The 72,089-nt window shown below is 41.7% G+C and overlaps 1 protein-coding gene across 2 annotated transcripts; it reads right to left on the reverse strand.

Moving 5' to 3' along the window:
• Positions 1-9,227: 9,227 nt before the first annotated feature.
• Positions 9,228-59,509, reverse strand: ETV4 (ETS variant transcription factor 4). Of its 2 annotated transcripts, none has more exons than XM_083147574.1 (13): positions 59,274-59,509; positions 58,401-58,493; positions 58,133-58,223; positions 57,381-57,428; positions 35,902-35,955; positions 26,502-26,628; positions 26,251-26,406; positions 25,563-25,816; positions 17,411-17,467; positions 16,882-16,950; positions 16,552-16,724; positions 12,656-12,757; positions 9,228-10,811 (listed from the first exon to the last, which is right to left on the reverse strand). In XM_083147574.1, exons 2-13 carry the CDS (start codon positions 58,455-58,457, stop codon positions 10,590-10,592), a joined length of 1,410 nt encoding a protein of 469 aa, XP_083003700.1. In that variant the 5' UTR covers positions 58,458-58,493; positions 59,274-59,509; the 3' UTR covers positions 9,228-10,589. The 2 variants fall into 2 exon arrangements, with proteins under 2 accessions (XP_083003700.1, XP_083003701.1); XM_083147575.1 differs by lacking the exon at positions 59,274-59,509 and adding an exon at positions 58,889-58,992.
• Positions 59,510-72,089: the final 12,580 nt, after the last annotated feature.

Raw genomic sequence — 72,089 nt, forward strand, 5'->3', positions numbered from 1 at the left:
GGGTAACAGACAGACTTGGGTGTTAGAGGGCCCTGCTGCAAGCTTACAAGCTATAAGGATAGGACCCTTTCACCCTGACCAATTTCCTGTTTTTTTGCACGATCATATGCAATAACCCTGGAATATTTGTCAGTGTGAAAGGGGTTTGAATGTCTGCATCTGTAGGAGGCTGATAGAAGCTGTGTCAGAGCTTGGCCCAGGGTCTTACTACCTGGGGAAACAGAAGGCAGGTCTGTTATAAGACAATAATGCAGATGTATTAAGCATGTTAAAGTAATAAAATGGTGATAAAGTGGAAGGTGATAATCCACTAGCCAATCAGCTATGTTTGAAAAATGACAGTTGGGAGGTGATTGAATGGTACATTATCACCTTCTACTTTATCATCGTTTTATCACTTTACTAGGCTCAATATAGGCTAACTATAGTACCAAAAGATTGGAGAATAGCAGAGGTAGTGCCAATATTCAAAAAAGGAAGATCCCGCTAATTACAGACCCGTTAGTTTAACATCAATTGTGGGTAAACTATTTGAAGGATTTTTAAGGGATGGTATCCAGAAATATTTCGATCATCACCATCTACTCAGTGCTAACCAACATGGGTTCGTGAAAAATCGTTCATGCCAAACTAATCTACTAGGGTTCTATGAAGAGGTTAGCAAAAACCTCGATAATGGAAATGCTGTAGATGTGATTTTCCTAGATTTCGCTAAAGCATTTGATACTGTCCCACACAAGAGATTGATTAATAAAATGGAGAACCTAGGATTGGGTGAAAATATCTGCAGATGGGTAGGGAATTGGCTATGTAATAGAGAACAAAGAGTGGTTGTGAATGGTGTTGTATCAGATATGATACCGGTACTAAGTGGAGTGCCCCAGGGTTCGGTTTTGGGGCCCATTTTGTTTAACATTTTTATTAACGATATTGGGATAGGGTTACTCAGCAATGTATCCATCTTTGCGGACGATACAAGACTTAGCAAAGTCATCAAATCATCAGAAGATGTCACCATGCTTCAAAATGATCTTGCAATTCTAGATGAGTGGGCAAAAAAATGGAAGATGAGGTTCAATATAGATAAATGTAAGGTTATGCACCTTGGGAGACACAACCAGTGTGCAAGTTACAACCTTAGCAGAGAGGAACTGGGTAATTCCATACTTGAAAAGGATCTAGGAGTCCAAATAGACAGCAAACTAGGATGTAGTGCCCATTGTAATGTAGCTACAAAAAAGGCCAACAAAATTCTGGCATGTATTAAGAGGGGAATGGAAACTAGGGACTCGAGGGTAATTATGCCACTATATAAAGCATTGGTGAGACCTCACCTAGAGTACGGAGTACAGTTCTGGGCCCCACACTATAAAAAGGACATCATAGAATTAGAAAAAGTCCAAAGGCGAGCAACACAGCTTATTAGGGGAATGGAGAATTTAAGCTACGGGGAGAGATTAAGCAATTTGGGACTATTTACATTAGAAAAGAGACGTTTAAGGGGGGACATGCTCAACATGTACAAGTATATCAAGGGCCAATATAAGGAACTGTCACGCACCCTCTTTTCTACTAGAAAGGAATCTAGGACGCGAGGGCATGAGTATAGATTAGAAGAAAAAAGATTTCATTCAGCTAGTAGAAAGAATTTCTTTACGGTCAGAACAGTCAAACTCTGGAACTCTCTTCCCAGAGAGGTGGTAACGGCTGGCTCATTAAATGCGTTCAAGGCAAAGTTGGACAAACATTTACTGGAGAAAAACATCCATGGGTACAAATAAGAAATATCATTTGTCTGTAAAATACCAGAACCTACCAAATCAGCAATGGATATCTATACCAGGTTGAACTAGATGGACGCAAGTCTTTTTTCAGCCTTACCTACTATGTAACAATACATCTGCCCCAATGTAATTTACTAAATTCTGTGCATATGCCTGTGTTTGTAGTAGAGGCATTAGGCCCTACCACCCTTAGATAGGGCTCTATGAATAGGTCAGTAATGGCTAACCCTGACAATCCAGCTATTGTTGAACTACATATCCCAGCATTCCCTGCATCAGTTTTACTATTTCGCCATGCTAAAACTGATGCAGGGCGTGCTGGGAGGTGTAGTTTAGCAACAGCTGGAGTGTCAAGGTAAGCCATCACTGACCTAGGTGGACATATAAAAGTAAGCTTCCTTCACCATGTCTTATCTTTTATGGCCAGTGTAGTCACACATAGGCTTCTGGAAGATGGAGATTAGGGACTTGGATTGAATTGAAGCACTTTGCGACATGATCTTCAGAGTTTGGAAACAAAAGGCCTAATTCAGACCTGATAGCACAGCTGCAAACTAGCAGGCATGGTGATTATCGATAGACTGCACATGCTTATAGCCCATACGCTAGGCCATCCTGCTCCCTTTTTTTTTTTTAAATTGCTAGCCAAGGTGATTGATATGAAGCTGGCATTTAGGGCTGGTAACCGGCCATATTCAGGGAGTGTCCGGGAAAACACAGGTGAGCCCAGGAGTTTGGAGGGTGTATGACGTCAACTCCAGCCATGATCAGCTTGATTCTATCACGGACGCTGAAGAAGTCCAGGGCTATGGAATGGATTTGCAGGCTACTTTTCACAAACCGTGCTAAGCCATTCACAGGCTTGCACAGGGAGGGATATCACTCTGGTGGGGTGGCATATACCGGATCAACGAGCTTCCCCCCCAAGCCAAGTGCACACAAACTGATTGCTAGTTTAGGCAGCAGTGGGCTCCTTAGTTGTCAGGGGTCTGATGCAATGCACCTGCTGCACCAATAGTAGTTCTGCTCTTGAATAGTGGACATAGTTCCATCAGCCATTTTGGGCCACTTTTTCAGATGGTTTTTGATTGGCCAGTTAATTCAACTGTTCTATTGAAGCACATCCTTATGCCATACACCACATGCCCAAATATGTGTGACAAAATGCTCTGATGGGTTATTCTAGAAGATAAACCACAATTGGAGCTCTCACTGGGCAGTATTCAATGCGGAGGGCGAGCTCTGACAGCAAGCAGTGCTGCCTGCTCTCTATCACAGCTTGCACGGTCCGTGTTCAACTGACTCCCTGCATACGCCGATTCCCACTCTCTAGCTTTTTGGAGCAAGGGGGAAAACGGCGTATGCGGCTGCTAAAACAGCGAGGCTCATGGCTAAATTCAGAGGAACGCTTTTTTTCAGCGATCCCACCGTTTAACCCCTACGCCGGCCGCATTGAATACACCCGAGAGTGTTGTTGCGGCTTGCATTCCATCTTTTCCACCTGGGATTTCATGAACTATATTGGTTTTTCATTTATTTCTATTTAGGTGTACTGATTTGCATTTCCTTTTTTTATTACAAATATTTTTAAGTATTGTTTCTTGGTGACAGGAGTGTTTCAAAAGGATTCAGTATTAAATCCCGGCGGATCGCCCCCCCCCCCCCCCCCCCACTTGCGGGCTCGCTGCCTCGCTCCGCTCGGCCCACTAATTTATTCTCCCTCCGAGAGCGTCGTGGACACCCTCACGGAGGGAGAAAGTGTCGGGATTTTGGCGGTCGGGATTCCGGCGCCGGGATTCACACTGCATCCCCTTCAAAAGAGGAAGAGGCCCGTGTGCCACATCCTTCGTTTGGGCCCCCTCCTTTCTCCCAGCGTACTAGAGGGCGGAGACTCTACTGTGCATGTACAGAACTCCAAAAAAAGTCATCATTGCCATTCTAACAGCACTGCTGCTTTCATCGTGTGACTCTAGAGGGGTAAGTATTAAAAAATGGGTGCAGTGTGGAACCTCGCAGGGGACTCAAGGGCCCGTGTGCACTGTGCACATGGCACACATTATAAATATGCCACTGCTTGGTGATAGTTCTTGAAATCATTGGTGCTGAAATTTATTGCAGGCATGCAACAACCATGATCTGTCAAGTTGCGCGATATTCGGTAAATTTGTCTCAATCATTTTTAAGTGTACATAATATGAAATATAATAGAACTAAACTATTCAGAGATATATACATGCATTCAAACTTTGTCAACATTTGGTTACTGAGCCAATAAAAATGTTTTTTTTTTTGTGTGTCTTTATCTTTATAAAAATTCAACTCAGAAAAGAAATCACTCTTGCTTGTCCAGTAACAGACAAAATTCTAATTGTGTTAAGACGATTAAAGTGTACGGTAAATAGGGATTAACTAACTGATTAGTCTTTAACGAGAAGATTACGGTCTAATCCGGTTTTCACAGCTTAAAATATAGTTTACTATTTTGGAATTAGTTTAGAAAAATATGTAGATATTAAAGGGAAGTTGTTGCCTACATACATTAAAGATCGGTATTTTGTCAGATGACTAACTATAAATCAGGTCTAGCGTCATTATCCACTTTAGGGGGTATTCAATTATGTCTGTTTGTTTGGCTAGCTGAAAAAAAAAACCCCATACCTTAGTATTTAATGGCGGACGTCTTCAGAGGGTTTTTGGTAATCTTTTACCAATGCAGTGTCACTCTCTTATAGTTTTAATTGCATCGGCCAAAACAGGACTAATAAAGTCAAAAACTGACATGTGGATTGGTAAGTAATTCCCAGATCCACATGTTTCTTGACTATGCCAGATTCTTTCAACAGTTGAAAAATCAGCACTTTAATTGAACAGGTTGATCGTAAATGCGACCTAAAAAAGGTTGAATAGTGAGGGTTTTCTCTACTGTCGAAAAATCCAGCATGGAATTGAATACCCCCATAGTCATTCAAATATTAGGTACTCTTTACCTAGAACGGCGCCCGCGATTAGAATCGCGGGCGTCGGGGGTAAAAAATCGCGGGCATCGCGGGTAAATCGCGGGTACATAAAAATCGTGTACCCGCGATGACCGCGATTTTCCCATAGGGAACAATGTTAAAAAGCCTGATTGACCGCGATTTTACTTTAAAATGCCTCAATGCCCGCGATTTTCACATAGGAATCAATGTTAAATGGGCTACAGAGCCCAAATAGGCAGAATTAACCCTTAAATGTCACCCCAATTTTTGTACGCCACCCCACGATCCACGCCAACCCGAAGCGTGGCGAGCGCAGCGAGCCCGCGAGGGGCGGCGGTACGCGTCCTCCGACCTTTTCATGCCCTACTATCCACGTCGGCGTGGAGTTGAGAATAGAATAGTGTGGCGAGCGCAGCGAGCCACCGAGCCCGAAGCGTGGCGAGCCCCGCGAGGGGACGCGGATACCTTCACAGTTATACGCGTCCCCTCGCGGGCTTCACAGGTATCCGTGGCGAAAAGCGGACACCTGTGAAGCCCGCGAGGGGACGCGTTTACCTGTGAAGGTATCCGCGTCCCCTCGCGGGGCTCGCTGCGCTCGCCACGCTTCGGGCTCGGTGGCTCGCTACGCTCAACACACTATTCTATTCTCAACTCCACGCCGACGTGGATAGTAGGGCATGAAAATGTCGGAGGACGCGTACCGCCGCCCCTCGCGGGCTCGCTGCGCTCGCCACGCTTCGGGTTGGCGTGGATCGTGGGGTGGCGTACAAAAATTGGGGGGACATTTAAGGGTTAATTGTGCCTATTTGGGCTCTGTAGCCCATTTAACATTGATTCCTATGGGAAAATCGCGGGCATTGAGGCATTGAATGCAAAATCGCGGTCAATCAGGCTTTTTAACATTGTTCCCTATGGGAAAATCGCGGTGATCGCGGGCATCGCGTCGCGGCCGTTTATGTACTGCCCGCGATGCCGCGATCACCGCGATGGGCGCCGTTCTAGGTAAAGAGTACCAAATATTATTCAGTCAGAATGTGTCCCAGTGTAGACAGTCAGGATGTCAATATGAACATAACATCGGCAGGAAATATGTTGACATGGTTAAAAATGTGAATATTTTCAGTGTTTACGTTCAATACTATAATGTTCACATATACCAACACCAAAAAATAAGTGAAGAAAAAAAAACGCATGTCAACCTTTTGCTGTGTCTACCTTTTTCTTATTGAAATAATGTCAATGTTGACCTATTGCAAGTTGACCTTTTGCCCATCAACAAATAGCGGTCGACCTAGACCAGGGGTGGCCAAACCTGTCCTCAAGATCTACCAACGGTTCATGTTTTCCAATCAACCTGTGGATCTATAGTAGGAATGAATGCAGCATGTTTTAAAATGTGACAGTCAGTAATGACTACAGCTGTGCTCTAGCTAGGTAACCTGGAAAACGTGGACCATTGGTAGATCTCAAAGGACCGGTTTGGCCACCCCTGACCTAGACCCTTTCAACTTAATAATCCACACCCTTTTCAACTATGTCATGCAATTTAAATCATTTTAAATACAAGATGTACAAAACCAATGAATATCAATGTAAAGCAGTACTTAATTTAATTCTAGGTATAGAATGGCTAGGAGGGGGGGGGGGGGGGGGGGGGGGGGGGGGGGGGGGGGGGGGGGGGGGGGGGGGAATACCAAACATAACAACCCCACCAGAAAATGATGGTATTTGCATTGTTAAAATTGACCAGGAATGTAACACAAATAAACCTATTACCATATAATATATTGATAGTTTATTGCTGAACATACAAAGCAAGATTTCAAAATAAGCGCTATTCAGATCTACCATTAAAAGAAAAAAAAAATCCTTATATGTACATCCAGAATGTGTCCTGGATAAGAGGAGTCGGCATTTGGCTTTAGCTTTCTTAGTATATTCTGAGTAGACATTGAAATGGCAATCTCAGGAGCGACAACTCCTGTAAAGAACAAGCATATTTGCTTTTATCATCTACAAATGAGGTAGCTGACCTTGTGCACTCACCCAGACGGAGTGTAGTCAAAAGTTCAACAAAGACAACGTCAGCATTCATAATGTCAACATCTCAATGTTGATAGTTATGCCCACATTATTAAAATGTTGACAGACAAGTTGACAAAGTCAAAATGTAGACATTAGGGTTAGGCTGTGGGAGGAGGTTTGAGGTTTGGGTAATATAATGAGGGGAGGGGTGTTTAGGCACTAGAGAAGGCATTCGGAACCTTTGTCCTCAAGGCGCATAAAAAGTAAATTTACTAAAGTGTGAGTTTTTAGAAGTGATAGACGTTGCCCTAAGCCACCAATCAGAATTTACTTTTTTATCTAGCACCTTCTACAGGATAAAAGCTAGAATCTGATGTGCCTAGGGGTGCCCCCACCATTAAATCTGCCCTTGCCTGCACTAGAGGTAGGGTTAGGGATAATACGGTTTGGAGAGAAATACTTATTGGAACACTGGTGGATCAAAGGTCTGATCCGAAACAGACAGTCACATGACCACTGGGATCCAGAAACTGCTGCAGCCATCGGGAACAGGGTAGGTCACCGCTGAGTTACCAGTGACAAGATGTTGACATGTCATCACTGCCTACATGATTATCACGGACTTAAGCACCATGTCAACATGATGAATGTCAACATTATGACTGTTGACATATCATACAACACCCACATGGACTGCTTTAAATTAACAAAATATGTAAGCATGGATTGTACTGAGCACCAAGGAGGTATAGGGAGGGGCATGTGATGCTGGATTCAAAATAAGACATCAATGGCCTTGTATTCTGGATATTCCTAACCCCTTATTGGCCAGGGAGATCTTTACGCAGCTACTACAGGGTGTTTAGTTCAACTCTTACATTTACCTCCTAAATTTGTCTGGTCCTACATATGGTCAAGAGTAAAAGTTCCAATTAATAATTTAAAAGCATCTTGGATAGGAAAAGCTCAGATCAGGCGAATATTATAGGAGATGGAATGGTTGTGGAGAATTGTGTGTGTGTAACAAATTATGCGTGATATTATGAGGAGAATGGGAGGTCTTTAGAAGGATGGCAGGGACATTTTTCATCTACTTTTGCACATTTTTTTCTGATTTATTGTAACCTCATTCCATAGCCGGGGCCATGTATGTGCAGGAGGGACACATCTACCCTGACAATCAGCAATGATATATGACTAGTAAGCCTGCTCGAAGCAAAAGCTTCGAAAGCTAGTCTGCTACCTTCTGAGTTTGTGCATGTGTGAGAAATATATGTAATTTCACTCTCTATCAGCAGATGGCGGTGTTTCGGAGATTCATGGACAATAGACATACAGATGTGTCCACATACATTTTGGTTTGAACTTGGTACACCTTGGACTCTGCAAAAGTCACGCTTTGCGATTTTTCTAAAAATTTGCTTGCCTAATCTATTACTTTATACAAATTCTAATGCTGCAAAAAATGTTTAGGCTCCATCTTCTTGCTACATTTGGAAAAACAGGTAAGCCATTTTACATGTTGTGACAAATTGAGAAAAAAAGTCCAGATGTATGTGGACACATCTGTATATATAGAGGATACATCTCTCTCACCGATACGAATTCCTCTTCTTATACAACCAAGAATATGACTGGCTTTGTTACATTGCCACCTGAAATAGTAAGTCCTAGATCACCTTCCTTCTCATCAGTTGCCACTTGTTATTCCTACTATAGGCAGCTTTTTTAATTCCATACTTTTAAAATGGCATAGTTGCCACTAAGCTACCTGGATCAAAAAAATCAGCCACTACCCTAGTTGCCTAGCCGGTTACATAAATTTGTATTATCTAAAAAAAGAAGTATACTTTGTGCAACTATGGCCCTAAAGCAGTGCATCCTAATGGGATGCATAACCTCCAGGATTCCATGGTGTTGCAATACGAAACCCACTGTTGCATTGGCAAACAGAACCCCCCAGCATGCAAAACATGGGGCATTTACCCCAGCGCAGCAACACTTGACAGGTCATAGATAAATGTAGTCACTATATTAATGTATTTTAAAGAACAGGTTTTAATTACGTTAGGTGTTTCTTATGTATTAGTTTAGAACAGTGGTAGCCAACCCTAGCCCTCGAGAGCTACCAACAGTTCACATTTTCCAGACAACCTAGCTGCTGCACAGCTGCACTCATTAATCACTGACACATTTGAAAAGATACACAGATGGAGCTAATTACTTCACTTGTGATTCTGTGAGGAGACCTGCAAAACATGCACTGTTGGTAGCTCTCGAGGACTAGGGTTGGCTACCGCAGGTTTAGAATATACCCTGTATAATATCTATTAGATGTCCTAGTGTGTGCCAACCACTTCCTCAAATTTCACCACAACACTCTAGGGGACTGGCACAGATAATGGCTCTGCCCTTGACAGATGCCAAAACACAAGACAGATTTGATAAGACGGTGAATGATTTTAGGGGACATTGCAAAAACAAAGGCTTGATGCACAGCAAAGACATTGTTGATTAGTCAATTCAGTATACAAAACAGAAAACAAAAAAGACAAATTGTTTAAAGTGAACATATTAGTGTTGGCATCTACAGCTGTATTATTACACAGAAGAGAAAATATATAATTGCAAGGGATCTATTCTCATTTTTAATATATAATTGCTTAAAATGCTATAATTCTCTGCCAATTGTTGACATTCCAATATATACAACATTTTAAACAACATTTATAACTATACAGCATATAAAACACAATAATAAACAAACAGAAAGTAGTTGAACAATTTGCTTTCCCACTTTCAACTCCAATATTGAATTGATGTTTTTGCAACTCTTTTTCCTCTGTCCTGCCTGGGGTGTTACTGCCTACTTTGGTGCTTCAAGCACACTCGAATCTCTAGCTTCATACTGTGATATGGACCAGATTGTGCTGGAAGCACCACCGCTGAGAGCGACAACCCAGGCAGGAGAGAGGAACTGCATGGTTTTCAAAAGGGTGCTATAATGAACACACACACACACACACACATGTATATACATGTATATATACATATACACACACACACACATACATATTTCAAGGCTTGACAAATTTGATCATTTTTAGTGGTTCCACAAAAAATCTAAATAGTAGAATAAACTGTCTTCTAGAAAAGCTATTAGCGGTCATATCAAGCTGGTTTACTGGCTACTTCTGAGATTGCCCAATAATTGCTCATGAACCAAAATATTATGAGCTAGGACATGTAGACAGTCAAATAAAAGACCATACAAAAGGAAAAGTAAGCCAAGATTCCTTCAAACTGTTTTAATTTCAAAAAGGCAGAAAACATTAGCATTGGTAGATTCCAAGATTATTGCACTGGTTTGATGCCAACTTAGTTGAAATCCACTCAACAAAATCCTTTCCTACAAAGAAATGTCGCTGAAAAGGTCTCTTTAAAAAAATAAAATAAAAAGTCTGAAGGAAAGGATTGTGTCTTCAACGCTTGATGCTGGAGAACATGCATTTCCTGAAATAATCAACCATTCGTAAGCTTAGCTGTATTAAGAGAAATCTAAAATCTGGTGCTCAAATACACCACAGCCAAGGAGTGTATCTGGAAAAGGCCATGTTACAAACGCCCAAATACAACCTGGGTTTTAAAAACTAACAGTTGTCGTCTTCAGCTCCTACCTGCTAAAGTCCATGTTATTTAAACACCAGGTTCTTGCAATAAAAACGCGAACAAAAAAGCATCTACATTCATATGATTGCTAACAAAATGTACCCATATATACATGATTACATGGCAGCCGTTTCTAGTAACTGTAGCCGCCTTTATAGTTTTGGGAAGGGACAGTTCCCACGTCCTGAAGGTACACGCCACCTTCATCCAGGTGTGACAAAGGAACAGTGTCTTCTTCGCTGATCTGTCGGTCAAACTCAGATTTCAAGGCAGGACGTTGATTGTCAGGAAACGCCAGAGAAAAGAGAGCTTCAGGTTCACAAACAAACTTGTAGACATAGCGCTCGCCAGCCACCTGGAGAAAATGTACATATTTAGTAAAGTTAAACAGTAGAGATAAAAATATAAAAATAACACAGAATTGAAACCCACAAAGACTGTTGTAATATGGTAAAAAGAGGCACATCATAGAGAGAAAAGTGTTTAATTATCAATATTAGGAGTCACAGAGTACCAAGGCAAAAATGAGATCAAACCTCCAAAATGCTGTTTTCACTGAGGTTTGGCTGCATTTCTCATATGCTCTAATCTCCAGAATCTATTACATTGTATGGTATGGTATTGTTAGATAATGCCATTTGTAGATGGCATTATCTAATAAAAGCCCACATTGCAAAAGGCTCCTTTTTGCAATGTGCACTCAAAGGAATCCAATCGGATCCCTCTCAGTGTCCCCTGCAGAGTGGGCATCATCTGATGCATATGCACAGGAGGACTTCCAGGTCATAAACCCTTGCAATACAAGAAAGTCCTTATATTGGACATGTCTTATATGGAGAGCTGTCCTATGTTATTTTTTTACAAGAGTAACATATACCTCTTTTACACCAGAGCCTCGACCTGGGTTATTGCCGCTCCACTCCAGGCCGGGGCTTGGTGTAAACAGGGTAAAAAAAAAATAATAACCCGGGTCCTGTTCCCGGGAATCCGACCCTGCAAATGCTCAGGGTCAGACACGGGGCGTATCGAGAGTCAGGGGCCGTGTAAATGGGTAACCCGGGTCATCTGACATGGGGACCCATTTCCACCAATAGGGGAGCCCATACCTCCAGACTGCAGCATCCTGCGGTCAGTCCGGAGGTTAGGCAGGGGCTGCGTACAGCCTCCAATCCGGTCTGCTGTACTATGCAGAAAGCAGCAGAGCCTGGGAGGAGGTGAGTGGATGCCTGTGTTTGGCATCCATTCACCTCTGAGAATGAAGCTGGGGGTGCACAGAGGCTGGGGGCAACCCCTGCAGCTCTCCTGGGTGCTGGTCTTGCCCCCAGCATGTCAGTCGGCATTGCAGAGGTCCAGGCTGGCAGGTTTCCAGTCGCTTGTAGATGATGTCATCTGCCTGGTTGCATCAGGGTTGGAGTCTAGTCCAAAGACCAGGTGCGACCCGGCAGTTTTGATGTAAAAGTGGTAATATAGTAACAATACTAGAACAGAAATTCTCTTTGAGCATCCCATCACACAAACCGCACACTAAGCCCAAGTAGAGATGTAGAAAAGTTTAAAAGCTGTTCCGTGAAATATTCAGCTTATTTCATATTTGCTTACATGACTTAATTTTTCTCAAGTCTCTTTTGTTTTCATCCCTACCCAAACCATACATCAGTATGAAGGACGGTCATCCCAGTTCCATTCATTAAACAAACTTCAAAATATATAGATTCAAGCCCTCATTCAGGTACGGTCACTATTGTGTTGAGCATGGCGTAAAAGTACCGATGTCCGTTACTTTGCGCCTATTCAGGACCAATTCTGCAATTTAAAAAGGAAGATCAGCATCACACTGTCAGTGATTGACAGTCTGATGCCCTTTTGGTGTGGAGGGGGCAGTAACAGCCTCTATTAATAAAAAAAAAAGCCATGTTGTACAGTGTTGCCCGGAAAGATCAAATACAGCGTCCTTTGTCGCAGGTCAGGATGAGCAATGCAGCAGGACATGTTACAATGCCTACTGCATTACCATATTAGAGCTTCTATGTAAGCAGCAGCGATAGCAAATCCAACCACATTTAAATCATTCTCACAGTGCAGAATGGCAAGCCATGGAATACTGTAGTCAAAGAGGAACTGAAAGACTTTGCGACTCTGTAAAACAGTTTGTTCAACCACTCATCTAAATCAAAGTCAATGGCCTTTGAAATAACGTACTTTTTGCATGATTCCTTTCTCATAGTAATAGCGTAGAGACCGGCTGAGCTTGTCGTAGTTCATGGCTGGCCGGTTTTTCTGCATGCCCCAGAGTCTGGCAACCTGCAAAAATAAGTCCCATATGTCAAAAGACTAACAAATGTGCACATAAATAGTTAAACCTCACAAAACATTTTTTCTTCACTACCGTATATGTAAAGGTCTAATATGCCTATTGGAAATAAATATACTTCTCCCTTGCTCACAAAAGCCATGACTACAGTCAAGGGAAAAACAGAAATAGAGGTATACAAACAGGTTAATATATACAGAATAAAGAACATTATGGGGGAGATTTACCAAAGCATGGAGAGAAACAAAGTACCAACCAATCAGCTCCTCCCTACCAACAGCCTTTTAAGTGACAGTAAGGATCTGATTGGTTAGTACTTGACTGATCAGCACGTTCCCTCCAGGGTAAATGCAAGCATTGGTAAATCTCTCCCTGTGTCATAAAAGAATAAGATGAATGAACAATAGCAACTCTTGCCACAAACAGAGTCTGTTAATCAGTAATTAGGCCTTAAAAGATCTCTGAATATAGTGCTGGGTTTTTAACCTATGGGCTAGATGCTGTTTATGATGGTGTATTATATAATCCTCTCTTTGAGAACTCTCTTGAACTACCCACTAATGTACTAATTACTACATAAAATATGTTGTTCATTTACCACCATTTTAAGGTCAAATAACTTCTACTTTCTGCTAGTTTAACTTGTGACACCATTCTGGAGTTGTAAGAAATAAAAGGGAGCTCATAAAAACATTCAAAAGGGCATTGATTCCCAAAGAAACCAATCCAATATTATTAGGCCAGTGTATTGAAAGACATCCTTACTGGTTTCTTAGCTTTATGTTTTCAAAGAAGCTAAGTTGGCCATGTTAGCTAAATCTGAAGCTCAACTTATTTAACTGTTGTATATATTAAATAATAATAATAATAATAATACTAATAGATATGGATGTGGATATCCAATTTCTAGTGGTACTTTACTGTGGGTAATTCAGGAGCTTTCCAAATAGCTCCACTTGCCTTAGGCAGGTGAACTAAAATTCCGGAAAGCAGCCCTGTTTTCGCGTGAAAACACATAGGTTTCACTCATACCCCGCAAAGCCAGGTCGGACCCGGGATTGCAATACCGGGTCCGACCTGGCTCTGATGCTTTCACACTTAACCTGGGTCCCCCATTATACAGAGGATGAATTGCTGGGATGACAAACGGGTTATAAGCTGTGGCGCTTTCACACCGCACCTCAACTCATATGTCACCAACACGGCAATAACCTGGGTCCAAGGTGCAATGTGAACAAGGTATAATTGGATTGCCAGAAAAAAAATTAGAGAAAAATTTTTTTCCTTTAAATAATTTAAGACACCCTCCTAAAGTGGGTATTTAACAATATGTGTGATCTATAAAGTATCACTCATTAGTCAAAGGGAATAATAACAGAAATGGTATAATTTATCCAAGATATGTCCGTTTTCAAATAAATTTCTCTAAAAAGCTCAATAAATGGGTGAAAATGTTGTGGGGCATGTACCTAGGGGTGTTGTATGGATGGGAGAGTGATTTTTGAATATTCACATGTGAGATAAAAATGTTCATTCCAACTTTTTACGAACTTGTATAAAAACACTGAAAGCTTACTAAGCAGACATTTTTCTGTACTTTTAATGCTGGAAAGACTTTACATTCATGAAAAACCTTTACTATCAGTGTTTCAACCATTTTTTTACAAAAAAGTTCAAAAATAATAATTAATTCGACACCATAAAAAAACTACCGAAACCTTCATTATGGCCACTGTCAGCATTCTATACGGTCCTGCTATGTCAGCTGCCAATTTTTTGGGTTCCCGGACAGTATACCACTTTTTCATGCACTTCTCCCAGGTTGCTTTTTTTTGTAGAAAAATCACACAACTTCAGTGCGACCACAGCAAACGGGCTTATTTAATTAATCTTCTGTCTCGAGCGCACACATTGGTGTAATGTATGAATTACCAAGTGATTAGAGCTTAATATAATGTATTCCTGTTACTATATTAATGTTTATAAAAGTAATCTTCCTTTGTGCTGGTATTAACAGTAAAAGCCAAGTAACTAAACCAATTCTTCCACCCTCAAGTTTTTAACACAAAGCATCACAAAAGAAAAGAGAAACAAGCGCGATGCTTATTTAAGTTGGCTCCAGGAAGACTGATCAGACTCCAAGACTAATTACAAGCTGTAATTTATAGTTATTAAACCGACTTTAAAATGTGCATCTCGAAGTCATAAAATGACTTACTAGTTTATGATCAGTGTCCTCCCTAAGTTACATACAGATTAAGTGGTTGTGAGTACTGGAATAGAGTAGCTTGAGGCACCGTTCTATATTAGCACAGAATCGTGCATGGAATGTATTATAATTGTGTATTGTGTGTCCTTATTTAATAATTACAGCTAAATTGTATTTCTGAAGATCCTTTAAAAGTGCAAGTTGTTATATGCATAGAAATAATGTTAATGTTCTGATAATGAAATCTAATATGAAACATACATCTTTTTTTAACTAGCCGATTGAGCGTAGCTTTATAAAGAAACAATAAGAGGTTTCCAAAATACATCCTTAAAAGGTTTCCAATCACCTACTGCACATTCAGTATAGGCAGCTATTTCGAGACATGAACCAATACTCAGCACATAAACTCGTTAGGAATTAGGGAAATTAATGAATACTTTGAGAATAGCTATAAAAATCTCTCTGCTGGACATTTGTCTGCTTCACATTTACAGCTCAAAAGCCTGTACATACCCAGTAATCGGTAACAAAAATGTCTTACATTGGAAGGGCATACTGCATATCTGAGCAGATAAGGTTACGCAATAATTATTGTATTTGAATTCATGCATGCAAAGAATGTCTTTGTAGGATCGTGAATAGAGGTGGAACTAGCAAGTATACATAATGTCATCTTAAAATGGCATTGTTTTATCTTAAGCTGTGAAATTGTTAGTTTTTGCAGTTTGTTAAATCACTGCAGCCCATAACAGGATATGGGAAGTGGTATATAGAGAGAGAGAGAGAGAGAAAAAAAGAGAGAAGACTAAATGACAAATCAATAGTATCTCTGCATTAACCCTTTGGATACTGCAGAAAACTATTGATAAATAATAGGCCTCTGTGACCGGAGCCTCTTTTCTATTTAATATGATGCATGAGTATAGACTAGAAGAATTTGTTCAGCTAGAAGAAAAAAATTATTTACGGTCAGAGCAGTCAAACTCTGGAACTCTCTTCCTGGAGAGGTGGTGTCGGCTTACTCAATTAATACATTCAAAATAGGGTTGGATAGGCACTTATTGCTTAAGGACATCCATGGGTACAAATAAGAAATATAATCTGTCTCTAAAATATCAGAACATACTATACAGCAATGGATAATCTATTATAATAAACTAGGTTGAACTGGATGAACGCAAGTCTTTTTTCAGCCTTACCTACTCTGTAACTATGTAGCAGCTTAAATACAACATCATTCAGGGCAAGATGTACTAAGGTTGAAAAAACATAAAATGGAGGGTGATAAGCCACCAATCAATCAGCTCCTTCCTGTCATTTTAAACACAGCTTGTAGCATGGCAGTTAGAAGCTGATTGGTTTATCACTCTCCATTTTATAACTTTTCAAGCTTCGTACATCTGGCCCTCATTGAGTAAAGATATCTAGCATTCATATGACCATTTCAAGTTGCAGAGCAGCTTAGGGTAAGGTAAATGCCTACATAATAAACAAACTACACATCTTCTATACAACTGCAGTAAGTACCAGGCACCATGATGTCAACCCAGCTTGGTGAACCACCAATCTTACCTCTTCTGGTTCAATCAGCTTGAATTCCATGCCTCTGCCAGTCCAGGCAATGAAGTGCGAATTTGAAGGATCATCCAGCAAAGCCACAAGGAACTGCCACAGCTGTAAAGATCCTCGTCTCTGGTAAGGAGGGCCATCTCTGTAGGTTCCAACTTCTTGTTTAATATCCCCTGCTGGAATCCCAACAAAGACAAAGGCCAATAGATAAAACATTCACATTGTACCTTCATTTTGAAATGATTGCAAATGGAACTTAAAACTTCATGATTTATTTTCATATAAAGGCAAGAGAACCAACATATTTACAGCATAATACAAGTAAATACTAACCTTCAAACTTTTCTGGCACAACACAGGCATCATCGGTGAAGGTTCTCATGGACTTCTCATAACCATAACCTGCATGGGAACAGAAGAATGTTTTTGAGCTCTTCAGCTGCTCCTTTAACGTTAACACTATAATTACCCAACTTATGCTCACCTGACACTACAATAAAAGAAAAGCAGCTTTAATAGCAACCTATAGCTAATGTATCTAAACAAAAGGGTGCCGGATGGGTTCCCGACAGTCGGGATCCCGACTGTCAAAACGCAGACAGCCGGGTGCCTGACGGCCACCCGCTATTTTCCCTCGTGGGGGTCCACGACCAGCATAGAGGGAGAATAGAATAGGTGGCTTGCGTAGCCCGCAAGGGGCTTTTTTGCGCTCGCCATGCTGTCTGACTCCGGGCAGTTGGGATCCCGACGTGTCAGAGTCCCGTACCACACCCAAACAAAAATACTTAAAAAAAAACAACTAATCTTGCAAACAAATGCTTTTTACACTTAATTATACATTGAAAATAACAATTATAATTACCATCCATGTTTGGGTAGCTGTCCACATTCCGATACATTGACTGACACCCAGGAACATCTGCATAAAGCAAAGATTTGTTTTTAATCTTCACGTCTTATACATCGATAAATGGGGAAAAAATAAAGACACACACACACACACACACACACACCACAAACCAAAGAAACCACAAAGCTTCTTACAATAAAACAGAATATGAAGAAACATTAGGGTACAGCTGAACTTCTTAAAATGATACATAGCAAACAAGTTAATTAACCAGATGTCTTGCAGGTTTATATTAGACCAAGTACATTTAGGAATGTATTGTAAACACATCTGAAAAACCTAGTACTTGTTTCCGTTTGTTACCTTTTCAGTTTATGCTATTTGAGGATCCAGATGTTTAGACATTTTAAAAAGAAAAAATACAATAAATAAATAAGTATGCGGTTTGTGACATACGCTTAAAAAAATTAAAGTTGGGCTCACTGTGTAGACCACTATAAACCAGTTTTAGCTCAAAAGGGATTTTAGCAACTAAAATAAATTATTGCTCAATTCTCCACAATAATAAATTGGTGATGGACTTCCCAATGATTCCAGATGATCAATGGATGCACATACTCAAAGCTGCATATATTATTGCATTTTTTTAGAAGGCGCCACAAGCAGTCCACAGTAGGACAGTACAGGGTACATAGATTATTCCATTACAGTAAGAAAAACCTAAACAGAGCACAATTAATAATTATTCACAGAAACAATACAGCTGGGAAGCAAGAGGAGTGAGTAATCAGAGAAAGATGGAACCGGTCTCCAATAGTGACGGCTCGACTAGCAGTAGAGCCTCTGGGGGGTATTCAATCCCCAGAGACCATCGCCCAGCGGGAGAGATGGCCGCCGGGCCCTATACAATGCGGTCTTCCTCGACAGCATTGAACAGGGGAACTTGGCAGAACGAGCCCGACATCACAAGAAGTCAGGCTCAATCTGCCAAGAAAGGCCGGGAAGTGTCGAGCTTTCGGCTGCATCTCGCCTCTTCCCGGCCCGCAGCTCATGGACACACCCCCTTCTCGCCCCGCTGCAGAAGGGACATTGAATCCTGTGTCCCCAGATTGAATACCCCCCTCTCAGTTGCATGGCTACGAGCAAGACTGTTGCAGGATTCAAGTGCTGCATGTAATGTTACTGTGCAGCACCCGGGAGCTGTCACTAAGAAGTAGCCGGCAATTTGATATCAACACTCGGAGGGTACCACCTAGGAGCGGCCTGGACCCCCAAGTGACAACACCGCTGTCTAAGAGCAGGAAGTCCAAGGGAAGTGGGTGCTGGTGAGACCTGGTCAAATATTGGCAGAATATACTTTGAGGCACAGTTAGTTTTCAATGCATGTTTGATAGAGCGAGCAGAGGCACATTATTGTTTTCAGCTGCGGACCCTCAGCTGAACAAAGAAGGACCCATATTGCATATTCCCTGAGAAGGTGCTCCAGAGATGAAGAGGACTAAAGATAATTCTCAAAATCCATTGCTCACCTGATTGATGTGAGTACATTAATAATAAGAAAGATTAGCATCTGAAGTTTCATTCATTTTATTGTGTTTTTCTTTTCTTTTGCATATCCTGCATTCAATTGTTTTTAATTCTGTATTAAAAGGGAGGTGACTCCAGCATTGTATCCATATCGCTCAACTCTGTCTGTTTTACGGAGGATAGAGGCGCGCAAGTCATCAAGGCGGTGAGGGACGAGCAAGCCTGCAGTACAGAATAGGAGGCGCACAAGCCAGCAGCACAGAGGTGGGGGTAGCATAAGCGGAGTACAGTGCAAGCCAGCAGTACGGAGGTGAGCATAAGCCAGCAGCATAGAGGTGAGGGGCACTAGTCAAATATAAATACAGATGGGTGCATATCAATATCAGACAAATGGCATAACAATTGTTGCTAGGTGCATACATTGTGCCAAGCTACATCTGATAAATACTTTATTTACACTATTTTAGTAGGTAGGGCAAATAAGAAAATGTCTTGCATTTTCTCAGGGCCAACATGAGCCCAGTTTTACGCAAATAAACATCGTCCATCTGCAAAGAAAAGTGTTTTACCATTATGTTGGGAAAGTCAAACACATGCGCAGACACTTGTGAGCAGCAACTGTTTGCGTTCACCATACAGGCAGTTTTGAGATTAATTAAGTTTTCAACTGCGTTGATGCACAGCTGGTGCACGGAAATGGAACAAAACAGCGCAATATAAAAACACACACACAAAACACTGTGTGCATGTGACATTATGGCAAAATCCTGAGAGCAGGAGAACGGCCTGGTATTTTTTTATGTGGCCACAAACAAACAGCCAACTATAATGGACTATTTTCCAATTTACAAAAAGTAAATAAAAATGGAGGCATCAAGCAATCCATAAAATACATGAATGCTGAGTAAGATTCTTACAGTGGATTTGCCATCTGCTCCTGCTGGCGATGACTAAGCAGCATTTTCCTTCTGCTTGTTCTTGGAACTGCTCCTTTAAGTGCTAATGTTAAGGCTGCAAGTTTGGTTCTGTCAGCCGTGTATTTGAAACCTCTGTAGCAGGGATGTTTTTTTTCCCAGCGCCTTAATAGCCTTGGGCAGAAATACAGTAACAGATAGTGTTACCGCAAGACAGCCCATATTTCTGGTATGATGTCAGCTACCTATGAAAAGGCAGCCGGGCTGTGTAAGCCAGCACCAGATCAGCCCTACAGGGACTTCTTGTCTTTCTCTCGTCCTCCATTTTGTGAATGAAATTCCTCTGACTCCATTCAGAGAGTGAGGAGCCCATGTATGCGTGTTTGTGACTGGCAGGCAGGTGGGAGGGAGCCAGCTACAATTCAAGGTCGCAGTGCAATCCTGAGAGGGGATGCAGAAAATGTGCAGCATGAAAGTGCAAGGACAGGACAGTGCAGCCAGTGAAAGTTTCTGCCGAAGTTACAGGCATCCTGGCTGGTTTCCTTACTGTACTGTACACTGCAGATACGAATTGGGACTTGTATAGTCACAGAATTTAATAAACACATACACCTACAAAATCTCTAATTTAGATGCCCCTTATCCAAAAACGGTTTCCGTTTTTCTCCTCATAGAGTGAATGAGGGGAATGCAGATGCAGTCATGATGATTACATTCATAGGGTTGACATTGACGAGGATGATGACATTGTTAAATGTCAACATCATTAATATTGACACCTACAAAATGTCTACATTGCCAAAATGTCAACATTTTCATTAGGCCTGTTTAAAGTCGACATTTTCATGTTGAGATTTTGAAAATTGACATAAATATAACACATCTGAGTGAGGATCACTGTCATGCAATTTAATAAGGGGTATGTAGATGGATGGGGAAAAAAACAGGTCAACTTCAAATGGAAAATCTGTATATTTTAGGCACCGTGTTCCGAAAAATTAAAGAAAGAAAAACCACCCATTATGTAGCAAAACCTCAAGAACCCAAGCATTCTGGGTAATAGACCCGCACAGAAATGTTATACGGTTATGCCGTTTTGTATATGGTACCATAGCAGAGAAGCATTTGAAGGTGCATACTGAGTAATCTCACACTTTTAATAAAGACTTTATGCCCTTTTAGTCATTAAATCCAATAATTTAATTTTAAGCAATGTACACTTCTCTCCAAATCAATATTCCCCATAAATCTCCTAGTTTTTCCAGTGGATGTAGGAGACTGCCCGCAAAAATCATAAGTTTCCTGCAACTTGTGGGAGAGTAGGAAAGTATGGTGTGTGGTGCACATGGCCCCTGCACCCACATAATTATACTTCACTCTCCGGAGTCATGTGGCAATTTTTCCAGTAACTTGCGCATTTGCAGTAGATTTGTCCCAGGATTAAGACGCAGGCGCCAGTCTCTTAGAGAGCTACACATGTGCAGTATGATTTGCACATGTATAAATACAGTGGGCAAGAGGAGAAGTGGCCCATAGCAACCAATCAACACTGAAGTTACATCCGTAACTTTGCATAATATAAAACATATATACAGATTAGCTGATTGGTTGCCATGAGCCACTTCTCCTCTGGCTCACTCCTCCTCCCTTATCACTGCTTCATTCTACCTCAGAGGCTCTTATTGAACAGCCTGCTAGTTGTAGGACATTGAGTATGTCAGTTTTTATAAAATGGCAATATATTTAGAGGCAAACACAGGCTGATTTTGCTTTTTAAAGTATTGCTGCAAAATATCATGGGATAAACTGCTGGATCTCACCCCATACCCGCAACTTACAGGCTATTAACTCACATCCCATCTGGTGCCGGCAGTGTTGGGAGCTACTATTCCTGCAGCCTAACGGGCTGGGGACATAGCCATCAGCTCTCAGACCCGCTAGCCATGCCCCACAGTGGCGAAAACGGAGCATGGCCGTGTGGCAGTAGGCCACACACCCTTGCTGCGAGGCCATGTCCCTCTTCCCTCCACTTCAATGTTGGGAGGTATGCATACAGCCATTGAGCCTCAGGCTGCCTAGAGTGTCGCAATCCCAGAATACAGACCCACCACTCTGCTCAGTTGATCAATACCAAACATTACTAGGATTAAAACACATATAAAATAGCAGCGTACATAAAAGGCAAAACCATTTACTCAGTTATATACTACACATGCTTTCCAAGAGCCAAGGAAATTAAAGGAAATTAAAACTCAACACAAAACAGGCTTCTGACAGGTCTGACTGTGTCATTTCACGGCCAGCCTTTCTTATGAGTTTTTGTAACACACTTTACTGAATTCATATAGGTGCCTGGAACAAGCCGTTTTATTTACATTCCATCTGCCGTGGCGACGCAGTGTTGTATGAAACAGACAGACGTTAGCTCATTAGCAGACAGACTGCAGCGAGGCAGAAAGAATACAAGGACAGGCAAGTAGTTAAAAGGAGCACTTAAGCAAACAAATAAAATAAAAAATAAACTACAGTACAAATTAACCCCAAAATGTTAATTTAGGAACCAGTAAACTATTTCATGCAGATCTGGTAAAATGCATATATAGTACTTCTACGCTCCACTACAGATAGATGCAACTCATTTCACATCTTTAGGGCATAATTTGATCAGATTTTTTATGTAAAATTATTCCAGATGACACTACTTTTTTCACATCAAAGGACCCTTGTACTAATCACCACAGCTCTGCTTCGATTATTAACAATCTGTTTTGTGACTTATAGTGTCATTCTGAATCTAAATTAAAATATCCCTGCTATGTACTAAACACACAGGGATAGTGATAGCAGATGTTTCTGCGTGTTACTTCCTCAGCATGTTGGTGGAATCTGTAGAATAGTGATGGCTAACCTTGACACTCCAGCTGTTCTTGAACTACACATCCCAGCATCAGTTTTAGCATGGCCAAATAGTAAAACTGTAGCTGGGCATGCAGGGATGTGTAGTTCAACAATAGCTGGAGTGTCAAGCTTAGCCATCACTGCTGCAGAAGATTCCTCTAGAACAGTATGGGGAACCTTTAGACCTCCAGCTGTTGTTGAACTACATATTTCAGAATGCCCTGCTACAGTTTTGCTATTTGGCCATGCTGTTTTCAACAACAGCTGGAGAGCCAAAGGTTCCTCATCCCTGCTCTAGAAAATCTGTCATTGTGCACAGGGGACCGGCTGTCAAAAGCCCATGCCCAGGTAATTATTTTATTTACAGTTTGTTATACCCCTTTTACACCAGTCCCAATAACCTGGGTTTTTGCATGTGAGCGCACAAAAACCGATGCGATCTGGGATCAGTTTACTGCAGCCAGCGCAGCTAGATGTGCAAATCTCCCAGCACAGGCCTCTCCTCCGGTGACGTTACCCGCCCAGCATTGTCCTAGGTAGGGACGCCTTTGTAAAAGGGGTCACAAGCCAGGTTGCACCCGGGTTGGATCCGAGTCTAAAATCCCAGGTGCTACCGGCTTGATAGTGTAAAAGGGGTATCATATAGCGAATCATATACCGTTGTGCTTTACAAGTGGTATCAACAGCAATAGGACAAACAAGGCAGACAGACAGAGGTAAGTGGGTCCTGCTTGCAAGTTTACAATCTATTAACCTCTTCCTGCCCCAGTGAGGGCAATCATGGTCAGACCATAGTTATCACTGAAAATAAAATAATGTGAATTGCGATTTGCAGTGCTAATAGCCTTCTGCAGGAAATTTCGATACAATCTCTAGAATTAGGCTGTTAGTGCATAATGCATGACACTGCATGATGCAGTTTTTACATAATTTCATGGGGGAAAAACACTTCATTAACAGGCCCCCAAGTCTGCAAAGCTGTAAAACACCGTCGTGCTTTAAGGTTCATACACACTGGGCGACTATGCCCAGCGTGTATGGAGTGGACAGAGATGATGTCAATCAGCGCTGCGGGGAAAGCCGCTCAGTGCATACACACGGAGCGGCTTTTCCCCTGCCTCCGCCATCGGAGGGGGAGGACGGCGTTGCATAGCGCAGAGCTATGCAAAGCCTTCCTCAACGCTGCTCATCTGATGGTATAACCAGCAGATGAGCTGCTTTCCCGGCGATGATGTGGGAGAGTGCAGCAGCGCTCACCGCTCATCGCTGGGGCATACACACTGGGCGGCTTTGAGCTGAAAGCCACTCAAACGGACTGTTTTGAGCAGCTTTCCGCTCAAAATTGCCCAGTGGGTCTGGCAAAAACTGAAGTACACCTCTAAGTAAGCTTGTGGTAATATAAATTTAAGACACTAATGCTCCTTCCCTCTATTTTATAATCCATCAATATTAGCCAACATAGAAGTTTATAATCCAAGTAGTCTAAAAAAATAAAAGCAATGCATTAGGTCCATTGTATAGAAGGGATTGGTACAAAATCCCAGCGGTCAAAATCCCGACATGGGGGGGACCTGGAACGCCTCCCTTTGCGGGTTCGCTGAGCAGCGGGCCCGGTGCCTCGCCACACTAATTTATTCTTATTGTGGACACCCATAGAGGGAGAAATTGTCTGAATTTCGGCAATCGGAATTTCGGCGGTCGGGATTTTGACCGCCGGGTTTCAAACTGCATCCCGTTTAGAATGTAAATGTTAAGCCGAGCCACACAAGTAAGACAGGCCATCTTAACACATGAGCATACTGGGTAGCTGCCCTAGGGCCCCACAATTCTAGGAGCCTTCACGCAGGGGTTTGCTGGTGTCTCTGGAGTTTCTTGTGAGGCTAGAAGAGATTACTGCCCGGCTGCATTGGTTGTGAACTACACAAAATAAGAGCTGTTGGAAACGTTCCCTACCGGCCTGCAGCCAAACAGTTAATGTCTGTAAGCCTGTCAATTGCTGGATAGCTGATAGTAGGTGGAGAGGCACGGCAGGAAGTTATATTTTTTACTTAAGTAAGGGCCCCAGTGCATTGCTTTGCCTAGGGCCCACAATGCCGTTAAGACAGCACTGAAGTGAGAGGCAATTCTATTTGTTATTGTAGTCCAAAATTTGTGCTTGGAGGAGTCATGCAGATCTCTGTTCACAGATGCAAAATGCCAAGTCCATGCACAATTGTAAATGTGTGCATCTTTGCTTATATTCCTCCAATTTTGAGCTCTATACAACTTGGCTGGGTCGTTTTTTATGAAAAAGGGCACGTGGGAGTATGAACTGGGCGGTGACAATGCAATTGCATATCAACACTGACTTTGGGAGTGTTGTCATAAGCTCTATGCTAGTCTCAGTGGCGTGTACAGGCTAAGGATCCTCTAGCAATAGGACTATGAGAACAGGAGAGAGGAAGATCCGGCTGCTAGGAACTCACAGATGCGCTCTAGATAGGAACAAATGCAATGGCAGCTGAGTTGCACCATATTCTTATGTGAAAAAAAAAACAAAAATGAACTTTCTATGGATATTGATATAAAGAAAGGAAGAAGCATGAAGTAATTTCTGCTTGTTAAATAAAAAGGTTACATGAGGTCATGTACAGACTAATACATTAGTCATCTGAAGGTGAAATCTCTTAATTACACTCCACTTAGACAATGCATTACAAGCCGAGAAACCTGGAAACACTGGCCTGTTTAGCTCTAAAAATGTTCCAGGTAAGATATATTGTTTATCACCCTAATTCAAGGGCTTAGAAAAAAGCAATTTAAAAAGGCAATACCAGTTGTCTTACCTGAATCGTATGCATAGTCTGTCTGCTCCTGCTTGATTATCACACTTGATGGGTATCTGGGAGCTCGGCTGGTACCAATGTGGTTAGCCTGGTCATACATGGGGTCATGATACTCCTGTTTGAAGCCTTGCTGTGGGTACTGGAGACATGGCTCAGATACCTGGCGCTGGTAGTTGGCTGGAGACTCTCTGCTCATGTTCTGTGTAGATGGAAAGGAGTGGCACATCTCTGGCAGTTGCTGTTGGTATCGGGAGCTACAAAATAGGAGATTATGGTAAAAATAAAAATTTGCAACATCACAAATATATTCAGTCCCGATGCATTACTTTATTATAAACAGATGTGTAATTTTATACCAGGGCTTAAGACACGCTGAATAATGGTAATAATTAGGGTCCAGAAACTATACCAATAGCCTCAGTTATTCCTCATGCCAAATTCCATTACTATGGACAATAAATATTACACAACCTTTGAAAAGATATATAAAACTGTTATGGCCAGATGTAAAACGGAGAGTGATAAACAGCCAGCCAATCAGCTCCTAACTGTAAAGATACAGGGTGGGATGAAAGTAGGAGCTGATAGGTTGGTTGTTTTTTACTCTCCGCTTTATCACTTTTTGAAGCTTGATACATCTGTCCCATATACTTAAGGGTCATTGAGATTTTTCCATAGTTTTGCTTACCCATGCTCCATGACATATCCTCCAGATTGAACAGGCTGTGACGTGCCCTGTTGACTGGCATATCCCCGATCCTGTCTGGAAAAGTGATGGAGTGGGGATACTTGAGTACCCTGGTTTGGAGACTTGATGCCAACTTGTCTTGTTTGGTCATATGTACTGTAGATAGAGACATGAATCATACAGCAATCCATAATATACTGCACTAGTGGCTTACAGTAGACAATACAGCTATGTGAATCTAGTGAGCTCACCTGGCATAAAGGCACTGCTCCCCATTACGATACTGATACTGTTGTTTCTGGCTGCATGAAAGACTGGGGTCTGAACAAGAGCTTGGCTGTTCTTTTTTTATTTTCACTGGAGGACTGTGAAAAGCAACTGGAGAGAGAAGGTTTTAATCAGAGTTGCACATAAGTCAGCCACAAATGTCTCCACAAAGCATGGCAGGAAATCATTGTGGATACAGTATATACACGTATTCAGAGAAAGCTACAGTAGCCATTATCACCATCAGCATGCATTTGTACCAGCCCTGTCCTTGATGCAAGAGAACCATCTGAAATCAGACTAATCTCTGTATGCTCAGCATTTCATAGCTCCAAGTTCCACCTACACAACCCACAAAATGCCATCAGAACATTCAAACTCCTACAAATTCCTAGTTGGAGAACATTTACATTCACTCAGCCACTTAGAGATGTAACTGAGATGGGTATGAGTAAGTCAACTGTAGCTGCTAAAAGTTGTGTATTGTTGCCTATGGAGCATGCGTAGTGTCAGTGTGACCAAATGCAAAAATGAATTTGTGTGTTACTCAATGGCAATTAATTTGGGTTATAGGCCATTAAACAAGTCAGCAAGTTCTGTCAAAGCTTGGAGATAGATCAAGTGGAGAGAAATAAATAACCAACCAATCAGTTCCTGTCATTTCTCAAAACAAAAGTACCAACCAATCTGCTTCTGTCATTTTATAGACTGTGTTTGGCAAAAAAAAAAAATACAAACTCAGATTTTTGGAACTTTATCTCTCTACACTGGATCTCTCTCCATGCTTTGATGACTATCCCCCAGAGTATTAAATAGTAGGGCTTCAATGTAAAATAAAGCAATACGGAAGCAAAATAAAAAACACTTGTAAGCCAATTTTAGAACTTAATAATGTATGTTATGTGTAAAAACCGCAACATATAAACAGACATAATGCCTGTATTTTAGCGTTCCCTATAAAAAAAGTCAAGTCATCTCACCTAATAATCAGTTATAGATTTCTTACTAGGCATGTGTCCAGGGGTGCCACTTTTTCAGGGAGGCACAGTAGGATCTGATGCATGAGGTCCTGGTAGGCACAAGTTTGTCATTACTTATTTAATTTGCTAATGGAAGTGGGGCAATGAGCAATACATTTGTGGTCCTGGTGGTGGTTGGGGTGAGGTTGGTGGTCTGGAAGCATCAGGAATGGGGTTGACCAATAATGTTGTGCCTAGTGGTGGCTTGGCCCCAAAATTTGCTCAGTAAAAATGGTTCTGGTTATTGTTAAATTAACAAAAACAAATAATCTAAGAAATATATACTCAAAAGCAGCAATTTCTCAGTCATTTCTAATTTACAGGAACACTTAGGCCATTTTGCAATAACAAGGTTTAATACTGAAAGCTGTAAAAGGCACTTCTCACTTAGCAATGAGAATTAATTATAAACACTTAAAGGAGTTTGCTATGTATTTTGAAGACCCACCCTACAGCTAATTGTGCAAAGACAGGAGATTTTTAAGGTGCTTTGAGGTAACATATGACAAATGTATTTACCTCTGATATGACCAGATTATTCAACAAAGAAGCAAGATTACAGAAATCTGCTTCTCCTTTGGGTGTGATTATTACAGTGTATTGCCTATATGTGTTTTACTTCATAAGTTGATTCACTTTAAAATTCTACAGTACCTAGGGACACTGTTGCGCAAACACATCCATTGAGGCTATGCACAATATGGTTTCATACGATCGTGGACCAATACACTCTTCATTGTGTAATTTCCTGTCCAGAAGTATACTGATGTTTGGTTTAGATACTATCTAGTCAAGTTAATAAAAGTAGTAAGAAATACATCTAATATGCAGAAAATTAGCACTTTTTATTGTGCAATCGGTCAATACTCAAAAAAACTGTTTCAGAACCGACTGTTCACGGATAAAAGGGACTGTTGTCAACGGAGTGCATATTTGTTAGGCTTTTCGGCCTTCTAGTTTGGTCTTCCAACAGTATTCTGCTGTAACTTCTTTGGTAATGTTTACAACTTGCCTGGCTACTGACCTCATGGTCAACTGAACACCATATAAATGTAGTTTCGTATACCAATGACAAAAATTCTAAATTAAATACATAATGACTGTAACTATTTAATACTCAATGTATTTACTTAGTTTTTAGATGAATTTGTGCTAAACTTATCTAGGCATCGCTGTAGTATCCATCTTTCAATGAGATTACGGACAGTCTGCTCTATGTAGAAAGATCTCTCCCTTTGCAATTATAACTAGCTCATCAACATTTACACACCTGAAATTTTAATATATAGAACATATATAATAGCTTTTGCTTAGCTGATCCACTAAGTGAAAGTCATATCATTGTAAAAAAGAAACTTTTTTGCATCACATTTTCCCCTAGGATTCAAGAGACACAAGAAGAGCCCAGTGAAGCGCATTTAAAATAATTAGAAACCAGGCAATGACGTATTTATTGGTCCTCCTGTCACTAGTCTCTATGAACCTACGCTCAGCTGGTTTGCCATTTCCCAGTGCAGTTGTGTGAGAAGTACCATGGGATGGTGTAACAGTTGCAAGGCTCTCACTTGGGACAACACTTCCTTCGGATACAGATGGTGGTAAGGTTATTACTGCCTTAAAACATCATTTTGCCAAGTCTGGTCACAGTGAAATTCTACAAGTGTAAACATAACAGTTTCACAAGAAGATTGCAAACACTATTCCACTAATGAGTCAGGAAAAGTAATATTGTTTGTTTCTGTAATTGTTCTGTAAAAAAATAAATTGGGCAAACAATATTATGCAACTGGGAACATAAATTGTTGCACACAGCTTACAGTATTACCTAATGCATGATGTGCAAAAAAAATTTGTTAAATGAAATATAGCCAGGCTCAATATAAAAACATGGGGACCTATTTATTTTACTTTACAAAGTGTCCATATAAACTATAATATATTGTTCCATAATAAGAAATGAGTCAAATTCATGGGCCGTCACCTTTCACACCAGGACTGGGAATGAGGTAATCTCCAAGTGTTACGATTGCCAATCAATAAGCTCCTTTTAGGCATAATGGGTCTTTAAAACCTGTGTCATACCTTTCACACAGGAATCAAGGCACTGACCTGAGGTGGTAGTACTGGGAATAACCCTGGTCGGTTGCAGTGTCACAGACCCCAGGTAAACCCTTTCAGACTAAGGGGGGTATTCAATCAGACCCGACATTGCATACATTGAACGTCAGTTCGACCTAATCCTGTTGAAAATGGACAATATTTGCACCTGCCGGAAATATCAACCGTTTCCAAGACAAGACAAGGTCGAGCGGACATTTGAACTATTCAATGTTGGGTCCGTTTTAGAATCCGAATAGATTCTGACAGTCAAAAAGTCCAAGGATCGATAAAAACGTCCATGATAGTCGAAAACAGCCGCGGATTCAACAATCCAGCGGCTGTTTTCGACAATGGAGATTTCACTATTGAAAAAGTCAGATCTGTATAGGCAGCTACTTGCCATTTTCAGCATATTAAATATGGATGGCTGATATTTCTGCGCCCCTCGCCTCAGCCAGATCTGGATATATAGACCTCATTCTGGTGAGCAATGTTTCCTAACTGTGGGTGCGAGCGGCCAAGTTGAATGCTGGGAGTAATGACCCTTTGACATGGGTGCCAGGGGCAGGCAGCTGTCCACCATGATCCCCACCAGAACACACGCAAAGTTAAGACACCTGAGAGTGTCTTAGATTTGCGTGTACCTTCCATATCATTCGATGGTCGGCGACCATCAAATGATGTGGGTTTGGCCCTGTAGGCTATGAATGGAAGTTTATGCATAACATCCATTCTCAGTCGTGCAGCAGAATTTACCCTGCGAAGGGGGGGGGGCGACCTGTGCAAGCAGCAGACACGCAGTGATGCAAACTTTGAAGCGCTGTGTGTCAACTAGAATAACCTGCCAGAGGGGTTCCCATAAAACAAAAATAAGAAATTTTTGGCTCATGCCCTCATACTTAAATGATGCAACGATTCTTTGCTAATGGAGGTTTTTGGAGACATTACTGCAAAACTACTTTAACAAATAGGTCCTATAGTGAAGTTATATAATTAAAGAAACGGATAATAGCAATGTGGGCACAACAAATGTTGGCCTTTACAGCAAAATCCATCTCATACCAAATAGAACTCCAGCAAAGTGCTTACAATAACCCATACTTGGCTACTTTTGAAAATGAGTTTCAGGGAGATTATACTTGGTAGTAGAATTTTGCACAGGTTGAGAGGGCGTGTCATGCTCCACCCAAAGGGCGTGTCTATTTCCATATACAGTATGCAGATATTGTGAAAAGAGATTGTGAACGTGGCACCTAGAAGCGTGGCTGTGTACTGCTACATCTGAGAGGAATCTTTTAAAATAGTCATTTTATAATGTATATTATATCCAAATGCAGATGAGCCCCAAAGCAGTTAGTAAGAGCTACTATACAGTACGCGGTAAAGTGCTGGGAAATGGTGCTGATGATTCAATGTACATGTATCTGTCTCTCATTCCTTTTCCCCCAAAACATTTAACAATGTAATCTGGGTTAGGTGAAATGAGGGAGATTGCTAGACTAATGAGGGAGATTGCTGCTATTTCAGGGAGTCTCCTGCAGAATGCAGGAGGGTAGGCAACTATGCAATAACCTTTAAAACCTATAGCAATGTTGGTATTGGTAGATGGCATTTGGTATTAACAGATGAAAAGTGATACTTCCCTGTGAATATCCTTAGGGCTAAATATGTACACAGGGGTTTAGGATTCCCATATACACTGCAGGCAGTAGAAAACTGCAATTTACAGACAAACCCTTCCATCAGTGTTTTCAGGTCACTTACACAAAAAAAAAAAAAACATATTGTAATTAAGTATTTAAGAGCCATTTCTCTATTACAGCATTAATATTTTATAAGCCCTTAAAGAGAATTAACTAAGTAACAAATGCAGATAAAAGAAAATGGTAAATCCATCTGCTAGACTACTTTATCTCTAAGTGCACAATAATCAGCCATACAAGGTACATTGTGCAACGCTTACATGGGTGACCAGGTCAAAAAAAGGGGCATTACATTTTTATTTGATAAATAATAGAAAGCATAACTTAAAGGTGTACATGGATTTTACATTTTCCCCATGATTTTATTGTATTTTACTACCTTGATCTGCTCCCCTACCTGGCAGCTTGCTGCACGGACTAAGATCTTTACGATTAGCATGGTAAAGATGGGGCTCAATAGAAAGATGTGATCTTGATCAATAGTGTCGTGCAATTTATTGATTGGCATGTGGGCCAGTTTGTTTTAATTGTTTATATACAACTTGGTAAAACCACACTTCCAGTCAACCAGAGAATTGTGGCCTCTATGCTACATGTAATTCTCCAGACATATTCTGTGTGAAGACAAATGGGGTCTGTATGTTGGAGAAACAGGACAAAAACTTAAGGCAAGGATGAGGTCCCATCGCCACACAATAAAAGAAAAAAAGACACACTTTCCTGTGGCCAAACATTTCTGCAGCCCAGGACACAATCAGGATCATATGAAAGTGATTATACTAAAAGGAAATTTCAAATCACAAAGAGACAGGAGGGTCTGGGAATACAAATTAATGACAACGTTTGACACCCTTAACACAGGACTGAATCTATCCGAGGGATTTATGGCCCACTACAACATCTGAGGAGACTGGCCCAGAGAGAGTGAGGGCATCGGAGCTCTAACTCTGGTCTGTCATCAACTTAGAGACAATAAAACTTTCACACTACTTATCTACAAACCAATTAAGGACTCAATTTACAAGCTCATTCTGTTATTTTGTTTTGTTCTGATCTTAAGAATGTCCATCTATCACATCTTGTTCCTACTCTGCTGTGTATATATATGTGGTTCTTCACACACCTTGTTATACCATGCCTGAGGAAGAGACCTAAGAAGTCTCGAAAGCTTGCATTTTAACAACATTTATTTTTGTTAGCCATTAAAAGGTATCATATTTGCTAGATTGCTATTTTGTTTTTCTCACTGAGGAACAATAAAACTTTTCTTGACAAATTAACATGACATTCTGTAATTAATTTTGTTTTGTATTTCCTGTTAACATCACATTTAAAATAAATAAATCAATAAATAAAGAATATAGTGCTATTAAGCAGTGTTTTGTAGCACTGTGCAGATTTTGCCTTCACTATGTATAAGCTACCTTGTACTCCCTGACCGCGCTAATCTAAAGTAAACAGGTTGACCTTATTCTAATTGTTTTACAGCAGCCATGAGGAGAGACCTTGCTCTGAACATGTGGATGGGGAGGCAAGGAAACAGAACCATCTACCATAAAAAAAAGCCATAGTGCAAGTTTTCAGTGAACAGCAGATTCTGAATGCAGTAGCTAAGGGGCCTATTTATCATTGGTGCCAGAAGAACTCATAATTAAGGGGGCTATTCGATTAATTGTTGGTGCTATTCAATAAGCATTGAATGACACGCACGTGAGTACCCACCGATTGATTAAACATCCCAGCTCGTCGAGCTGCGAGGTAAAGTCTGCAAAAAACCTCAATATCAGCTTGCACACGCCCATTGATTCGGTTTACACAGAACCAGCAGGTTTGCATGAGAGTCCTGATATTTCGGTCTGGGAAAGGGGCTATTTCATTGAATAACCTCTCCCCACACTGCAGGGTGGTGGGTGGTGAAGTCCAGTAGCAGGCCCAACAGAGGTGGCTACTGACAATGTGAGAGAGAGCCTTCATAGTCAGCGAATCAAGCATACACACTATGCATTAATAAACAGCACTGAAATGGTCTGTTTAATCTTATGTGGGGTACACACCACGACGACCCGCTCACGATGCACATTGTGAGTGGGTCGTCAGTGTTTCTTCAGACCGGCTCACGATGATGCGGGGGGGGCACGACCCGCTCACGATGTGCACCGTGAGCGGGTCCGATCCGATGGCAACCCGCACCCGGCAGTATGGTCGTTATTCAGATCCTACCTGCAGAAGGTAGGATCTGAATAACGGCCGACCGACCCGCGGGACCGTGCATCGTATCGGTATCGGTCCACACCAGGACAGAAAAGGGCCCAATCACCACACGATCTACATCCAATTGGTCGGAATTGGATCTAGATTGAGGGGATCGGGCCCTAGTCATCCTGATGTGTACCAGGCATTACCCAGTTTAAGGAATAGCAAAAAATAAATCAGCTAACAAATGTGATTTCTTTAGTTTTATTAAATATCTCATTCATGGAGTGCGACCTAATAAAATCTCTATACCGTAGCTTGCAAGCCAATAGGCAGCATGTGATGTGCTCTGTGGCCAATGTGGAACAACAAGTTGCAGCTGGGAGGACAGACTTCCTATCTCTGCTATACGTCACCAAAGCCTGATACAGCAGTACTGACATTTCTACTGCCAGAAGAAAAGGGATTCATTAAAGAAAAGATGGGGCAGCAGCTGTTTTGACAAAAATTTAAACCTTTACATGCCAGAGCTTTGACTGTAGAAATAACAAACAGAACAGGAAGTTACAAAGGAGGGGGTGGGCAGACTACTGCAGCTAGTACCAAGAGGCAATATAAAACAAACGTATAACGCTGACAGTACAACTGTAGCACTAAGGGGTTAATCTAAGGGCACATAAAGCACTGCACATAGTTCAGGAACAAGTCTGAACGTGACACACCCACAGGCCAGACCAGACACTTCCGAAACAGCTCCACACAATCTGTTATGGGAGCAACACACAAACCCTTTGAAAAGACTGCATCCATAACATAGGGAAAGGCATGGTGTGCAGACAGAGATTCACACTCCTTTATCATGCAGCTTCTCTTACAAAACCCTATACTATTTATAGAGGCGGCTACCCCACACCTTACGTTTAACCTCTTCACGGCCAGACATATATATACAAGGTACAGCATGTGTGTTGGCAGTCTTGTACTTTAACAGGAGCTACACTACCAGTGACACAATGAAAATGTATGGAAGATAAAAGAGGGAGGGGGGGGGGGGGGGGGGGTGATGAGACAATGGAACAGCCTTTATTCTTTATCAAATCGGCATGGTTAAAATGTTGACAGCTGTGTAGAAAGGCCTGCAGCTGGTGTACAGTATCTAGTCAATGCAGTGTCTTAAGTCCTGTAGCCAGCACGTGAGGATCGGGAACTCAGAAGAAGTGTGCAAAGACACAGGGCACTAATGACCTCTAATGGAATCACACAGAGTTGTTGCACTTAGTGGCTAAGTGGTGTTACAAATCTTTATTAAACATGAATAAGTGCAACTCTCCTAGCCACCCAATGACAAATTTACAGTTACCTTCTTAGTCTAGAGAGCAGCAAAAATATATGCCTCAAGGGGAACAGTGTGAATGGTATGTAATAGCATACAAAAGAACACACACTTACAAAATATGTGAAATCAATCCACAAATTAAGCTGCTCTCTGCAAACATATGATATAAAGTGAAACATATACATAATACAAACATACTTACAAATTCACCAAGTAACTAATATCAATCCCGAAATATAATAATGAGTCGTCTTATAAAGGAGTTGTCTTTAAAGGAGATAAGAACTAATAATGTTGCAGGTGGACACCTTTTCCATGGGAATAAATGTAAGCATTACCCGAGGTGGGGCATTATATGTAAGATCTGCACAACCACACACTCCCCAACATGACCCTCTCCGGGAGGGACACAATGCTATGTTTCTGGACTTCCCTCTTAATGTGTGATTCCCATCACCTGTGTTGAACAGGTTAAGTGATAAGAAAGGTGTTTCTCCACAGTTGATGGTAATCATACATTAAGAGGAAAGTACAGAAACAGAGCATTGTGGCCCTACTGGAGAGGGTCATGTTGAGAGGTATGCAACCATGTATATGTCAAATTGTCTCAGCAACATACTCCCACTATATGGTTGTGATTAGTTCCCCTTTGCTGAAAGGACCCGGATGTGATGTCAGATGAGGACGGAAGTTGGTTGATACCCTTACAGCATTTTTTATTTGGTCTCTAATCTAGGTTTGGTGTAGGTTATTTTCTGCTATTTCAGCTGCATTGTACCGTTGCAGGCTAATTTCACTCGCCACAGGTTACTATTCCCACTCTAAGCAGATGTGGACCCAGTGCATGATGGGAAAGGTCCTCCCAGTGAAGGGGATCTAGCCGCTACCCTGCACTATAGCAGCCTCACTCTCTGGCCATATAATGTGATAACCCCAACAGCAAAGCTTAATAGTGCTTTCTGATATTATTTATCAGTCGTGGCTTATGTTTCATCATTATCATGCAATGGAAGAAACGTGAAATATTACTTACGATTCTCGGACTGTAAGTCCTGCAGAAACTGTTCATCACTGTCTGGCACTTGAGCTAAACAAAGAAAAAAATATATATAAAATATAATTTACAAATCAATTAAAAGTGTCAGCAGAGAATTAATGCAAAAATAAATATGCAAAATAGGTTTTGATAAACGATCTAGCAAAATAATAGAAAATGGATGCAGGTCTCTTTTCAATCATTAGTTAGGTACATTACACTAGATATGCCTCAAAAATGGGGTGTTTTAACATATTAGGCTTGAAGACACAACATTATAGACGTCAAATGTTACCTTCACAGTGCTGAAACACCCTTTAAACTGGGACACACATGAATTACATATGTTCTGTGTGTCTAAACTGAAATCCTAGCTGATACCCCTTTCACATCGAAAAGCCATGTCGCTCCCGGAATCCGACCTGGCTCCAGGATTGCGGTTCCAGTTCTGGCACTGAGAAAACAAACCCGGATCACCCATTATACAGAGGGTAACCCAATTTTAACCCTTCTTATAACTCGAGACCAATTGCCGGGTTGGTCGACCAGAGTTATGAGCTATGGTGCTTTCACACCGCACCTTAACCCGGGTCCAAAGTCATCCTGCCACAGAACCTGTGTAATTCATGAGTGTACCACTTTTAAAAAGGGATAGTAAGGAAAGCTTAAATATATGTGCGATCATTTATAATGTTTTAATATCAGAAAAAAATGCTATTTATTTGCATGAATTTACTGACCAACACCAATGACAGGAAACAAACAAAATTGCAAACAGATTTTCTACAATAATTGTTTAAATGTGACAGTTGGATGAGAAAATGTCATGAGATCAGTCTGATAAAAATATAATAGTTGACTCCATATGGACTGCCTAAGTGTGCCTCTCTGTACTAGGTCTACTGTAAGTCATAGGACAGCAAAACATATATAAATTTGGGTACTTGTTTCCTATCTGGGCGCCCACGATTGAAATCGCGGGCATCGGGGGTAAAATCGGGGCCATCGCGGGCATCGCGGCCGATAAAAAATCGGGTGCGATGTGCCAGACGCGATGCCCGCGATATTCCTATAGAGAACAATGTTAAATGCCTCAATTTACCCGCGATGACCGCGATTTACCATAGGAAACAATGTTAAATGGATCAATTTTCCCAAATTATCATAGGGAACAATGGGAAATGGGGCAAAAACACCCCTGAACATAAAAATGTCCCCCCAAAAGTAGTTGACGCCACCCCGCCATCAACGTGAACCCGAAGCGTGGCGAGCGCAGCGAGCCCGCGAGGGGCGGCGGTACGCGTCCTCCGACCTTTTCATGCCCTACTATCCACTAGGGCGTGGAGTGAGAATAGAATAGTGTGGCGAGCGCAGCGAGCCACCGAGCCCGAAGCGTGGCGAGCCCCGCGAGGGGACGCGGATACCTTCACAGGTAATCGCGTCCCTTCGCGGGCTTCCCAGGTGTCCGCGTCGCCATGGACACCTGGGAAGCCCGCGAGGGGACGCGTATAACTGTGAAGGTATCCGCGTCCGCTCGCCACACTATTCTATTCTCACTCCACGCCCTAGTGGATAGTAGGGCATGAAAAGGTCGGAGGACGCGTACCGCCGCCCCTCGCGGGCTCGCTGCGCTCGCCACGCTTCGGGTTGGCGTGGATCGTGGGGTGGCGTAAACAATTGGGGGGGCCATTTCAGAGTTCAGGGTAACTATTTGGGCTCTAAGGCCCATTTAACATTGTTTCCTATGGTAAAATCGGGTCCATTGAGGCATTTAACAGTAAAATCGTGTCCATCGGGCCTTTTTACATTGATTCCTATGGCAAATCGGGAGCATCGCGGGTACATTTATGGCCGGCCGCGACGCGACCGACGCGATTTCCATGTTTAACATGGGTTTCAATGGGAAATCGTGGGCATCGCGTCGGTCGCGTCGCGGCCAGACATAAATGTACCCGCGATCACCACGACGGGCGCCCAGATAGGAAACAAGTACCTAAATTTGTATGTGGTAGGAGATATTACATTTAGCCTGACATGTCATGTTGTGCTGTTATGACTACAAGTGATGGTCAGTGCAGTCCATCACCTAAATCCACCTGAAGCATTCATGAGAACTCCCTTTCTTTTCACATTAACCCCCTGATGCAGTTATCGGCAGACAAAAACACTGGGGTAACAGTTTAAAACCTCAAATACTGCTGCTCTGCAGGCAGGGGTGAACTAGCATATTTGTCCAACGTTATTTTGAGACTGAAGCTGGCAGTAATCTGTAGCTATGGAACTGTAAACTGATCTGCCAGTCTTCCTCATTTGTATAGCAATAAAACATGATCAAAGATATTTAATACAGGTCACAGAGTGCACCCATCGCACTCTACGGTGTATAATCTCTAAATTGATTATGCTGTTCCCAGGGGCAACACAGGTGGGAAAAACAAAGTATCATCACAGCATCACTGTCATGGATAAAAGACTACAGACAATACATTAGGGTCAACCCCAACTTAGCCAATTAGTGCCGCATCCCTCGCAATAAGCCCCAGAGGGTGAATCAAAGGCATATTTTACCATGTAGCTCTGGAGAAAATCTCCAGTAAATGCATCACCTGAGGTTTATTGCGCAAGGTAACCCACAGATTCTGGGTACCTATTGCAAAATCTATGGATTAACATGTGGTACCCAGGAGTTTGCCATGCGTAGAAAATGCAGAATAGTTGAATACGGGTGGGCATTACACCTGGTACTTACCCCGCAGGGTAAATACCACAGGTAGTTGAGCATTTGGGGGCTGGTCTACTGGAGTTGATGAGCAATGCACCTTTATCGTGAAGGAATATGAGGCCGATTCTGGATCCGAATAGGCGCCTGCCCCGATGACCAACATTTGTGCATGCGCATTTCTGCGTATGTGCAAAACCCGACTGCGAACAGCTGCAGGGAGTTTGCAGAGAAGAGGGAGGGATGGGGGTTGGTGGCAGCACTGAGAATGCCCAGCATTTTATGGCCATTCCCATGGGTACGTGGACAGGCTAATGCCTGCCGGGAGGTGCTGCAGAGGTCACATGACATTGGCCCTTATTCTGATTCGAGCGGTACGGCCCGCGTGCGGCCGTACCGCCGATGTTTTCCGTCTGCACATGCGCAGAGGTCAATCTGCGCATGTGCAGGCGAATTCGCCGCACATAACGTTACTACGCCGCAAAGGGGGCGTATAGGGGAGTGAGGGGCTTCATGCCCTCATTTCCTTATGTATACGCCCCGCGTTTCATGGGCGTTCCCATGCAAACGCGGGGCGTACGCATGGTAATGAGGGTATGACGCAACTCATGGGGGCGGAAAGCTGACGTCGCCGGATGTCAGCTTTCAGCCCCCATACAAGCTAACACACGGACGATTGTCCGTGTGGTCTCAGCTTGCGGGAGCTGCTGGGGCGTGCGGACCTGCCTTCGATGGTCGACGACCATCGAATGCAGGGGGCAGCTCCCACCATGGTGGAGGCGTACGCCTCCACCATTTTCGTGCGGATCGCCAGCCGTCCGTGTACGGACGGCCGTGGCGATCCGTAGTGTGGGCGGGGATTGGTTTGTGCGGCCAGAGCACCGTGTGCGGCTCTGGTCGCACCAACCAGAATAAGGGCCATTGTAACAATCACCCAAACAGCTATAGTGCATTAGTTGCCTTCACACCCGAGTATTATGTACAGTAATATATTACTGCATTCTCACGAATATATTTTCAGCACACAAAATGTCTGCCTCCACGGTGTATAGCAGGAACAGGTGCATGACAAAGACAACACATAAATTAAATTTGATTAAGTGCCAACAAAGTGTTTCAAGCGCTCGGCTTCCCAACATCCCAATTCTTCAGCTTAAGTAACTGCAGTGAGAGCGGTATAGGAGCAGAGTATTTTGTATCATGTTAAAAGAGATCATGTTGTATGGCCTGCTTCCAGCATGTAGCTTTTTTACTCCCAGTCACAAGTTATGGGGAAAAAATGTCTGCACGACTATGTGATTGATCAAGCTTAACCTAGTTTGTTATAAATCTTTGTTATTAATCTGGTTCGGAACATGGATGTAGGTTATTGCTTCCTAAAGTGGAAAAATTGCAAAGAGCAGTGCAAAGATCCAAGCTAAAATTAGCCACTCAGTTAATAGGTTAGATATTGCACTCTGACATTTGGGAAGGAAGTATTATTGTCTGCTGGTCATTGAGTAACACTAGTAGAAGACACAGCAGCACTAAACTGGCAGTGTTACTTCCGGTGCATTCCCAAATCCCATCCTCAGATATCAGGAACTATTTTAAGCTGGCACGTTGGCACAGTACTGGAAAGTGATATAGGAAGCAACAGATCTATACTAAGTGCAAGACAGGCTTTAAAAATGGTCAGGAGCCAGGTTTATATTACAATAATATAAAAAAATCCTATACTTTCCTGTATTTTGTCAAAAAGGTACAACAAGAACACTTCCATTTTATTCTTATGGCATATACTCATAAAGGTTTACCTACAAGCAATGGGTTGAAGAATCAGATCTAATTTCATGTAATATGTGCTTGAAATCAGATGTCAAACAAACTATAAAACAGCAAGATCCAAAAGCATATTTATGAATCAGAAATCCCTAAAAGTCTACACTAATGGCCAAATGTAGTAGGGTGTGAGAATCAGAAATCAAAAGAAATCTGGTAGAGTTAAAAGAAAAAAAAAACAATTACAGTACACGTCACTTTTTGAAGCGAAGAAACTATTGCACCCACTTCCCTCAAAGAATAATAAAAAAGAACGACAATCGCAAATCACAAATTAGTGGAGTTGCGTGTAATATAACTGGAGTCACAAAGTGATTTCCGCACTAGAAGGCCAGTTTAAATAATAATAATAAAAAAAAAACCTCAGTTTGTTATTTTTTTTTTGTTGTAATGGGAGTGACCCGTGGCTACTTCGGTGACTTCTATTTCTTAACCTTGATTTGTAAATAGGAAATGGAGTTTCCTGTATCTTTTCACATGGAAATTTAATGCATTTCCATTGTACCCTGACCTGTTCCACCCACTGTGTGCTTGCAGTCCGTTTGTCCCGGTTACAAAACAGGCGTAGATATGACCTGCAGGCATTTAACCCTGCATAACAGACACCTGTGATTGTAAAAAGGTTATTGAGACTCCTGTATTGCTTTCTCGGTCACTATATAAACAAAGACTATATAGAATAATGTGATGTGCTGAAGATATTCTGTGGAAAATATAAAAAGAATGGCAAAAAGAAAAATATCAAATATGAGGGTGTGTTATGGAATTGCCCAGTGCTTCCGAAAACAAACGTGTTAATGCAATAATCTGCAGACCTGCTTGGCGCACATTCCTCAATTCTACAGACAAAAACACTATTTGCCTACATACATTACAGAACAAATTAATATACAGTATATGTACAATGGCCCAATAAGCAAAACAACATGGTTCAGTGAAGTATTTTTACTCTACAAATCCTCTTCCTCCAATATACAGTTTAGTACCACATATTTTGGGAGCTAATCATAGCTGCTTTCAGTCACCAAAGATTAATATCATGTCCCTGGGGTTTTCTAATATGCTCCACCATGACACAATGGGAAAACAAGCAGATAAAGGTGAGTTTTTGCAGAATACGAGTATGTACCATTAAAATTTTATGCAATATAAATAGGTTTGAACATAGTAAGAGCGTTCCATAACACGCTGCTTATCTAGAGGTTTTGGGGGGTATGCAATGTGCCGCCGCTATTTCCGACGTGGGAAATGGAGGCGGCTCCCTATTCAATGCTGTCATTACTGACAGCATTGATGCGGGATCACGGCAGATCAGGCCCAACTTCCGAAGCTGTCGGGCCCGTTCTGCCGATAACGGCCGTGGATTGTCGTGATCCAGGCCGCTTTCACGGCCACAACCCCTTTGTGCCCATCGGCAGGTGGGACATTGAATCCCATCTGTCGTTATGCGGTCGATCTGACCACAAACGGGTCAGGATCACGGTTGTCGGCGGGGATCGACAGCCGTGATCCCAGATTCAGTGTTGCAAGTAAGGGGGTACGGCGTGGTACGGAGTACCTGTAAGAAATATGTTGCAGGTACGCAGTACCACTTACCCCTGATCCACTGTAATTTCTATTTTCATTTTAAGTCTAAATATAATGCATCCGCAGCCCGCCCACCCAGCGTTATGATTGGTGCTGTATGCAGCTACCGGCTACTGCTGATTTAGCCTGTCACACTGACAGGCATCAGCAGCGCCGACAGCATGAAGAGCAGGCTCCACTATTGTAAGCACAAGCTGCCTGGCTCTCCCCCAAGCAAGAGCCAACCCACCCCCAGTCATTCCCTGTTTCTCATTCCCTGTCTCCTGTGTCCATGCCTCTATTGTCATTTATTCACTCCTCTAGCTTTGTGTGACCACGCCCCCTGATGACACATGACCATGCCCATTTTTGGTGGAAGCTATCAGTACCACCAAGAAAAAAATGCCCAGATTGCATACTCCCCTTAGTCTTACAATGTAATTTATCATGTATTTGACCTACAGGCTCCTTCACACCAACACTATAATTATGTTTAACACAAGTCTAGTGGTTTAATTGTTAGATACATGTGAAACAGGAGAGATGTTACGGTGACAATGTACTGTAGCACCTGGTTTTCTGCACAAATGAGAGTGTCTCTAGGATATGGGCTAAAGAACTAGCATTAAAAGTGATTCATAGTCTTGGTATGGAAAGCAGCTAAGAAATCAAGTGAGGTTGTTATTGGGCTTGATATAGTGCTGAAACAAGGTGGGAGGGTAGTACTGATCAACAAGCTTCTAAACCAATAGAACTACGGCTCTTAAAGTGTGAATTACTGGCACCTAGCTTCCCACTGCACAATGTGTAGCCAGACTGGCTCCTAAATTCTACATCATGTTGCCCATGACAGGGCTGAGGTTTTTAACAGTAGGTAGAAGGAGGAGAGCAGACTGGGTGGGCCAAAGAGTTTGAGAGGTTTTTTTTTTTATGTGCTGCTAAAATGAAAACCATGCCTTCAAGGCCCTCATTACTCCGCTCAAATCCCATAAAATGCAAAAATCGCATAATATGAAAAAAGGTAAAGAAATTTTTTATTAGCTAAAAGATCCCAAGATACTAGCGTCTTTTTTGGTCCAGGCCATAAAAATACATAGGAATAAAAAATAAAAAAAAAATAAAAACAGAAAACAATCTCTCCCTCCATTAAACAAACACACTAAAATATCAATCCGAAAAGGTAAAAATCAAATACATTTAGTTTCTGACGCAATCAAGTAATAAGCTTTGAAGAGTTCAAAGTGGCCTTGAGGATGACAAAAAGGAATAATGTTAATTTGAGGTGCTGTAATGTTATAAATAAATGGATGAAAGTATATATAACAAAAAAAACCATGAAGTATACAAATCTGGTTTAGTTAAACAAAAAAAAAAACAGAAGTACATTGGTAAGTGTAGAGTACATTTAATTTTGATGCCATTTCACAATGTATATCTATAGGTTTTATGGTTCAGAAATAAAGCTGGGACAATTATGGGGACTTTATGTTACTGTTTGATACAGTTGGGATAGGGGTACAGGTACGTTCATCAGGGAAAATTGGCAAAGTTTACTTTCATCAGTAAGAGCCATACTGTTCATTAAAAAGGGAAGTCATCATACAATAGTTTGCTAATTTTATCTACAGAAGATTGGTACACATAGTTTAAGATATTTTCTGTGCCTATAGTTAAATGTGTACGCACTATATAGTTTATGATGCAGGCTCTTGCAGGTCGTTATAGACCCCCTCTGTCATCTGTATATGCCAAAAAATCCTGACTAGGGATACTCTAAATCAGAAATGCGGTAAAACCCCCATTATCAGGGTTTATGGCGCATTTCTGTATGCTCTATTGCCCCTCCACAGTGTCAGTGCTGCAGAGGGAATCGCCAGCAGCCTATGGACTTCTTACCGCATCGTTGTGTGAGGGGGATCACGGATACTTCCCAACATGCCCCGCGACTGTCACTCTGCGCACACGCAGATGGACTCCCGGGTCTCAGACCCAGAAGTCCAGTGCCGCAGCCGCATCGCAAGAGCTTGTGCTAATAATCGCATATGTTTGAGCATATGCGATTATTAAGAATGCGAAGCCCGGCGATATATGTTAAAACATCCCGCCCTAGATCATCAACGACAGCATGCTCATGGATGTAGCCACTAAACTATATTGTTTGATTTGTATGCGCTTTATTGTTTGTCAGGGAGAACAGCCAGTTCAAGGGAAATCATTGACGAGATTGCGTTGTTTGCGGGGTCACCTAATGTATATCCAGATTAAAATATATTGTAAAAGTAGGGATTAATCCACAAATGACTGAACATATAAACCTTTCATTACTACGTAGGGAGGGTGTCCTATTAGTAATGCATGTACATCAAAGTTGTAAAAAGGATATAGGGAGAAGTTCCTCATAACACTTGATAAATTCTAGCTAAAATCTGTTTGGTTGCTATGGGCAACATCTCCTCTTGAAAAAGGTTTGTTACTACACATTTCCCATTTAGCACATGTATTCATACTGCTTTGTATATAAGTGTAGGAAAGTGGACTGCGTAAAAGTATATATCTCTCTCTGAGGTTCTAATGCATGCTAGAGACTTATTCGAACAATGTCACCATGTCAAAAGCATATGGTTGAAAGTTATGATTTAAAAACGAAAAGATACACCACACGAAATGCAAACACTAGACATCAGCCAGCAATCACCAGCATAAATATGGTGCGCATAATATCAGATTACAATGATGCTTTATCATCAGAAAGCACTGGCAATCTTGTAAGGATCAATGGGGACATGATTGATGAGTATTATGGGGCTATTTCAGCCCATTTTCGAAGCGATATGACTAGATTGCTTAGAAAATGACCCACATCGCTCTGTGTGTAGGGGCCATAGCGATAACGATATGTGGCATAGCTATCGCCGGGCGATTAAGATCCTGTATGCAGGATAAATCTAGTTAGATCGCCAGTTAGGGCCAGCGTTCGCAAACACTGGCCCTGACAGATCGCTCAGCACACATCGCTGTGCAATCTTGCTGAGCGATCTGAGTAATCTACATTGCTCAGATCACTCAGCACAGTCATCCCTTGTGTAGGCCCCATTACTGTCAAATACTGCACAAAACCAGGTTGTAGGAAAAACAGAGACTACCTAAGAGTGGATCCCTATTACATGTAAAAACAAAGAGAAGAGAAAAAAGTAGCGCTAAAACCAATGAGGAGTTGAAAATTAAAAACAACATTTACTAATTAATAATACATACAATGACACAATAACATATATTAAAAAACAAGTGTATAACGCTTTCAGAAAGCCACTGTAATAGTGAATCAAATTGGGATCCGCTCCTATTATTTACGGCCAAGATGGAGAGGAGGACCAGTTCAGATCACAAGAGTTGGTGCATTTTCCATATGGATTTGAAGTTATTAAAGTCTGGTCCATTCTGCCAAGATCCCTGTGTCGGGAAAGACCGCATTGTATAGGCTCCATCCGCTATTTCCCGGAAATTAGATCTAAAGATGGCCGGTATGCTGTAATAGCAACACACATCATTAAAATAATTCTGAGAGTGTTAAATGGGTGGGAAACCACAACATGAATAGAGACAGGCTACTGAACGCAAGTTTGACTTCAGCACATCCTTTTTTTCAAGCTTCAAGTCAGTTCTAGCTAGTCTTATAAACTCAACTTTATGAATAGCTAGAAGCTGGCCTCGCATGGCATAATATATTAGCAGAGTACCAAAACACCCATTGGGGAGGCCATTCACGATAATCCAGATTCCTGCTCTATTCTGCCACTACAGCCACATGAAATATTTCAGAGAGCCCATAAAGTCGCAGGGAAAGAATCACAGATCATGTGCACACTGAGCCAGGGGTGAACAGAAAGTTGTTTAACATCCTTTAAAACTCTTTTCCAAATTGTCTTTTTCCATAAGCAAAAGCCAGAAATCCTTTTACTATTAACTACAGCTTAATGTGTCCTGTTTTTCATAAATGCTGATGTTGGACTTGATTTTTTAACAAGTAGAACTGTATAAACAAGGCAAACCTGCCCAAAGAACTTCCATTACCCTGATGTTTCCAAATAGGAAACAGAGAAATAAATGTCTGCTAAGGTCCTCAGAAGCATATTAAAAAGAAAGCACCTGCAGTGCTGTCATTGCACACTGGAAAGGCTGTCAGACCTTGGTGGTACAGAAGACCCAAAACATTAATCCATGGATTGGCAACAAGGCTTGGTCCCTGTAGAGTTCAAAAACTTGTGTCCTTGGCTGTAATAATCACAACATATGTGCAATAACTTACAGTGATTTAAGTTACAATATTTAGCATGACATTGAACCAATTAATACTAGTGAATTAGGACAAAAAAACTGAAATATGTTCTGGTCATAACAAGTCCTTTAAAGGCCCACCTTTCAATCTAGGGATTCAGAGGAAGATGTATTAAGCCCCGTAAAGTGACACAGTGGAAGGTGACCATGCACCAGCCAATCAACTCCTAACTGACTTTTTTTAAACATAGGTGGTTGGCTGGTGCGTTATTACCTTCCACTTTATAACCCCTTTATCACTTGACCAGGCTGAATATATCCACCGCTCAGCTATCTCGATTGTTAGGAGACAGTTAACCAATGCCACAAAAATGTGTCAGTCTACTGATAAACATCTCCCCTGAAAATATTCTGCTGGCAACAAGATTTTACACAACTAGACATTTTATCCACCAATACTTAGAAGACTTTTAAATTGTGCTAAACTAAAATATTTAATTTGATTAGACTTTGAAAACCATAAGATTTTTTACACAATGCACATGACTAATTTATATATAAACTTGTGGGCACAGGAGCATAACCCGTTGATACGAGATTAAATCCTAACATGTAGGGTTTTCTTGTTTTGTTTTTTTGGTGTGGAAATGATAGTTAAATTGTCAATAGGTTCCTAAAAAGTTTTTGGACTTTCCAATCTCTGTAGTGGGACAGATGACATTACATTTGAAAAAAAAAATACCCTGTTTAGAGGCAGAATGATGCAATCTGAGTAACCAAGTCTGCCTGTGCCAAGGCATAATTACATAAAATCAGGACTCAAAATATGAAGCTAAGGCTGCTGCCAAGTATAACCACAAACATGAATGCATTTCCAATTTAGATCAACTTAGAAAAATACAACCAAAAAGGAAAACAAAGTAAAAATACTCTAGCTATTTCTTTACAGTTTCTTATATAGCGCATCAGATTCCGTTGAATAATAGTAGACCGTGATAAAACAAACTGGGTAACAACAGACAGACTTGGAGGTTAGAGGGCCCTGCTGCAAGCTTACAATCTATAGGGATATAGAAGGGAAAAACAAGGACAGGCATCAGTAATAGCATAGCTTGTATGTCCAGAAGGGAAACTATATAATACATAAGTGCCTCAGAGGGTTATGCATATGGAACTTAAATATGATAGGCTTGCCTGAAAAGGTGAGTTTTCAGGGAACACTTGAAAGTTTGGAGGCTAGTAGAGAGTCTTATTGTGCGTGGAAGGGCATTCCATAGGGTGGAAGCAGCCCGATGAAAGCCCTGTAATAGTGAATGGGAGCTAGTGATCTGTGCAGAAGAGAGACACAGATCTTGTGCAGAGTGCAGTGATCAAGATGGGAGATATTTTGTGATAAGTAAAGACATTTATGCTGGTGCAGTATGGTTAATCGCTTTATATGCAAGTAGAAGTGTTTTATATTGAATGTGGTAAGATACAGGCAACCAATGGAGGAACTGGCAGAGTGGATCAGCAGACAATGAGCGTCTTGCTAGGAAGATCAGCCTAGTAGTAGCATTTAGAATGGATTGCAGTGGCGAGAGTCTGATCTTGGGAAGACCAGTTAGGAGACTATTGCAATAATCAATGCGGGATATAATGAGTGCATGGAGAGGAGATTTAGTAGTGTCTTGTGTGAGATACAGTCGTTTGTTTTTTAGATGCATGTAACATGATTTGGAGACAGATTGAATGTGGGGAAGAAAGGACAGTTCAGAGTCGAGGATGACCCTTAAGCAACAAGCTTGTGGGGTAGGGTAGATTGTCGAGTTGTCAACAGCGATGGAGATATCAGGATAAATAGCTATATATATTTATTTACTCATTCACCATGTCAGATGATTTTCAGCAGAGGTCACACATACAGGACAGGTCACGAGATGCCACGACTCTCTTTGTGACTATAATAGCAGTGTTGTGTAGCCATGATATTCCAAATGTCATGAATGGACCAGTATGGCAGAGGAAATCACTTACTGCACGTACCAGTCATTTCCCTAATGCAAGATACACCCAGCAATCTCCAATGTGCATCTAACCTTAACCATAATATGGTGACATTCACAGTAATACAGTATAAGTATAAATAAATAATAAATAAGCTATGCCCCCCCCCCCCCCCCCCCCCCCAAAAAAAAATATATAAAAAATGTGTATGTGGCAAGTTGGGGTAACAAAATGAGTAAATCACTGCAATCTTGATTTGTTTATTCCAAATTTTGCAAAAATATTATCAAACATATAATAAGATTTATAAAAAATGCAGATACATGATTGTCACTTTGTGACACTCTGCACAAATCTCCGTCATGCATGCTGCAATTCTTATGGACAAATGGCAACGTTAGACAGCCTTTGGACCCAAAACATGCAGCCAATATCGAAAAACCTTTGACTGCAATCATTGTTGGGGTAAAGTAATCCTTTTTTAATCTGGCAACCAGATAGAGTTAGGCTAAACATCAGGCATTGCCTAAAGTATTTTTATATAATATAAGAGTGATGAGCACTAATATCATTCGAAATGATTTTATATTTCCAAAGCAACTTAAACCATTTCTAAATAAAATAAAATAAATAATCCACTTTGTCTAGCAAAGTTTATTGCAAACTGCCACCTGTAATCTACTGTAGCTGAAATGAAAAAGGCACTGACCAAATGTTATAAACAAAAATACTTTTACTTTTGGCCAAATCAGCCAATGATCACCTTCAGTTCTAACAATGGGGGGAGGCTGTGCTAAGGAAGTAAGGTTGGGTAAGCACAATTATTTGCACTTCAAAGAGTGTGTCACTTGTGGACCCAAGAAGTGAGTCTGCTATTGTCCCTTCATCACCTAGCGCTTCCTGTTTTCTGCAGCTTAAGACCTCCACTACAGTCCTAAGGGTTTGCTCAAGCTCCTATGCAGGCCAAAGACCAACCAAATGGCTTGGAGACCGCACATCAAAGGACTGTGGAGCATAATACGTGATAGTATATAATCATAGGACAGCTACTTTAAATGTTACTACATAATATACAGTCTGCAGGCATTTACATCAGGCACTTGCTGAAACCAAAATGATCTGTTAAAGAACAAAATAACTACAATACAGTATGAACCTATTTGTTGATAAAACATGAACAATGTAAGGGGATTAGATATAGTTCAGAGACCATTTCCTACACATCAGGTATTAATGTCAAACAAAAAGCATACACATCCTAGTGACATGGGATGAATTAGTACATGACAGTGTAAAAGGCTAACTAATGAACTAATGAAGCCCCTTGCGGGCTTCTTGCACTCTTCACAGGATCTATTCTCCCTCTACGAGGGTCGCGGACCTGAAAAGAGGGAGAATAGCCACTTTCACTAGGGCTCCCAACTCTCGGCATTTAAACAGTCAGGATTCTGATGTCGGAGTACTGGCCGTCGGAATCACAACTGTCAAGATGTCATCAGGCAACCAAACACAACACGCCATATTTAAATCAAGCTAAGGTAGTAAATACTAAGTAAAACAGATTAGGCATACTGCATTAAATCTCTAGCTGGTACACCAACAGTTTGACTGTCTCTAAATAGTAAATGTAAATATCATGTATTAACCCTTTCAAGTCCAAAGTCTAGTCCAGCTCAACAGCCCTAGCGCTAGTAACAGATCCAATGGGGAGTCACTTTAAAATAAGAACATTAAAATCATTCAAAATTCAAGGTAAACCATTTTTGAATAAAAATGACAATTCATTTAAACCAGACTGTTTGAATTGCAAAATAAATAAAAAAATAAATAAAAAGGGGACTGCAAAAGGTTAAATGGGTTTTATATTTTGATTAATATGTTACCTCGGTGGAGGCCCCGAAACCCCATCATTTACTGTATATAGCATGATGCACTTGCTTATAGCCATGATCCCTGCTTGTCACAGCAGGAAAGACTCATTGCAGCACTGTCAATCTAAGTTTGCTGCTGAATGGAGGAGCTGCTGCGCTAACCAATTAGACAGGCAGCGCTACCATCATCATCATCATCTTATATTTATATAGCACCACAGGGAATAACAGTAATTGACAATATATACATGTGACAAGATCCTCCTATACTGTATGAATAAAATTGTAGGGGTCCCAGTGGAGGTGCCCCAACCAAAGTAAAAAGCAGAAGAGAGGCACCTTACTAGTTAGACATTGTTCTGAAAGTAGTAGACCATGGGTCCCAGCATGCCGTGCCACAGTTTTGCTATAAGGGAGTGTTAAAACTGTGGTAAGGCATTCTGGGATTTGTAGTTTCACAACATCTGGAGGACCACCGTTTGAAGACCCATGTAGTAGACTATACATTTATATATATATAGGTTTCAATATTATCAGTAGCTCGGGTAATTATGGCCTGTGGATTTTGTTGTTCTTTCAAATAAATATAAAATCACATGTATTCCTGAGTGACACAAAATACTATTCTAGCAATAAATATTTGGTCACAAATCCTGAAATATACATAACTATTAGTAGATAAGTTATACCCACATATTGGTCATGCAACATGTAACAAATACTTCTGCTAAAAGATATAGCTTCCAAAGATGGTAAAGTCCTGCAGAGCAATATAATAATAATAATAATACATGAACACAATCCATTATATATGTACCATGCAAGATAATGGGCAAATCCACATGAGTCAAATGTGTGGATATCAAAATATTGCTGGCTACATGGTTTAACACTACTAGTAGACAAATCCGGACGGCAGCCTGTTCTTGTGCAGTTCACCTTGATCTTCAGCCTGTCGCTATACATGTACCTGATAGAAGTCAGTATCCCGGCAATATCATAACCTGTATCACGTGCCTCGTCTGTCAGCAAGGGTAATGCAGATCTCAGAGCTGATAAGACCAATCTTAAACCAACATCACAATCACTGACGCTGCCACTTCCCATATCTCTGAATACACTTGTAAATTAAGATTTTCTGAACTGGAACTTCAAAGGCTCCAATTAAACAACAAATATACAAAACTATGGGAGACCCTGGAATACTTAACAAGAGGTGTTACATGTGAGCGCTTTCTGTGACTGACCGCCTCATGTACAACCATTAATAATGCAGCTTACAGAGGCCACAATGCACCACTACAATCAAGATCATTTAGGCCATGCTCATTTGACCTGCAGATGACATTACAGATAAAAGCTAAATTATTTAGGGAACCAAATTTCAAAAGTGATGTTAAAAACACAAAACCTTTCACGGAGAAACCCTCTCTTAAAAGAAGTCGCTGAATTTCCAAAGGAGACAATCTACATGCACTATTCAAGGTTCTATTTGTGGAAGTCTCTACGGTATAATGTATACATTACCACACTTATCACCACACTGAACTAGCACCTTAAGTTTCAGTTGAATTGCCCAGAGTCTTACATTGTGCTTTAATATTATATCCATCTAAAGCAAGCTTCAGTCATTGTGAAACTGCAAGTCCCACTATGGAAGGTCAGTCAGAGGCTGTAAGGGCATTGCTGGACATGCAATACCGCAACAGTCGAGAGCCTTGTGTTGCCTTTCAACTGTGTGTAATGATGCAGGTTATCCGCTGCTTTGCTAAAGGGTTACAAAGCTAGTAAACTGCATTCATTATAAATGTAAAGTGCAAGACAAGGGTTCATTTTTTTTCTATCCCTGGGTGTTGTTAACCAGCTTCACTCAGGCGCCTTTGGGGGAATATGATGGATTCTGTATAATAATACGAGCTAGTCTTAATACCTCAATGACCAAATACTTGCAAAACCATCTAAGTTTAGTTGTGTTTACGATCAGATTGTTAAAATAAGGAAATAAAAGATGTAGAAAGTGATAGCATAGTACCAAACCGAAGCAAAAAGAGAACACCTAATACCTGTAGTTCCATATTTCCATAATTATATAACAATGTTTACAAACATAATGAGTTTGTGATAAATAATTCAACATCTAATTGCTAAGAGTTGACACACCGAGACCTGAAGTTTGCACTTCTCTTAAGAACAAAGTAATTAGAATATTGACAATATGTTAAAATGACTGCTTTTGTAATTAACCTCACTATAGACACAAACTGTAATCTCACTATTAACACAACTTTGTACACTAAATAAACAGATCTTAATAGCAGTCATACACAGCAATGTCACTACAGAGGAAAAAAACAGGATCTAGTCAATCAGGTAGCAAGGAATGGCTATTACTATTCTAGTAAATAGCTATTACTATTGCAATGTAGTAAATATGTTGATGAAGATTTTAGCAACACCTTTAAAAAAATATTCGACAACAAAAAAAGCCATTCAACATATGGAGACCACCACAAAAAATAATGCTAAAAAAAACCAAAAAACCAAAAAAAACTTTAATTGTACTCAGTTTCCTTGTTCTAATTGGGTAGTTACGGATACAAATACTTTTAAAAGCTTACAATTGAAATCAATTAAGTTAGCCAGTTAAATGTATCAATTGAACTTGCATCCACACAATGACATACTTCTAATGTTCATCTATATAAACATATGCTATGGCAAAAAGTGACATATCAAACGCAACAGATCATACAAAACATTAAAAAAAAAAAAAACCTACCGGTGATATCAAACCAGATGGAAACAGGGGCTCTTAGTGATTTTGTTATGCCGATATTAAAGAGCATGGCGTCGGTTACATCAGAACTGGTAAAAACAGCAGTCCTTTGAGGAAGACGGAGGAGGCTTATGTCCCAGTGTTCAGGGACTTGTAGTGCCAACCACTAATAGTTAGCTTATCCATCCTTACATGTAGTGCATAGAGAGACTGGCATGCTCACCTGCATTAAAAGCGTCAGTCCATTGTCTGATTGTATAATAACCCAGCGACAGTATGTAAACCCTGACATACCACTTATCCAATTGTTTTAAAGCAAAACTCATTAGACCTGAATGTTCATTAGTCTCTTAACCTCTTCATGGATTTGAGAGACCAAACGCTCCAACTCTGTGCAAGTCATTATGAGCTACAGAGAGAGAGATGGTTATTGCTGTGGAAGGACATTGAGTACTAATGCATAAATTCAGGTCTTCAGAGGACTGGACAAATACCAAAATCTCGAAGTCAACATAGCTCCCCCTCCCCGGCTCCTGATTTTTGGCCCTTTATAAGTTATACTCCCTTCCCCTAGATCCTATATTTTTATATTTGATTGACAATCTCGCATTTTTGATCGGTTCATTTAACCAGACTGGGGCTATAGACTAGAATCACATTTTGGCATCTTCTTTGAAAGCTTAAAATGTAACTCCTATGATATTGTAAGTACAAAAAAAATTACTGCATTTTCACCAACACTTTTCTAAGACTTTCTCGGCTAGTAGATACATAGAAATCCCTAACTTTAAAGATGTTTCAACACCATAATAGTGTTCATTCTAGCACCCGCTATATTTGAAAAGCCATGCAGTTCCTCTTCCCTGCCTGGGGTGTCGCTGTCTGCTGTAGAGGTTCTAGCACAGTGTGGTCTGTATATCAGCACTGATATGCCAGCCAGACCTGTGCTAGAAACACCACAGCAGACAGCGACACCCCAGGCAGGGAAGATGAACTGCATGGCTTTTCAAATATAGCGGGTGCTAGAATGAACACTACATAAGAATTGTATCAGAATGTGATTAAGCGCATGCTACATACACATTCATGCAGTACTGGATAGACAGGGCAGCTAACAAGGTGATCACCATGGTGCCCCCACACATAGCTACATCATATAGATGTATGTATGTATGTATGTATGTATGTATGTATGTATGTGTGTGTATGTGTGTGTATGTGTGTGTATGTGTGTGTGTGGGGGGTAGGGTGGCACTGTGTCATATGTTAACTGGGGTTAATCTGTGGCAGCATGTAAACTTGGAGCACAAAAGTGTTTTTATTATGTTTGTGGTGCTGGGAGTATTTACACATTATACTTTTAATAACATTGTCAGTGTACCATATTGATAAATGTACTGGTAGTGTCTCCCACAAGTTTGATGCCCTGGGGCCCACGTCAACCTTAATTCGGACCAGCAATCGTGAGAGCCATTGCAAAGCCTGAACCAAGGGTACCTATCCACATATGTAAATAGTTCATAGAAAATGGATATGCTTAGTTTCCAGAACACAAAATATATGTCCAAAGGCCTGGATTGGCAAACCAAACTTAATAGTACTTCCTGTCTGGCAAATACATGCAAAAGCACATTGAAGAAAAAAAAAAAAAACACATCTCTTGAAAACCTTAACACACAGTCACAAATCCATTAAGGTTTACTCACGAAGGGCCAAAAGGAATACTGTATGTTTTTGAAAGTGCAGAGTCTTAGGAATGTTATCAGTCCGACTTAAAATGGCGATGCTTATTAAGGCAAAACCAACCTACTTTTGCTTTAGTGAACATTACAGCTACAAATCGGGCTGCTATCTTTTCCAGAATCTCAGAACTTTCAAAAACTAGCCACCTATTACATTTGGCACAAAAAGGTCTTATATCAGGTCTACAAATCCAACATTAATTTAAGCCAACCAGATACTATGATACGTTATACAGTACACACATTTTTATTTTAAATGACATATTCCACTGTCATTAGTCAGTGATTGACATCAACTGTATTTCCACTACTAAGTTACAGCACAAAATCACCTCTCTTGTGCTAAATATATCGGGAAAAAGGGAAACCCCCTACATTTCAAAAACAAACTGTGATGTATTAAAAGTATGCCCACTATTTACAAAATTGTCATATTGTTGACTGAACCTATTTGCAATATCCTGGTTTCAGCACAGATGTTTAAATAACCAAGGTATTCATGTCACCTGTGCTTAAGCATGGATATCACAAAAACCTGGAAGGTGTGTGCCTTGAGCACAGAGGTTGGAAATGCCTGGTGTAGTATTTGCTATTCTACTGGAACAGCAATGCACCCATCATAGTTTTTACCCTGTCTATAACAAAGACAGGTTTTATGTGGGATTGGACAGCTCATTAACAACCAGGGACCTTGTTTACATTCGAGAACAATGGCTGAGAATATTGTCTCAATGACTGAAAAACACTGATCAACACCAGATAGAGCAGTGATTTTCAACCTTTTTACCTTGCGGCACACTTAATAAGACTTTAAAATTGCCAAGGCACACCCTAAGATCCCCACAGGGTAAAACACATTGGCCACCACAAGAAAAAAAAAAAAAACTATTGGCCCCCACATTAAAAAACAATCACACTGGTCCTCACAGGTAACAAATGAAATACATTGGCCCTTTACATGAAAAGAAGAGACCAGTAAAGTAAATAACATTTGAACTGGTGGTGGCTGTAAATGGGTTTGGGCATCTCTAGATGTGGGGGCACACTTGAGAACAGCTCAAGGCACACTAGTGTGCCACAGCACACTGGTTGAAAAACACTGAGATAGAGGAAGAGCAAGAGGAAAAAAACTCAAATGCATGAAAATAAATGTGCAGTTTGAGATGCACTTACTGGACTTTCAATATTTTCTTACACGAAAATACAAATTACATGCAAATTCTTAGGTCGTACATGTAACAGTTATCAAAAAAATAAAATATAAACAAGACATGTTTCCACTTTATAATGAAATGTACGGTGTGGTGTACATGTACACAGTTCATGATTGTCTCCAAGTAACACCATAAATATAGAAACTATTTTCTATATGCAAAGCACCACTCTTCCAAATTCTCAAACATTTTTAACCAAACCCTACTCCCAATAACAGAGAGAAAAGAAAACAGAAAATCCACCCGTCCCTAATACAAGTTAAATGTACAGTACAGTATATAAAAACAGGTAAATATGCTGCCATTGACCAAAACATTAAAGGGCCAATATTCTCTGTAAAGGATGCAATATGCCAAAGTGAAACCTCCAGTATTATTACGCATGCAAGATTACTCCTTCTTAAAGCAATACAAATATATTCCAATGTGACCAAGGTACAAGCTATAGATGGATTTACTCCACAATTCTGTACACATGAACCCTTGAGGTCATTTCCTGTGTTAATGTACACCATATGCTACTGCCTAATTGTCATCATAAGCGTATCAAAAATAAAAAATGTACAGAATTGAAACAGTGTAGAAGATATTTAATCATAAGCATTAAAAAACAACCAACCATATAAAAACATTAATAAATGCACATTATAAAAAATAAAAAAAAATGGACTGTAAGCAAATTAACCACCCCTGGCCACTTATAAGATTTGACAGGCACATGGAAAGGGTAGAAGCAGCTGCAAAAATCCAGAATATGGTAGCCATTTTACATCCTGCTGATCTCAGAAACATATTTAAGAAGTTGGAACTAGGTGTTCTAAATTTAAATTGACAGCAGGGACTGCACATCGGCTGGGAAAATAAAGCAAATCAATCCTGCAACAGTTTTGGATTGTCAGCTCTTGTGAGCAATCTCTCTCCAATTAGATTCTTCAGTCTCACTAAAAGTGCAGCAATACAACACAGGTTGGGTCTATTTGAATAAAAAAAAAAATTAAAAACGCCTTATAGAGTGCACCCAAAAAAATAAGTTCAAAATATTTTCTGTCACTTGCTATGTAGGCGGCGAGTCATTTATATTCCTGTCAAATTAGCATTAGGAGTAATATATGATCAGGAAAGGATATAAAAGCAAGCAGCTTTACAAAGACCACGCAATGAATATTAAAACTCAGGATTAACTCTTGCACAACCACCAGCTTTGAAAACACTAGGCTGATACAGAACAGAAAAAACACACTACAGAAACAACATAAAAAACACATCACTTTGAACAGGGGGTTATGGGGGGTGTGGAACGGGCCAACAGCCAGATCCTATTCATAAGCAAATAACAGCACAATTGTTTTATTCATAATCCTGAAGTTAAACAAGTCCCAAAACGTTGGCAGAAAAGAAAATATCATTCATCTGTGGAACAGGCTAAAATAAATACAGGGGGAAGAGAGAAATACAGATGGTCTAGCCATAGAGGTGGTATAAAATAATGAAAAGTTAAAAACTTACCTTCTGTTAACCAGGCTTCCTGGAATTGGCTTAAATCTTGGAAGAGATCTGGAATAAGCCAAGTTGTGTGAATTTAGACTAGAGCATAGTTTTCATCAAATGTTAGCATTATAATGCAGACACTCCCTAACACAGTGTTTGCTTTCATTTGCTACTGTCCCTAGGAATGTTTAATGCTCAGAGATCTGCTAACCTCCACCCTTATCTACATATAAAAAGATATGTACCTCTTCTGCAGCTAGTATTAGAGAAAACACAAATCAGCCAAAAGACTTTTTGGCAAAGATGTACATAAATCTGTTAGAAGAATCCTAATAGTGGACAAGGCCTGAAATATAAGACAATGATGATTCCCATAGGAGTAGGGGGATATATTGTATATAAGAATCTCTCTGCAGAATTGCCTGTGATACAAGAATCCACACAAGCCATACTATATATGAATCATCAAACCTGGATACATTCTCTAAAAAGTGTCTTAAGTAGTAGCATTCATCTATGTTGTATCCAAGATAGATTTAGATTCATTTCAGAGGCATTAAAAATGACATGGCAAGTAACTTGGGAAATCATCATGAATGACATGAACAAAACAGCACTTAATAGTTCATGGTTCATTATCAAAAGATGCAAAAATAACTAAAATGTTTACTTATTCACAATAATTCTATAACAATAGGTTTCTGCTGACATGCAAATATTTATCTACTTTGTGCTCCAGGCAGAAGACAAAAGGTGCATGTTGACGTTACCTTCAGATTCTTGGGGAGGGAGATCTGTATCCATTAATTTTCTCTTGCTAGTCATACAATATCGGTCTGCATCTCCATGCCCTTGAGAATTCTATCCAAAAGAAGATTGTGAACATCACATGAAAATATATCTGTAGGTGTATGAGACACAACATGAGGTTGTGTAATTTGTCCTAAGTATTCAAGATAATCCTGAAAACATTACAAAAAAAGTTGTTGCGGAGACAACTCAGAATCGGCAGCAGGAGAAAACCACAAGAAGACTCACATTTGTCAGAGTGTAAGGCACTTGCTGATCCAGATAACCTCTCATCCTATGGTCCATTTGTTAACTGTGTGTTGTCATGGAGGACTCTGCAGTCTGCAAGGACAGGATGGAGGAGGGGTAGAGAGGGGAATGAATGGAGAGCACAAACATGCATACATAATGAGACCCATTCACAAAAATGCACACTGTAGGGGGAGGGGGAGCAGAAGAGAGTGGGGTGTCTAGTCCAGAAAAGCTGGGGCCAATTAACCATGGGTTTAAACCAATAGAACAGAGGCAAGATCACAAACACCACACACACACATTCCCCAGCTGAAGTATCACAAGTTCTGTAAAATCGCTGTAGTGCAATGGTTCCCCTAGTTTCTTTCTAGCGAAAGTTTCTAGCTCTATGATTGCTAGAGCTAAGGAACTACTACTGCGAATGCTGCAACAAGGTATAGTTTTACCAAAATAAAAGAAATGCTGCTAAATCGTTTTGATTATACCCCAACGTTTCTTGCTTCTAGAGAGCTGTTATTTTCTAGGCTGTGTGCACAAAACATATGGCTGCAAGTCGCGCACCCCCCACTTCCTCCTCCCACCGTAGGGTAACCGCAGCCACGGTGCTTTAGCAGAAGGGCACTAGAATCCAGGGAACAAAACCTCACGCTGCTTGCAGCTGAAAGCGCCACCGGATTGGATCTTTAGCTGCCATTGCCACACAATGAGGGTAAACCACATTAAAAAGTGAGATTCATACAGGATAAAGGTACCGGGACCTTACAATGCTTGTTTATTTTCAAGGGCGTATTCAGCGTGAGTACCCGTTCACAAAGAAAAAACACACAAGATCAGGGAATAAGTTTATATAAACAGCCCCAGATCCCTCACCTTGATTTTCTAGGTGCTGCAGAAAGGTCTCAGTGTCTGTGATTTGCAGCAGGAGTGGAATCACCAGAGGGGAGGGAATGGAGCCCTGCAGCCCCAGATTTAAAGTGCTGATTTGAAAGGACTTGTTTTTCTCGCTGCTCAGACAGTTGTTTGCCCAGGGGAGCCAGCGATTGGTGAGTTTCCTCTTTCATGCTCTCAAATTTCCCCTTCTCTCTCTTTTGTTTCATTGAGTTTTTTGTGAATGAAAGCCAGCCTGAGACTTGTCAGCCAATGACGGGGCTCGCCTTATGCTCCGCCCAGCCAATAGAAAGAGGGGAGGGTCCGGCAGCCAATCAGGGGCGGGGCTGGCCCGAGTTCCATTGAGAACTCTGGCACTCATTCATAAATCGGAGAGGGAGAACAGAACGAGCTTCATTCATGGAGGAGAGGAGGAGGAGGAGGAGAGGGGGGAGCTGGGAGCGGGACAGGCAGGAATCCATGCAAAGCATGTACACATACACAGTACACCGCTTACATGTATGCAGCATTTGCAGCAGATTTACAAGCCAGGGAAAAAAGAAAGAAACAGTATCAAGCACATTTCTAGAGACAGTTATGTTAGAAGGTAAAAGCAGAAAAGGGAACTCATACTTATGGAATAAACCAATACAAATTTAGCTCCCGTGTTGAGTTACCTGCAGTGCTGCTTTCTCCTTAACTCTTTCCTATTTATGTCACGTTATGAATAGTTTTTACAGGGGCATTACACTGCTGTACCTTCTGCACATTTGGCCAATACTTTTTTGCCCAGAGGCTGCTGGACCTTTTAACACGTGTTCAACCTGGCTCACTGTACAGTGTAAATGGGTAACCCTGGACGATGCGGCCTGGGACCCATTCACTGAAATGCAATGACGGACTGCATTTCCCAGCATCTGCTCCGAACCCTCCTCCAGTGACATCACCCGTCCAGCATTATGCAGGGTGGGGACACCGGTGTAAAATGGGTCGATACCGGTTTTGAGCCGGTTACAAAATCCCAGGTGTGACTCGGCTTGTAGGTGTAAAATGGGTATAAGCAGAAGCTGGATGACAACCCTTATCCTGTGGGGCAACTACATAGCTCCGGCCCATATGTAAAGGCGAAAATTGAGGTTTTCGGTACAATATATATATATATATATATATATATATATATATATATATATACATATGTTTTTTTAAATATTAAGACTGCCGCCTTATGTACTAAATGTATGTACCTCTTTCACAGGGAAAGGGTGTGTTGCCACTCAAAAGGGGGCATGTCCTTTACATTATGCCACACGAAATAAGCCAAATTCACATGGACTGAGCCAAAATTCACATTATGCCACACAGAATAAGCCTTATTGCACACAGAATGAGCCAACCTTCACGTTATGCCACACGGAATGGTCCAAAAATCACATTATGCTGCACAGTAGGAGCCAAAATGAACATTATGGCACATGGAGTGGGCCACAATGCAGGGACAGTGACGGAGGGCAGAGAGACGCAGGGCGTTAGGGAGGGCAGAGAGACACAGGGCGCTAGGGAGAGCAGAGAGACACAGGGCGCTAGGGAGGGCAGAGAGAAATGCAGGGCGCTAGGGAGGGTAGAGAGAAACGCAGGGCGCTAGGGAGGGCAGAGAGATGCAGGGTGCTAGGGAGGGCAGAGAGACGCAGGGCGCTAGGGAGGGCAGAGAGACGCAGGGTGCTAGGGAGGGCAGAGAGACGCAGGGCGCTAGAGAGGGCAGAGAGACGCAGGGCGCTAGGGAGGGCAGAGAGGCACAGGGTGCGAGAGAGAAGTAGGGTTCTAGGGAGGGCAGAGATATGCAGGTTGCGGTGGAAGCTGGGGAAAGGAGGAATTGGCTGGTACTGTATTAGGACAAGGAGTGCTGCGTATTAGAGAAGAGCCAGGACAGACTATGTGGGGACAGCAGGACATAAGGTTACTCTATCAGAGAGTGAGATTGAAGGGACTGTCACTGCTGGGGCCAGAGCAGGCGTGCTGCAATGCTGACAGCTTGTGACTTCGCCTCCTGACGAAGTCACAAGCTGATGAAACACGTTGGGGCGTTCCCTGGTTGACGCTGACGTTACCCTCCTGACGCTGTGCCGTCTCCCGATCCTTCCGAACCTGGCCGCAGAAGTCTAGCCGCATTATCGCTAAGTGTCTGAGTGAGGACGTTTGACTACTGCCGCATTGGTTTCTATTTGATCGCATATCTGCTGTTCTAATCCTACATGTATGTGAGCTTTTATATTATAGTAAATTTATACTTTCATACTTGCTCATTTGTGCACTCTCTGTTTTTTTCCTACATGTCTGCAAATTGTGGTGTTTGGTGAAACACCAAACGGAGTACAGCTGCACTGCATGTGGACTTCCATACACGGACGGATCAGTATAACTGGACTCTTTTGCGCTACTATTGGATTACTTGTATGTATATATATAGCATTCAGTTCTCAGTGGTGATGCGGACATTAGGTTCACAGTGTCTAGGTATAGGGCAAAAGATCTACCACTATTGGTTGACCGTGAAAAGGCTTAACACATGAAAAAGGTCGTAAAGCATGGGTCTTCAAACTGTGGCCCTCCAGATGTTGTGAAACTACAAATCCCAGCATGCCTTGCCACAGTTTTGCTATAAGGGAGTGTTAAAACTGTGGCAAGGCATGCAGGGATTTGTAGTTTCACAACATCTGGAGGGCCACAGTTTGAAGATCCATGTCGTAAAGCATAAGGTCGACATGAGTTTGCGATTTTTTTTAAACCAACTTTTCAAACTTTACCATCTCAATGGGCATTGTGGGCAAATAAAATAGTGTGCACAGTGAGGCACAGTGCCCGAAGCATGGCGAGCACAGCGTGCCATGCGAGGGGCCGGGGAACACTTATACGGTGTCCATGTCAACCTATGCCGATATAGACACAATAAAAAAAACAACAACACACAATAGGTCGACCTTTTCCATGTTGACCTTTTTCTTGTGTCAACCTTTTGACTGTCTACCAATAGTGGTCGACTGTTTTTGACTGTTTTTCTGGACACTGTCGACCTAACAACCCATACCCCACTCAGTGACACCCCCTAATTTGCGCTTCTCTAGGTTCTGATGTCCTGCATGAAATCCTGTCATGTAGATGTCATAACATGAGTACGGACGGTGTAATGGTTAGCATTACTGCCTCACAGCGCTGAGGTCATGGCTTTAATTCCCACCATGGCCCTAACTGTGCGGAGTTTGTATATTCTCCCCGTGCTTGCGTGGGTTTTCTCTGGGTACTCCGGTTTCCTCCCGCAATCCAAAAATATACAGGTAGGCTAATTGGCTCCCAACAAATTAACTCTGAAATATGTGTGTGTGCGTGTATATGTGGTAGGGAATGTAGATTGTAAGCTCCACTGGGGCAGGGACTGATGTCAATTCAAATATTCTCTGTAAATCGCTGCAGAATATGTGTGCGCTATATAAGAAACTGTTAATAATAACTATATGAGATGAGGGAGAGTACATTTTTTTTTCTTTAAATACTTTTATCCTAATAAAATGAATGTGAGGCTATCCTATTAGGCTGATACCCCGTTCTCATTGCAGTCAAATTCCCGGGTCTAGCATGTGGACCCGGGAATTTGCCTTTTAACAGGATTTTTGGCAGGGTGAACGGGTCGCATATCCGGATCTCATACACGGGTATAACTCTTCTTTTTACCTGTGTCTGAGATCCGGGTATGCAGACACGGGTTGACCCGTTCACACTGCCGAAAAACCCGTGTTTAAAGGCAAATTCCCGGGTAGAACTTCTTCACCCGGGAATTTGCCTTGCATTGAGAACGGGGGTCCAACGCGGCAGTCCCCGGTAAAAGCAGTGTCTTTATCACCCGCACTGAGAACACGGCATTCGTTGGCGATACTTATAAGAGGATTGTTAGCCACAATCCTCTTTAAAATAGACTTCCTCATGCTTTTCACGTGTAAGCTATTGCCATAGGAATGCTGCCAAGGACTTTAAGTGCTACTAATAGATGTTTCTATTACATTTAAGAACCCCAAAAAGTTAAGTATATCATCATGATGCTTGAAAAAAATATTTGTGCATTGCATTCACTATCACCTATATAATGTTGACATTGTAAATGAACAGAGTACCCACTGTGTAGCTTCATAGTACATATTTATGGAAATCTACTTTTTTCAGCCTGAAGGAAAAGGGAGTGAAAGGGGGATATGGGAATTTGAAGGAAGTAAAAGTTTCTGCTATATACCAAAAAAGAAGTCCTAGTTTATTAGCAACCGTGCTAGATGATGGCCCTGTGAAGCTGTGTACACACAGAGCAATATGATCGCTGGCAATATATTGCTCAGCAATCATATTGCTCAGTGTCCTGTTTTCATCAGGGACCATATTGCCAGCGATTTATGCCGTGTGTACGCACCTTAAGTCTGTCAGAGACTTACAGGGCATTAACTAGCACAGTTGCTTGTATAGTAGTTGTCCACCTAGATTGTGACAGCACATACACTCTAGCCCAGAAAATAATTGAGCACACTTCCTACCATGTTCCCCTTATAATAAGACCTACCACAATAATAAAACCGGTACTTGTGAGTTATCTGGACGCCCGATTTTTTGATTGTATGCCTTAAGTTAAGGCATACAATCAGATACGATGCGATGCGATATCGCATCGCATCGCATCGCATCGCATGCGACCATCGGATGCGATGACCCGATTTTTCCATAGGAATCAATGTTAAAATGATTCCTATGGAAAAAGGGGTCCTTTTCATACCCCTACTATCCAAGTGGGCATGGAGTTGGATATAAACCTGTGGCGAGCGTAGCGAGCCACCGAGCCCGAAGCGTGGCGAGCGAAGCGAGCCCCGCGAGGGGACGGTATTCCGTGTCCCCTCGCGGGGCTCGCTACGCTCGCCACGCTTCGGGCTCGGTGGCTCGCTACGCTCGCCACAGGTTTATATCCAACTCCATGCCCACTTGGATAGTAGGGGTATGAAAAGGACCCCTTTTTCCCATTGAATTCCATGTTAAAATGGACTCAGTCCATTTTAACATTGATTCCTATGGAAAAATCGGGTCATCGCATCGCATCGCATCGCATCCGATGGTCGCATGCGATGCGATGCGATGTGCCCGATCCGACCCGATTTTGAAATCGGGCGTCCGGATAACTCACAAGTACCATAAAACCTACCTTTCCTTCTTCAGAATGGTCCAAAATAAGCCCTACCCCCAAAATAAGAACTAGCTATATCCCCATTTTGCCCGGTCCCTGAGCTACACTACAATGCTCCCAGCTCCCCCCCCCCACATGAAATGGATGCCGCTGTTAAAGATTTAACAGTGGCATCCAATCACAGCTAGTAAGTAAGTACGTTTTATTTATATAGTGCACTTTCACTAACAGGACTCAAGGTCTGCAGCGTCTCACTTTCTCACAGTCAGTGTGCACCCTCCCCTCATTTTCTGTGAATGTTGCTGGCGTGCATGCATTATTGAAATTGCTGTCAATGTTAATTAAAATAAGACCTACCCCGAAAATATGCCCTATGGTGTTTTTTGGACCAAAAAAATAATACAGTGGCCAGTATTCAATGGCCGGGGGTCGTGGGCGGCAGCGAATCCTGTGTAGGATTCGCTGCCCTTTCGCCTTGGATTCTCCCTGCTGGGAGATTCGCCGGCAGCCGCCCGTCCCCTGTATTCAACGCGTCAGGGGCTCTCAGCCCCTGACAGCGAAAATTACCCCCCATGGCGAATTGCTCTCCCCTGCTTCTGTGGCTACACTGCCACTGCAGGGGATGGAGCGGAGTCACGGCGGGGGATCACACATGCCGCCGGGAGCCTGAGCACGGGTCCAGCAGCAGCATCAGTAGCAGTAGCAGACCTCCGGCTCCAGCGCTGACATCTGCTATCATCGCGCTGGGGCTGCTGGAGGTCTGCTACTGCTGCTGGAGCCGTCTCTCCCTACTGATAGCTGCTGAGGCAGAGGCAGGTCAGTGTCCCGCCTTTTGCCCTTCTGGATCGGGGAGCAGAGCTGGCGCCGTGTCGGGGGTGTCCCAGGCTGCTGAGCGGCATCTTCCTCCAGGCGCCCCCCCTTTCCCCTCCACAGAGGTCTTCACTTTAATGAACAGGCTGCCGGAGAACTATTGCAGGGGGGTGGTATTGTACCCCAGCTCCGCTGCATGGGCTCCCGATACCTGTGCGCACAGGACCAGGCAGACTCCAGTCCCCGGCTGCCCATGTGTCTATATTATTATTTGATCTCATTCCGCCCGGCTGCCTGGCTGTCTGTGTCCCGGCTCTCTCCCCTCCTACTCTCGCTGCTGCTGGGGCTGTACGAGGCAGGGGAAGGAGAGAGGCAGGGGAGGGAGAGCGGCGGCTGTTTCACGCTGGCAGGACAGAGGTGAGGATATCGGTGGAAACAACATTACAGCAGCAGGACTTCCAGATGTCCCTGGTCTCTCATCTCAGGAGGCTCAGTATGGACCCGAGCTGACAGGGAACAAGGAATGGATGCGGGGTGTCTGTGGTACCTGGGAGAGTTAGAGGGCTATTTCTCTACAGCTGTGGTAGAACTAAAAGTAGCAGCATGCCTTTACCAGTGGGACGTCTGCTGGGGCTGCAGGAGCTAGGCTTTCTGCCTGCATTACACGACCCCCTCACTGCAGTGTCAGGAGTGCATATGTTGCCTTCCATTGTCAGCTGATGGCACCCGCATCCCTACCCGAACTACCCCCCCCCCAGCCCCGCTCAGCTGGCTGTCAGTTTGGTGAGGGGGGAACAAAATAAAATAAAGAGGTGCTTGTAATGTGGAAAAAAAGCAAGACCCTTCAAATAAAATGAAAACTTTTTTTTTTACATTAAAAAAAGAAAAGAAAACATTTATTTTCCAAGTACACATAACAATTCTCCATAAAAAGATGACGAATGCAAAATGACAAAAATCAGTGGAGAAAGCAGTTCTCCATTTCAGCATTGAATACACTGTCGGCGAATTCCACTAAAAACCCCATTGAAAATCACAAGCGAATTGTGGAGAATCATTTACGGCGAATCGGCAGACATTCGCTGCTCATTTGTGGCGAATTGCCTCCATTGAATATGGCGAATTGTTTTTTCTTATTATCGGGGAATCAAAATAATGATGTAGCACATTACTAAAGAACTACAAAACTTAAAAATGTATGTACGTATTACATCATATTAAATACATTTCAGTCACCTTTATATGGCCTAGGTGCTTGTATGGCTTAACGCACACATTGTAACCTTTCTAGTGTGCCCAAGATGGCCACTTCACCTGTATGCCTGTGGGTGGGATGAAAATTACTTGCAACTGAATGTTATGTACTGTTTTCTGTTGTTGTTGTTTTTCCCGCTTATGCTGAATTGCTAAACATGTGCCATGTTTCTGATGCTTGTAAAGCAACTTTGAATTCTGTTGAAGCAGAAAGCAATACAGGTATAACCAATTATATATATATTTTTTAAATGCAATAGAAAACAAAAGTGCTATGATTGCTATAAATTTTTATATAAAATAACCCTCCAGACAGACCCGTGGCCCTCCAGCTGCTGTGGTAATACATATATCTGCATGCCCCGCCCCATCTTTGATAAGACATGCTGTAATACGTAGTTCCACAGTAGCTGGAGGGCCTCATGTTACCTACCCAGTAAATGGGATGCAAATGTAAAAATGCTGTAAATCCTATGGAAAAAAAAGTATTCTGTGGGTCTGCGATGTGCCTGCCTACTGCAGCAAGTTCCATTCATGCAACTTTCAAGAGCTTGTGTCAAATAGCCAATGCTAGTAGATGGCGTTGGCCACGGCAACCTACTGTTTACAAAATTCCCGGAAGAGGGATCTGAACGGTTCCACTCTGTTATAAGCCCCTTATGCATAGCCACTCATAGTGGGCCTTATTCTGGTTCACTCTTAAAGACAAATTCCTTCTCAAATGGACAAAACCTTGTCTGGTTGAGTCGGATGGCTCCGAATGCGTACGGACGGCCGATGGTTGGTATTTGCGCATGTGCAAACACCTCACACGTCTGTACACGGCGTGAGTTCCGTGCAGAAAATTATCGTATGGAACCATCCGAGCAGGGGGTGGAGAGGGGCGTGAAGGGCTGTTTGGGCTCATTACCATATGCGTACGCCCTGTGTTTCATGGGCCTTCCCATGAAAATGCTGGCCGTACGTATGGTAATCCGTCCGTGATGCACGTGTGGGGGGCGGACAGCTGACAGCCGGATGCCAGCTGCCCGCCCATATCCCTGCGTTTGCATGGAGAAATGCCCGAGTGGTCTGTAGCACTCGGTGCTGCCTGAGCACTCGGTTCAGCATTCGATTGTCGCAGACCATCGGATGATGGGGGAGGTTCTCACAGATGGAGTAGGTGTTCACATGGAAAATCCACTTGCGGTCTGTTCGGTCGGCGTCTTACCGCATTCGGACGGTGTGAGCGATCCATACAGAAGGCGGGGCCAGTCCGCAAATACGCATCTGTCAGAACCAACCAAAATAAGGCCTTGTGTGCTCTGCAGGGGGGCAGATATAACATGTGCAGATAGAATTAGATTTGGGTGAGTTATTTTGTTTCTGTGCAGGGAAAATACTGACTGCTTTATTTTTACACTGCAATATAGATCTCACTTTGAAGAAAAACCCCACCAAATCTAATTCTCTCTGCACAAGTAACATCTGCCCCACCTGCAGTGCACATGCTTTTGTCAATTTGTGATGGAATTTGCCTCTAAGAGTAAACCAAAATAAGGCCCAGTATGCTTATTTCAACTGTCAGGGTCAGACAGCTGTTTTAGCGAAGATCTGTGTTGTCTGGGGGGATCCCTGTGATAGCTATCACCAGGGACATGGGGAAGGGGAGATTACAGCCTTCCCATGTGGTCCGGACCGTCCGGTTTTTGCTACATGTCCGGACCATACAGGGAGGCTTTATTCTCCCCCTCCTCTTCTCCCTGGTGACAGGTTTCACAGACAGCCCCCCCGGACAGGACAACCCCCGGACCGGACACTACAAGCTCCAAAATGCAGAGTTTGATGTCCAGTCCGGCGGTCCGGGGTCTTGTCCTGGTCCAGTTTTTACCCATACCCTCAACTTCCTCCTCATATACATCCAGTATCACCTGTGATGTGTGTACTGTGAGGTGATTACCCCCACCAGAATGTGCACCCCTGTAGCCAGGCAGTCTGCAATCCTCCCTATAGTGTGTACCCCTGCAGTCAGTCTCCAACCTCCACCCTATAGTTTGCACCATTGTAGCCAGTATCCTAGCACACCTCTCTTGTAGTGTGCTTCCCTTTAGCTAGACTCAATTCCCCTCATAGTGTACACCCTTGTAGCCAACCACAAAATCCTCTACCCCCATAGTGTGCTGCCCCCTCCCCCCCACATCCCTCAAAACCTCTCTCTTGCAGTGTGCAGTCCTATAGCCAGCCTGAAACACTGATCTGTCTCCTATGAGGTGCAGCCAGTGACACAAATCAGTTTTACTCAAATACGATCATATAAACTGTCAAACAGCAGCTCTCTCTCTCTTATACATATACAAACCAAACGACGGCTGCAACGGACTCTCTTGTAAATAATTCACTCCATACACACACGGCTTACTGTTAGCAACGTTTCAATGTGTATTACATTGTCATCTTATACATATATATATATATATATATTTTACGCTGTAATGTTTGTGGTATTAGCGCCAAACCCCATGAAAGTCTCCACTTCCTTTTCCCAACAGTATTTCGGGTAATGTCACAACTTGGGAGTATTTTTAATACTCCACGTTCTTAAATATCCTGTGTGTTTCCTATCCTGGAACACTTGAAAAATGGATCTGCAAAAAAGGGGATGAGAGAGAGCGCCTCCTAGTGCAGTATCTTCTAAATGTGCGATACCCTTCATCGCATGTAAGATTTTCACCCCAACAAATGAATGAGTACCGTAATAGGTGGTCCACCACCACTGTAATCTGAGCCTGTTTTACAATTCCCTCATGGACAGATGTTGTAGTCAGGGTTCCCAAAACTTCTATGGGGTTTTCTCCTCTATGAAACCTAGTACATCCCACCGTTTACTCCACAACGGTTTGATATGTTGTTGGAAAGCAGAAATAGAGATAATAGTGTAATATGTAAACAACAATTTTATTACACTACACAATGACAACACAGTTGCCCTTACAATGTTAAAAGTGAGATAAAGCTTATCTGATGTGTGCTCTGCCAGCACCCTTGAGGTCAGTCAATGTCCATCAATAGATATCCTCTACGCGTTTCATCCTCCGCATATTACTGCTGGACTTCTTCAGGAGTGTATAAAAGCTTGCATGACAGTCCCCGTATTTATACCCACAGTAATTCCCTTCAATCATTCAATTCTGCCGAAAACCGGGTATAGTACTTCCGGTTTTCGGATTGGTGGAACGCACTCGTCACTTCCTGTGACGTGCGTCACTCTATTTCATAACAGTGGAGCGAATTCTATACTTGTATGCTCCGTTCTTAGTTCTATATTGCCGGATATCCCTGCTATATATATATATATATATATATATATATATATATATATATACACATACATACATACATACCCTATATATATATATATATATATATATATATATATATATATATATATATATTGGTATACAATGAAAATGGAGTATTCCTATTAGGAAAATGTTTCATTCAAGTACTATTCACCAATGTAGATGCCTGTACAATTCTATGATCTTTTATACAATGAGTTCCAAAATGGGAAATATTAAAAATATTTAAAACAAGAATATTCACAATATATTGTTACACATCTTACAGTTTCCTTACCCTAAGCATTTCATCTATACATGAGACTTCCTCAGGGGTTAATATCTGTAGTAATAGTAATTTTAAACAGTTATGTTGTGTCAGAATGATTATTATTAAATTTTATTTATAAGGCTTTGCAGAGCTGTATATAATAATACACATTAGAACACCACAGGGTAAACAGAACTTAACATTGCAGTAACTAAAAAAGAGCATAGGTAAACAATTAGCAGCACAAGGTGTAAGGACGCAAAGGACTCAAGGAGTAATTGGTGTACTATTAGGTTTGGGCAGCCGTTGGTAGAGATGAACGCTTATGAGTGAGAAGAGATGTGAACAGGAGGGAAAAGGAGATTACAATCTAGGACAGGCATAGGCAACCTGCGGACCTCCAGCTGTTGTGAATCTACACAACCCAGCATGCCTTGCCAGAGCATTGCTATTAGGAAATGCTAAAAATATAGCAAGGCATGCTGGGAAGGGTAGTTTAACAGCTGGAGGTCCGCAGGTTGCCCATCACTGATATAGGGGAATGGTGAGGAAAACAATACGAGATATATGGGACAACGTTGTCAACCAGGCAGGATTCTCAAGACGTTTCAAACAGATGGTCCACCGTGCAAATTGGAAGTCAATATTGAAAATTCATCACAAGTTGTTTTAAAATTAAATTCCAAATGAACAAATCTATAGCTGTGTTAAGGTTGTTGCAGCGAACAAAAATGTCTTTATCAGCAATTCACCTGGATAGAGTGGAGAACCTCAATCTGTCTACTACATTGATGTTATCATAAACAGACACATTATTGATTGATGTTACTGGCTGAATATTTTTGTGTGCTAAATAACTATTAAAACAAACAATATAATATGCATCATATCCCTTAAACCACTCCTTGGATAAGCACTGTACATTGGTGTATTCTTGGTCACAATCCCTAGTTTTTGGGCTGCTTTCTCCCTTGCAGACTAGGGAACCACAGTCCTACAAGAAAAGCCTTCATACGGGTTAGAGAATATACAGGTACAGTATACAACAACTACATGAAGAACAGATGCTGGAAAGGAAGTGAGACCCACTTATAGGGGCCACTGTTTTTATACCGGAGTTAAAAACACATTTTTCCTGGTGTGCGCACAACTGTTCTGAGAATCATTTATAATTGAGCAGTTTGCTGAACAAAGACAATTAGATTATATTTAAGTGCATTAGGCATGCAAAAGCCTTTAAGCGGAGCCCAGTCTATAGGTAGACAGCTGCAAATGCACAACCTACATGCAGTAGAATGATTCCCTAGGGGATTTCTTATATATGACTGCACATAACAGTGTCTTTAACCTCTTCATTGACAAACACTATATGGAAAACTTCTAGATAAAGGATTTAAAAGCAGATGTACATCCATGCAAAGAGGTTGTAAAAATATTTAAAAAGTAAAATTTAGGATAATTTTGAAATGTTTGAAAACAATAGAAATTTCACAGCAAATGTTGTTCTGTTAAAGCCCCGGGGTTGCAGTCTTGGGCCAGGCCTGAGAGATGGGCATGTCCCTAGCTCCTACTACACAGTGAAGTTGAATCATAGCTGCCTACCCTCCTGCATTCTGCAGGAGACTCCATGAAATAACAGCAATCTCCCTCTCTCCCTCATTAGTCTAGCAATCTCCCTCATTTTACCTAGCCCACATTGCACTGTTACATTTTTTGGGAAAAAAGGAATGAGAGTTAGATACATTTCATTGAATCATCAGCACCAGTTCCCAGCACCTTAGCATGTATAGTAGCTCTTAAGGTGTGTACACATGGGCTATAATCGCTGGCAATATGGTCGCTGAGCAACCAGATTTCCAGCAATTGGAGTGTTCACCGGCGGCGCACTCCCGTTTTTAGCCCCCTTATGATCGCTGGTCGCAGGAGCTTCCTCCTGCGACCAGCTGATTCCCTCTGCGGCT

This window comes from Crinia signifera, chromosome 6 (genome assembly GCF_055691185.1).
Source record: "Crinia signifera chromosome 6, ASM5569118v1, whole genome shotgun sequence".
NCBI classification, from domain to species: Eukaryota; Metazoa; Chordata; class Amphibia; order Anura; family Myobatrachidae; genus Crinia; species Crinia signifera.

Bases quoted from the DNA above. Each gene is read 5' to 3' on its own strand.
- ETV4 (XM_083147574.1), bottom strand. From the start codon at position 58,457: ATGGACCATAGGATGAGAGGTTATCTGGATCAGCAAGTGCCTTACACT. The intron at 26,629-35,901 runs GTAAGTAATATT...TTCTCTCTCCAG, and splicing joins GGACTTACAGTCCGAGAATC to TTGCTTTTCACAGTCCTCCA. The intron at 17,468-25,562 runs GTAAGACAACTG...TGCTTTATGCAG, and splicing joins AGACTATGCATACGATTCAG to ATGTTCCTGGGTGTCAGTCA.